This window comes from Eretmochelys imbricata, chromosome 27 (assembly GCF_965152235.1).
Source record: "Eretmochelys imbricata isolate rEreImb1 chromosome 27, rEreImb1.hap1, whole genome shotgun sequence".
Lineage (NCBI taxonomy): Eukaryota > Metazoa > Chordata > Testudines > Cheloniidae > Eretmochelys > Eretmochelys imbricata.
Window position 1 is genome coordinate 9,472,707 of NC_135598.1, and position 50,705 is coordinate 9,523,411.

Here is a 50,705-nt window from a genome sequence, read left to right on the forward strand (position 1 = left end):
TAAGATGGGGACGTTTTAATGAAGTCCTTGTTCCATTAGTAACTGTCCGTTCTAGGGTTTAACTATGACAAGATGCTCTCAGAGTGGGTGCACAGAATGCACAGACTGAGTCAGACTCAGGTGAAATGTAGAAGCTATTCAATGGGTGAAAATGTACTGTTGATGTCATAGCCGTTAAACAAACTGATAAGGAAATACAGGATGAAAAGAAGTGGATCAGAAAAGAGGTCCACCTCGCCCAGTACCCTGCTTTCAGCAGTGGCCAGTGCCTGATGCTTCAGAGGAAGGTGAACCCTTTCCCCCAGCGTACACACATTTGCCTGGCCAGATATGTAATGCTGTATATGGGATGGATGAGTATTCCTTTTGGAGCCTTTCAGCTATCAGCTCATGTCTGCTTGGTTATCCCTGTATTTGTGAGCAGCTTTGAAAAAGCTTGTTGTGTTATGTTTTTAGAGGTGGTATAGCTGGAAGATCAATACTGTGTTACGGGGAGGGGAGGGGGGAGGAAATCACTGGCTGGAAACAATGTTTGACAGGTTTAATTGGATGCTTCTTTGTGGTTGAGCTGTGGAGTCAAATTGACTCTCTTAACACTGTGGCTGGTTGTGTTGTGTGTGATTTCAGAGTAGTGAGACTCAACATATCATTTCCTGGCTCAAAGGCGGGAGCTGTCTCTTCTGATGAGCATGAAATGGATGGCAGGAAGAGGGATAAAAAAATGACAACTTGGCAGTGGAAGATGAAGCCCTAAACTCCTGAATTCCTCAGGGTCAGAGGATCTGGCATCCCCCCTGAGCAGAGCACCCATTGGAATAAATTTCAGAGTGGCAGTCGTGTTATCAGCAAAAAGAACAAGGAGTATCAGCAAAAAGAACAAGGAGTACTTGTGGCACTTTCAAGACTAACAAATTTATTTGGGCATAAGCTTTCGTGGGCTAAAACCCACTTCATCGGATGCATGCAGTGGAAAATACAGTCGGAAGATATATATACACAGAGACCATGAAAAAATGCGTGTTGCCATACCAACTCTAACGAGACTAATCAATTAAGGTGGGCTATTATCAGCAGGAGAAAAAAAACTTTTGTAGTGATAATCAGGATGGCCCATTTCAAACAGTTGACAAGGTGTGAGTAACAGTAGGGGAAAATTAGCATGGGGAAATAGTTTTTACTTTTTGTAATGACCCATCCACTCCCAGTCTTTATTCAAGCCTAATTTTATGGTGTCCAGTTTGCAAATTAATTCCAGTTCTGCAGTTTCTCGTTGGAGTCTGTTTTTGAAGTTTTTTTTGTTGAAGAATTGTGACTTTTAGGTCTGTAATTGAGTGACCAGGGAGGTTGAAGTGTTCTCCGTAGAGACAGGTTTCAGAGTAACAGCCGTGTTAGTCTGTATTCGCAAAAAGAAAAGGAGTACTTGTGGCACCTTAGAGACTAACCAATTTATTTGAGCATAAGCTTTCGTGAGCTATAGCTCACTTCATCGGATGCATCGGATGCATACTGTGGAAAGTTTAGAAGATCTTATTATATACACACAAAGCATGAAAAATAGCTCCTCCCACCCCACTCTCCTGCTGGTAATAGCTTATCTAAAGTGATCACTCTCCTTACAATGTGTATGATAATCAAGTTGGGCCATTTCCAGCACAAATCCAGGTTTTCTTATTGTAAGATAAGCTATTACCAGCAGGAGAGTGAGTTTGTGTGTGGGGGGGAGGGGTGAGAAAACCTGGATTTGTGCTGGAAATGGCCCAACTTGATTATCATACACATTGTAAGGAGAGTGATCACTTTAGATAAGCTATTACCAGCAGGAGAGTGGGGTGGGAGGAGGTATTTTTTCATGCTTTGTGTGTACATAATAAGATCGCCGTAGAGACAGTCGTATTTGGCCAATGTGCATGGTAGAGTGAAGAAACAGATTGCCAGAGCCAGAAGAATACCCAGAAGTCACCTACTCCAGGACAGGCCCAACAAAGAAAGTAACAGAACGCCACTAGCCGTCACCTTCAGCCCCCAACTAAAACCTCTCCAGCCCATCATCAAGGATCTACAACCTATTTTGAAGGACAACCCATCACTCTCACAGATCTTGGGAGACAGGCCAGCCCTTGCTTACAGACAGCCCCTCAACCTGAAGCAAATACTCACCAGCAACCACACACCACACAACAAAAACACTAACCCAGGAACCTATCCTTGCAACAAAGCCCATTGCCAACTCTGTCCACATATCTAATCATGGGATAGCATCATAGGACCTAATCATGTCAGCCACACCATCAGAGGCTCGTTCACCTGCACATCTACCAATGTGTATATATGCCATCATGTGCCAGCAATGCCCCTCTGCCATGTACATTGGCCAAACCGGACAGTCTCTATGCAAAAGAATAAATGGACACAAATCAGACATCAAGAATTATAACATTCAAAAACCAGTCGGAGAACACTTCAACCTCCCTGGTCACTCAATTACAGACCTAAAAGTCACAATTCTTCAACAAAAAAAACTTCAAAAACAGACTCCAATGAGAAACTGCAGAACTGGAATTAATTTGCAAACTGGACACCATAAAATTAGGCTTGAATAAAGACTGGGAGTGGATGGGTCATTACAAAAAGTAAAAACTATTTCCCCATGCTAATTTTGCCCCCTACTGTTACTCACACCTTCTTGGCAACTGTTTGAAATGGGCCATCCTGATTACCATTACAAAAGTTTTTTTTTCTCCTGCTGATAATAGCCCACCTTAATTGATTAGTCTTGTTAGAGTTGGTATGGCAACACGCATTTTTTCATGTTCTCTGTGTATATATAGCTGACTGTATTTTCCACTGCATGCATCTGATGAAGTGGGTTTTAGCCCAAGAAAGCTTATGCCCAAATAAATGTTAGTCTCGAAGGTGCCACAAGTACTCGTTCTTTTCACTGGAATGAATGTGTGTGCGTGTGCACGCACAAAAGGAATGTTTCAAACATTAGGGAAAAGGAGAGCACCCATTGGAATAAGTGTGTGTGTGTGTCTGTTATCAGAAGCCTTTAGAAAGGCATAAGGATATAGCTTTGCCATGCAGCACAGTTAACCTGCCTTGAGGTTTGAGTGATGGAAAGAGGGAATCAATGACAGCAGGACAGGGGACCAGAGAGCATCCCTCCCTCTCCTGTACAAAGCCCTCCTCCTCAGAGATTTACCCTAGAATCATTGGGTACTTCGTTAGGTCATAGGTGTAGCTGCTCATTGATTGGACTGGGGAAGGTAAATCCCTTTGAGAAATCTGGATAAATAGAGGCAGCAGAGCTCAGATTTGCAGACTGGTAAAAGAAGAATCTAGGACTTTGACAAGACAGAGGAAGAACAGAAACAGGGGCTGAATTAGGGAATTGATGTCTTATGAAACTGATGTGCATAGCTCTTGCTCTTACCATCTTACAGTGCAGCTATAAGACAGAAACAAACAAAAAAGAGGGAGGAAAAAACCCAAGATCTCGCTTCTATACTCCCTCAGCAGAACACGAAAGAGCCCCGACTTTCTCACAGAGTTCTTTAAAACCCAACTATTTAAACATTTGCCAGTAGAGGTTTAGACAAGGATCTTTGTCAAGAGCTATGGAAAGCTTTAGAGCTTTTTTCCTGCTGATTTTTCTGTGTTCACAGATTTTCTGTTTTGAGGAAGATATGCCCAGTTTGGAGGAAGACCCTTGGACAGCCCCGTCTCTGAAGGTAAATAGCTTATTCTTCCTTTCTTTGTCAATTTTTGAAGGCTGGGAGGGTGTTTTGAAGCCATTTATGGCATGGGGAATTCATTCTCTCAGTATCTTAGCACAGTCTGATTTAACTTTATAGTCTCCTGCAAAGGAGGACCACTAAGAGCTAGTAGTGATGCTTTGCACCGATGTAGGACTTGATCTCTTCAAAGTCCTTTCCAAACAACAATACTCACAGCACCCCAGGAAGGTGTGGTAGGTAGGGAGGTATTTATTATCTTCACTTTACAAATCGGAAAACTGAGACCTAGACAGGTTAAGTGACTTCACCTCAAGCTTCTCTGGTTAAAAAGGAAAAGTGTGTAACATTTTTAAAGGAATGATTTCTAAGAAGTGAAAAAGATCCATCAGCAATCCCATTGGTGCTAGACACCACAGCAATGGGTACAATTAGAAATAAGGTACTTCGAAGCGTTACTACATATGGCATGTTTCTAGTCAGCGTATCTGCTTTGAAGTGCAGTTGCATACAGACTAGGGGCTACGTTAAATATAGCACCTTCAAGTCCTATCTGCTCAGTTCTCTATCACTAGTAAGTGTTAGCCAATGCAGCTAAGGGACAGCAAGTTAAAATATATTCTGCCCCATGTATCAGATTGTCATGCAAGCTTCCACTGAGTAATATTTTCTACTGGTGAAAAAGGGAAAAAACAACTATACTTACCTTGTACCCAGTGCTTTTCATTTGTAGTTCTCAAAGCACTGTACAGAAGAAGGTAATGATGTTCATCCCTACTTTACATATGGGGAAACTGAGTCACAGAGCGAGGCCATGATGTGCCCCAGATCATACAGCAAGTCAGTGGCAGAGCTGAAACCAGAATACAGGAATCCTGACTCACAGTCTAGTGTCCTTGCCACTGAACCACACTACCATCCCAGTATGGCTTGGAGTTTCAGATCTCATGGTGAGTTGGCAGGCCTGGTAGTCTGAAAACTCCTCTTATGATTTGTAAACTACAAGCAAATTTGACTGGGAAATTGCTGAAAGCAAAAGGTGGAACCCTGTAATGTCTTAATGATACATAGGAAGTGCCAGACTGGATCAGATAAGTTCGCTGTCCTTTCCCTGACAGTGGCCAGTACCAGCTGCTTCAGAGGAAAATGCAAGAACCTAACAGCAGGTAGTTATGGGATAACCTGTCCATCAGGAAATTTTCCTTCTGACTCCCATCCATTAGAGGTTGGCTTGTGCCCCGAAGCAGGAAGGCTCATGGACCTTCAAAAATTCTGTGATTTTTTAATTTGAAACATTCTTTTTATTAACAGCACAGTATATTAAACAGGAACTAATTCCTACCCTCTATAAGAGTTCCAGGGCATGAGGAGGTTAGAGTTAAAAAAACCCACGTTCATGACATATATTAATGCATCTGAGAATCTTTACATTAAAAGTGGCAGAAACCACTTATATGCTAGATCTCAGTAAAGAGAGGAATTGTGAGTTTGTTTAAAAGTAAACACTGAAACACACACGTCCCCGCAGTGCACACACTGAGCCTGATTCTCTATTGCAATGGAGAACTGGGCCCACACACACACACTGGAGTTTGTTTTACCTCTTCATTTGAAAAGTATATACAGCAAGGCTCCTGCTTTGCCTCCTGAGGATTAACAAGAGCCATGATCAAAATCACTCTTTGCCATTGCATGTTGTATTATCATTAATGTTCACAAGTGGTTTAAATTATCTGAGCTCTGAGCAGAAATTTCATAGCCTGGACTATCTAGCAACAGGGATTGGATCTCCTGGAGTCAGTTCAATGGAGGGATGAACTGAGGCAATGGCCTAAGCTAAGCAGTACTATGGCAATTAATGTCAAGCTGTGTTGAAATCCTATCAAATCTCTGTGGATATCAGTATCTGCATGTGTAGGAAGCTAACACATCTCTTAACTATTTCACCCTCAATGCTCCAAGCTGCTGCTTGAAGGGAAGTTTTCACTTCCAAACTCTCACCTCTTTGTTCATGACTAACAGTAGAGATGGGATTTCAGCTTCTGTCCTTGGCTCTCCCTTTTGCTTTCTAGGACGAGGGCTTGCAGAGCAGCTCACTCCAGCGCTTTGCACAGCTGGTGAAAAGGGGGAAATTCCAGCAGTTCTATGGCCTGATGGGAAAACGGGCTAGTGGTAAATTCAGTGCTTATCAGAAATTAAAACAGGGGTCCACCCTTGCTTAGCCCATCAGACCAATGCATGCAAACTGCCACTCAATGCAAGGACCTAGTACTTTCCCTCGTTCTACAAGAGAACTGTCGGGCTTTTCTTGTGGTGAAGGGGAGGTCAGTTGCTTTCATACTGCAGCCCTAATGGTCTTCTATTTTCCACTCACTTCTGTGATCCTTTGTGACAACCACTATTGTTCTGCCTGAAAGAGATTGAAGAGATTTCATTCAGAACGTATCAGTGGCACCCTGAAAGACAAAGGCAGGGCTGGCCTTACTATGAGGCGAACTGAGGCAACTGCCTCAGGTGCCAGACCGTGGGTGGGTGGGAGGGGGTGCCACTAGGTCCCAGAGTTTCTAAATTTTGGCCCAAGCGAAGGGGCATGGGAGTGTCATTTGAGCTCCCCGCCTCAGTGCCAAAATGTTGTGGGCCAGCCCTGGACAAAGGGTCCATATTTTCACAATAAAACCACTTATCAGCGGAGCCAAAGGTTACCAACATTATCCCCATTTTAGAGATGGGGAAACTGAGGCTCAGAGAGGCAAAGTGACTTGACTTAGCTTACAGAGCGAGTTAGTAGCCGAGCTAGGAGCAGAACTTAGGTCTCCGTCCTCCCAATCCCTTGCTCAAATCACTAGACCAAATGGCCTCTCTGAGGAACAAGCCCTCCCTTGGCTCAGAGTGCTTCCTAAACAGAACAACTAGTCCCTGCTGGTCTCCACTCCACGAGGCTGAGACTACATCCGAGCACCGGGCAACACTGTATTAATCCATCGCCTCTTCCTCTCCTACATGAAATAATCACCCAAGAGGGAATCCCACTGCAATTATAGCATGTGCCCTTGTACATCTCTCTTGAATGTGAGCAGAGTAATAAGCAAAATGCATATCTGACTTTACACGGATCACTTTGGAGAGGTTCAGGGGAAAAGAACGAGGTGTTCACACCCAACCTTCATTTCTCTCTTTCTTTTTAAAAAGGGGTGCCACACATTTCACCAGCAGGGCATAAGAGCGTGTGTTTCTTTCACCCTTGTATTTCTGTTTGTAAAGCCAGTGATGCATGTTCACCCCTACCTACAGCCCAGAGAGGCAGCCACATTGATTTTGCTTAGAGTCACCTGCCTCTGTGTCCCTAAAAATGGTCGATGAGCTTTTTCACCACCCAATCCTAACGGGAGTCTAAGCGGTACCTTGATCTGTTGCTAAGGGCAGGAGAAATGTTACTAATGAGATTGCTGTAACATGCTTCTGTATGAAAGGAAAGAGAGATGAGCACAAAATCCATCTTGAAACATACTCATGCTGCTTACCGCCCCCATAAAGGCAGATAAATACCAATCCTATTTTACAGATACAGAAACTAAGGCAGGAGGTGAAGTGACTTGTCCATGGCCACTGGAGGAGTCAGTGGGATTAGGAGTCAGGTGGCCCAGGGTCTCAGTCTCATAGTCACACCCTCAGGATACACCTTTCAAAACAATGAGGGGCAGGGGGAAGCTCCAATCCTCCATCCTGCCCTCAAAGGATTCTTATTTGCACAGGTCAACACAACACCTAGTTCCGGGCTTTCCTGGTCAGTCAGAAAGACTAACTTTGTCCAAGCTTTTTTTTTTTTTTCCTCCTTCCTAGCTTTAAACCACAAAAAACTTTTGAAGCAAAGTCCCTTCTTAGTGACAGTACTGTCCTCCTCGCTCAGCTCCAGAGTGGCTCTGGGCCTGCGGCAGAGGAAGAGACACAAGGCTCTTTGCACTTCTGGAGTATGGCCGTTCGGTGATGGACAGTGGCTCACAATACAGTAGTATAGGAGCAGGGGAATCTATGACAAACCCACAGAGTAAGGGCTTGTCTACACCCAGTCTGGGTATTGCTTTAGCTAGTATCTGTTTGAAATCCATACAGTTAAAGCTGTACAACCCTCCCCTAGTGTGGATGCAATAATGCCAGTATAAAGATGCCTTACATCAGTAAACTGCAGCCAGACGATGGGTTTTACTGCTTGAAACGATTTTGGTAGAAAAATAGTTTTACTGGTACAAAAACTGTGTGTAAACCAGGCCTAAAGGAAGCCGAAATGACCAATTCTCATTTCCACTGTAAATGTGCTATTGGTATGGGTCCCCGTCTACTTTTCCTGCCTGTAATAGGCTGCGTTTAACTTTTATAAAAAAGTCTCCTTGCCAACCTCTGCATCTCTTTGCCATGCTAGGGCACCAAGGAGAGACGTTCATGGGACGAAGATCCTCTAGTGGAGGTGGGTGAGCTCCCATGCCTGACGCTCCTTAGGAGATCAGCCTCTCTCCCCTGTCAGCTATTCTGACAGGGAGCTCTCAGCTCATTATTCACCTGTCCTCCTCCTCCGCCCACTTATTTATAGGAATCCTCTCTAGCTGCTGGAGTTTGCAAGAACCTTGCTTGATGCAGACAGACCCTCACTGGTTCAAGTCTCTCTGGTGGCATTTGCATAGTTGTGTCTTAGTCATGCAGCACAAGGGGTTTTTTTTACCCCCTCTCCCAATCCCTTTCACTAAGGAACTGCCCTCTTGCAATTTACCAGCATATAGACTGCATTCTGCTGATTTACTATTCCAGCTCCATCTCTTGAGAAGCAGCTGGCATTAACTAATTGGGAAATCTCATCCAACTTTCCTACCAAAATTAGTTTGTAGCACGTTTTTAAAAGAAAGATACTGATTCCCAAATACTGAGGTGTGGGGGTGGGGCATTTCCCACCTTTAAGTCCACACAAAACCACAGCCTAAAAGCTAGGAATAACTACTGCACATGATAGCATGACTTCATCCCCTCTGTGCAAAGTTATTCCAAGTCACCATTTTTCTCTTCCATGAAATATTTTGTAGCTGCAGTTTATATGATTTTGAAGGAAGCTAAAACTTACTGGTCTCTTCTTACACCCACGCCCACTTGCATTTATTTTCTACTCCAGAATTATTATTTGTATTAGGGTAGCACTTAAGAGGCCCCAACCAAGATCTGGGCCCCAGTGTGCGAAGCTCTGTGCAGATACATAGTAAGAAAGAGTCCTTGACCGAAAGAGCTTACATTTTCAACAGACAAGATCAACAAGCAGTGGGAGAAATGATCCCCAGTTTGCAGATGGGAAACTGAGCCCCAGAGAGATTGAGTGACTTGCCCAAGGTCATACAGGAAGTCTGTGGCAGAGCCAAGAAAAGAAATCTGGGTTCAGGAGTCCCAGCCTTGTGCCTCAACCACAAGGCTACCCCTCCTATCAGGAATGAAGGTCTTCTCCCCTGCAGAAATTGGATTTCAGACCTGGTCCATACTAAAAAGTTAGGTGGACCCAGCTATGTGAAAAGTCCACCCCTGAGTGACATAGTTAAGCCAACCTAACACCTGGTGTAGACAGCGCTATGTTGACAGAAGAATTGTTCCGTCGACCCAGCTGCTGCCTCTGAGGGAGGTGGATTACCTACAGCGAGGGGAGAACCCCTCACTGGCACAGGTAGCATCTACATACACCGAAGTGCTTCAGTGGTATAACTGTGCTGCTATAGCACTTCAAGTGTAGACAAGCCCTCGCTACTCCAGAAACCAATGCAAACAGACTTCCCTCACGCAGGTATTTTTCTCTCCTCCTACAGATTCGACACAGGACTGGGACAACAGCCAGCCACTTCCTGCATGGCAGCCATAGCATGACACTCCATCAGTAACCAACAGCCGCTCCTTTCCTTCACAAGCACTAGATTAGGATAGCTACGCCGTCTGCTCACGTCTATTCACGCCCCAGGAACGGAGTAACAGTGCTTTCTAGTACCGGATAAGCACGTTAGAGTCTTTTCTTTTGTCAAACTGCTGTGATGTATAAATGTATTGCTCTTGCTGGGAAGAGATGATGCTTTCTTTACATCACATTTGAGGAGCAGGGCACAGGGTTAGTACATCCCTTCCTTACTCCTGTAGACCGACAGATACACACTTTGATTTCCTTATTGCATTATTTCTGCTGAGGTGATGAAGCCTGAAATTCAAGTTCTTAAAAATCGAGAGAGGAAGAGAGCACTTATCTAGTATCCTTTCTTCAGTTTTTTTAAGTTAATAATCTGACTGCAGGGAGCTATTGGGAACATAAAAGTTGTGTAACTAAAGTACACAACTTATATGGCACGAAAGCTTTATTTTCTCTCCATCTCCCATTTCAATTCATTATCCAATAAGCACCCATTTTGGGGCAAGCACAAAAGTAGCACCTGAAAAGCTTCAGTCACCTCTTCTTGGGCAGGGATGGAGATATTTTTTGTTCTGTATTTGTACACAGAACAATTGCTCAGCAGTGTTATAATGGGGGTTAGGTGCATCACTCTGGTAGGTTAGGCCACAGTGTTCCGTAGTCTAAGGTGGAGAGTGCAATTAGGTGGCTACTGCATTCAGTAAACTTTCAGCCATTAAGAGTATGAAGAATTTTCTAGTAATCAAGAGCAGCTTCAGCTCAAAGAGATTAGTGTGTCTCAGCACCATCTTCCTCTCAAGAGATACATACAGCTGCTGGTTGAGAGAGAAGAGACGCTCCCCTCTACACCCACACAAATATTGTGCAATCCATACAGAAGCCTTGAGCATCACATATTTCCTCTTGTCCCTGTAGTCTAATAAATGGGGCAGTGATCTATTGGTACAGCTACAAAGATCAATGGTTCTCTGCCAAATTCTCCACGAGAGTCATTTTCTATGGCAAGAGTATCAGACAGGTGAGACATTCCCTTATTTCTAATCTCCAACCCTTCCACTATAGGAGAAGGGTGGGGAAATGATGCCAGCAGAGCTATTTGGCAATGCACTCATCATCATCAAGGTTTCATACATTCTCCTTGCTGATCAAAGGCTCTTCCTCTTCATGGAGTAACATAAGCAGATGGCAACACAGGGTAGGGTGCACAGATGCTCATCCCAACCAGAGTGTAAGAGAGGGAAGCAGAAAAAAGGGAAACCCAGGGTGATCTGCTTCCCATAGCAAACCTCTGGAGAGAGATGGGACCAGAGTGGTTTCATTAGCTTCCAATTTAAATCAGAAATTGTAGCAAAGGCTCAAAATCTTTGAGGTCTGCCTTGAACTTCAAACTTTTGATCTTCAAAAGACAGAGACTTAGCTCTTCAAAACTCTCCTGGGGGGAAGAAATAGGTCTGGTTTCAAAGTGTTTAAGGCCAGAAGGAACCATTAGATCACTGAATCTTACCTCCTCTATAGCACAGCCCATTAATTATCAACACCCAGATACCCCTATATTAAGCCTGAAGACTTCCCTTAGACTAAAGCATTTCAGTCCTCAGGAGGCTAAACTGTGTGCCACCAGCAGAGAACAGGAGACCAAAAGGTGCCATGGTCATGGAAGAACTGCTAGGGTAACCAACTAGGACCATCAGTCCTAGGAAGCTCCTCCCTTCTTACAACAACTTTGGGGGCCACTACAGTCAGACTTGGTATGAACGTTGGAAGTACGGTCTTAGAGCTATCGTACATTAAAGTTATACACTCCCAACAGCACCATCCACCACAGAGAGGTATTTCTAAACAAAGCTAATACAGGATCTAGGACATTTTTAATGCAGCCAACCTGAAGTCTGCTTCAGTCACTATCCCCATTACAATGACAGCATAAAGGAAGGTTCAAAATTCAAGTATCTTACATGTTAGGAATGGAAAAAGCAGTCTCAACTCAACAAAAGAGCCACCTTAAATCCCCACTGCTCAGGAAAACTAAAAGGAAGGAATTGACGACTTGAGCAGAGAACATGCTTTATTGAGAAATAGATACAGGAATAGCACATTCTACCACATCAGGGGAACAGGGTTTAGCTTGTGTACATGACTGGCCTTCTTCCCCACTCCCCAGAGTTCCACCCTGCCAGATGGTTCCAAGAGTATGTCTTCAGCTACAACGTAGGATCCAAGGGCACTTGACAGCAATCCTCAGTAATGCCCACAAGGATATAAATTCTGTGCCGAGATCTATTTATTTAGGGAGGCAAAGAAAAAGGCACAGCCCAACATGAAAGGGCCTGTAGAGAACTTATCCACACTGGGAACGGTCAGTGATTAACAAGAAATGGCCCTTACTTACCAGCACATGGTAAGTGCTTCATTTCAGACACCACAGAACAAGAGATCATAGGAAGGGTCTAAATGCAGCTATCACTCACCTCACACCTGTCCCCATGCAGGCAATAGATAGGAAACGCATGGAACAAGGACAGTGGTTATACTTGAAAGCCATTTTATGGAGGTTTCTTTTGGTGGTGCAGAGGGCTGTGTGTGTGTGTGTGTGTGTATGGGGGGTTGTCACTGTTGTTCTACAAGAACAGACAGGATGTACTGTTAACAGAAAAGCAACCATCCATACAGATAGCCGGAGCCACTGTCGATGCACAGAATGTATGCTTTAGACAGTCGAACAACTGATGATATTGCTTTATAGACTTGCTGTGGCTGTTTGGACAAGGTTATCAAAAATTCACCTGAAATTAGTATTTTATTCCTTTAATATAGAGAGAGTCTTTTCAAAAAGCTACAATTCAAAGACTGTTTTAGGAGAACGACTAAGTTGAAATACACTAAACTTGTTTCTATACGTGTAAAGGAAACCACCAACTCCAGCAACAAGGAAACTAGTGATATCTGACCTCAGAGGCCTGTACTGCCATGATACTAAACTCAGGAGCGCCTGCCACACCCAAAAGGGCTACTCTCTAACAGTATGTCACATCACAGTGCTCTCACACTATTAATCTGGACTCTTCCAGTGTAACACCAATGATCACACCACTCAGTGACAGGTGCAAGTTGTGCAAGCTTCAGAGTGTACAATATTAGCAGTCAGTTTTTGTTACATGAAGACCCGGTATATTATGTGGGGAAGCTCTCTTTAAAGAGGTGTCATGCTGTCTTACTGAAACTAATTGATACATGGGGTAAGGAAGTTCATCAGACAGGGTTAGTTATAACAATGCTAAAGTCAGTAAACTGGCAACATGTTGGGAACCTGCTCGGATGCAGATTTACAACTCTTTTCCCAAACAAAACGTTGATAGAATAATTTGGAGAACAGATTTGTAGACCTTGTTCAAAGGCCACAGAAGCTGTCCTGTCCGTTACTTAGAAAGCAGAGTGCCTGCAGGAAGGAACACAAACAGATTATAGGACACAACACAACCTCATTGGAATAAGAACATGAGGGCAGGACCAGTGACTGGACAGGTACAGTACCAGATATCAGAACTCCTTGGGCCAGTGCTTGGGTCCTATACAGATCCAATCCTTGCAACCTCATTGAGGCCGAAACATAAAGTTCCTCAGAACCAGCATCTGTGGTGTGCACAAAAGATCTGGGCCAGAACAGTACCAAGGGGAACTGATCTTCCTGGAGGGTACTGTACCAGCTAATCACAACAGCAACAGATACAACAGAGATCCCTAGGGTACTTCCTACTGCTGGGGTTCCTCACTGGCTTCTGGAGTGATGGCCAGTTAAGTTCCCTTGGGAGGGGTCCATTTCAAACAACTGGGATCCATTGTCTTATTGGTGTTTGATCTTTTTGCCTCTTTGGCTATCCATTCGTCAATCAGATCCTGAGAAAGAGAGCATGAAAGGGCAGGTTAAACAAAAGAGAATAACTGATGTGAATTATCCATTGGACAACCCACATGTGAGTCCAACACATTGGAGATGACCTGCGCACCATCTGCTTGGTACCACAGAGATGACACATTGTGAATGGAGCAGCCCATATTACTCCCTAGCAACTCCACTGATAACATAGGTCGGGCTGTCTTCACCTGCAGGTGAGAGCCCCAGGAAGGGGAAATAAAAAAACAGTAAAGAAGGGAGCTGGGTTTGAGGATTTACTTGCTTAAGACTAGCAATGGAATTTCCCTATGTCAAAAACCACCACAGAAGGTGGTTAATAAGTAGAGGATTTCTACACTAGTCGGGGAGAGGAGGGAAAAATCAGACTGGGGACCCACCTGACACTTTATCAGATATTTTGTTTCGCTTTAAGATTAGAAAGTTCCCTCACCAGAATCAAAGTGCAAGAAAACCCAACACAATGCATAGGGAATGTAGACTAAGATAGGATATTATCCTATGGACCTAACACACAAAGCTGAACTGTAAGAAACTAAAAGTGCAGGTGCAGACACCAGAAGTCTTACCTGTCTCTTTAAGACCAGGTGTTTGCCCTTCCAGTACTTGAGCATCTGAAGTGCCTGCAGAGTACTAACGATGTCAACAGGGTTCACTGCAGTCTCCTGGCTGATTTCTGAAAAACAAGATCACAGTCCACAAGAGGATAGAAGGCAACAGGCCAGACCACCAAGGAATTCCCTCAAGACTGCAGCTGTCGTACTTGTTTAGTTCTCAAATACAACTTCATGTTATGCTGTACCCACCCTTCATAATTATATCCACAAGATGCCTTGTGAATACTGAGATCTTTAACTTTAATGCCATTACTCATTCCTCTGCTTCAGCTTGCTCAATGATTAGGGAAGCAGTGTTATCTAGTGGTAAGAGCAGGTACTGGGAGCCCGGAGTCCATTCCCAGCTGTGTCACTGACTTGCTATGTGACCTTAGACAAGGCATCACCTCCGTGCTTCACTTTCCTCACCTGTGAAATGGGAATAATTGTTATCGCCCAAGGGGTGGCTGTGAGGGTTGATTTTTGAAAGCACAGACATGAGCTAAGCAGCAGTCCATGTGCCTGCTGCATTCTTAATAACTAGATCTGCATAGCATCAAAGGTGTAAAACATTACTCATTTGTACCTAGTTATTTACTTTTGCTTTTCTGGAGACTGAGCTGTGCAATGATGCTGACTTTCAAGCTGCTGTTTTGATCCCCATCACTCAGTGTTTTTCTTTTTATAAATAAAACATTTAATTAAGGGCATACAAGTGGGTGCGTTGTGAACCTTCAAAACCCAGCAACCTAGCTTAAATTTAAAAAATAGTGGTGTAAGACAGCAAGACAAAAACCCATCTAATTGCAGTCTAGAGGAGCCATGTCACTTCAAGAACCCCAGTAAGAGAAAGCAACTCACCCATGAGGGTAAAATGGGCCAAACGTCAGTCACTACAGGTTTGGAGAAAGGGGTGACGAAAAAAGAGCACAGAAACATTCCTGAACAAATTCTCTACAAGCTCATTTAACACTAGAACACACCTTTGATAGAGATCTCTTTGCCTTGGAAATTATGCAGATATCGAAGAAGAACTTCCTTCCAGTAACTACGGTAGCTGATAAGGCCCAAGTCAGACAGCGGGCGTTCTGGAGAGCCAACCTTTTCTTCCACTTTGGAGAGTAAATAACCTGTGAGCAAGACAAGACGTTTACTAACAGTATATCAGGCTCTCTCCTGACGGTTAGCTAACTACAGCTAACTGCAGAGACTTGTCATCATGGATGCCCAATGAGCAACATGTGTGTTGCACAAGTTCACCAAGAAACAGTTAATCGGGGGAAGTCAATGCCTCCTGGCTACCACCTTATGTATAGCATTGGAAATGCAGCTCAGAAGTCTTTTTCCATACAGACAGACCAACTATAGCCTGTAAGTGGTGAGCGATTATAATTCAGTCCAGAAAATACTGCTGACTTGCATCAGTATGGTCTGAGACACATTTGGAAAGAACCACAAGAGACAACTGTGCAGGTTTTGTTAGCATAAGTTTCCCTAAAAGGGAGTAACAGTACCTGGATATGAACTATCTTAAAGCCTCTTCTTTTGATTGGCCACTTCTGCACCCACATATCTGTTACAATCCTGCCCTGAATGGCCCCACTGAAACACACATGCAAAAGCGTGTGCTCAACAGCTCTTCTGGGAGTCAAGGGCACTGATACAGTATGTACAAGCTTGGTTTGAAGGAACCTTATCTGACTCAGCTGTGCATTTCTCTGCTTCTCAAAGGCCAAGGAAGGAATACAGTATAGAGACAAAAGCTGAACTCTTGAAGATAGAGGGTTTGCCTCATTTCACAGACACTCCTGAAAGATTTTGCCATAACTTTTCCATATACTTACTGAAGTCGATGAGCATTTTGCCATAACCCTGCCTCATGTACTGAGGCATTGTCAGAATACAAGACACATTGTAGTTGAGAAAAGAATTCTTCTCCTGAAAGTGAGATGAGGGAGAAATGAGATCAGCAGGTCTCAATCTGCACAAACAGCAAGTACATCGCTATTGCGGTAGGCCAAACAAGGCAGCACAGCTGACGCAACAGAAGTTGAGTGAAACAGCAATGTAATAGCCAGCCTGACAATTAACTTTTGATATGAGCGTCCTCCACCCACCAAGCTGGCTTAGAGTTTATTACTGTATTAACCATTAAACTGGACCCCCACTCTCATGATTGCTGGGAGTAGGATGGAAGGCACACAGAGCCTTGTCGTAAGAGATTGTTGATTTAAAACAACTGCCAGGTCATTAGCTGGCACAGCAATCTCTGTTCTGAATCCAACAACCTTCTTAATTGCACATGCAACATAAAGTTAACACTGCACAAGAATGATATACACTCTGCACTAGCAAAAAGTTTGATGAGGGAAGAGACACATTAGGACAACGTAATCCGCAGGCCAACACAGGATATTTCTTTATGTTTCTTCAGTGCTTTATCCAGTCATAACTTAGGTGGTTTAAGAGATGGAGCTTCCAACACTCTCCTTGGGAGACTATTCTACTGTCTAATGGCTTTCATTTGCTGCAAATTTTTACTCTCTCGGGACAATTGCACCACAGAAACTGCATTTAAGTAAAGACCGCTAGGAAGTGTGCTTCACGAAGATGTAACAGGCATTAAGTAAAAAGCCTAGAGACACTTCTGTCTATTAAGGAGGCAACATGGGTGAGCAGACAAGACACAGGACTATGAGACAGGAGACCTGACTTTTACCCCAAGTTCTGCCACTGACATGTGGTGTGGCCGTGGGCAATTCACTTCACTTTATTCCTCAGTTCCCCATCTATAAAATGGATATATTTTCCCATCTCAAAGTGCTTTATAAAGCTCTAGGGATAAAAAGCATTAGAAGTGCTAACTACTATTAGAAAATGAATCTAAATTTATCACAAAGGAATTCATCTCCATTTGAGACAATGAGATCCTAGCTAACTTGTATACAAGTGGTTATGAATTACAGTTTAATATAACAATGTCTCTTTGCAAAAGTTTGATTTTGCTAGCAATTAGGAAAGCTAAATAGCAAAGCTTCTGAAAAAGCTTTTGTAGTTTAGCTTTGAAATTTTAGCTCTTCCTGGACACTTGGATGTTGGGACTTGTAGAAAACCAAGGAGTGAGGGCCTACACAGATGACCTCTGTCTTAAGCTATGGCATTAATACAGGATTTACATATATTGGTGGTTGATTTCTACTGACCTTGGAGAAATACCCTATCAGGTGGCAGCCAGTGTTGTCAGCTTCTGTCATGACATAGAAGAGGAAGGGTTCAACATCATAATATAGAGTCTTATGATCCAAGAAAAGCTTCGCCAGCAGGCACAGGTTTTGGCAGTAGATCTGGAAGCAGAAGGAGAATCTGACACACCTGTTTGTCATGGTGTAGCATCTCTGAAAGAGAACCCCTTCCACTTTTGAAAGGATGGGAACTGTAACAAAATACAGATTAGAGTAGATCTATTCTTCCACCAAATGAGGGTCTTCTCAAAACAGCTTCATTCCTAGCCATGGCAACAAAACCCCTCAATATCCAGTTTCTAGCAGGGCTCAGAAGGGTTTTCCACTTTAGCAATGGCTCTAGCCATTTGGAGGCAACTATACCACTTCACTAGACTAAGCCCTCAGTTGTACCTGCCAGTACACACTAGTCAACTGTGAATGCTCTAACCAGCAATGGAGCTGGGTTGCTCCACTGCAGTTTATAACATTCGTAACTGTATGGGAGACAGGTAGTGGTGGCATGAGTCCAGGAACTGAGGGGCCTCATTAAGGTTCAGAAGGGGAACTGAACATACAGCTGACAGCGGCTACTGTACTTGTATGTGAACAAGCCGATGGAACCATGGATCTGCAGGAGGGCCAAATAACAGCCACAAGGAAGATGCAGATAGACATTATTCAGGGGCACTGTTGCAAGAACCATCCAGCGCACTGACATAACGGCTAGCATTGCGAGAAGGGGCAGTATAGGCACTAAAACCCCTTCTGGAATCAGAGGGAAAGAGGCCATCCCATCTCCTGCTTCTCTACAGCGTGAGGCAGGTGACATATAAAGTGCATTAGAAATGTGAACGTCAGAAGCAAGACTGTGCCACCACTGCAATTCCAGTTACCTTGTTCTTTTTCCCATCCACTTCAAACACCGAAATCGAGCCTTTGCGGTAAATTTCATCCCCCGGTGGATGTTTCCAGACACATTTTGCCTACAAGAAAAGGACAGTCAAAGTTAGGGTAACAATACTGCTCTAGCAGCTGCTTTGAAAGCAGAAAGAGCCTCTTGGATATAAAATAAGTGTTCCTAACAGAGAAAAGTTCATTCCTGTTCAGCTACAATGAGAAACTGGATTCCCAGCTCCGACTCCTACTCCACTGCGGTCCATCCAGCTGGCCCAGGGATTAAGGCAATCTGAGAAAACCTGTCTTCCTTTCAAAGCTGTGCAGAGCACTTAGCATTCTGGCAGGCAGGCTCCAAAATGGACTACTAGAGCCCAAAACAGCTCCTTTGTTTTGATGTGTTTTCATTATACTTCCAATCTCTAAACCTAAGGAACTGGGCAACGACCACCAAGGATTTACCATGTGTCTGCGTAGTATTGTCTGACTCTTCATGTATTTGAGACAGAACTCGCACATGTAGAGGCGTCCCAACCGAGCATATTCTTCTGGATAGGGAGAATGATACCAGGTGTCCAGCTCATAGCGGCCAAAGGCGATTGTTTTAATCATGTTGCTGCCTTCTGTGATCTGGCCTTGAAGCCGCAACTTCTCCTATCAGCGGAAGGAATAGCGGAAATGTAATAAAAAAGGAAAGGGAAAAACAAACATTTATTTCCCTTCTGTGAGCTTCTTCCAGAACCATCTTACAAAATGCAAATCCCCAAGGAGCCCTTCCATGCTTCCCCTCTAGCCTGACACATAATAACAAGTTTCTTGTCATGCTGGTATGGCCTGTGATCTCCAGGACCTCACATCACTCAACCTTACCTTGTATTGTTAACTTGAAAGCAAATTTACCCTCCATGCCACTTTGTATTTTCTCCCTCCCACAAGGGAAAAAGGGCAATTGACCATTCTGGTCAAGGTGGCCCCAAGCTACCGCCAGAGACCATCAAAATTGTTTCTGGATCAGCTTTAAGGGATGGGAAGTGGCATCTCAAGAAGCCCTTATCAGTCTAGCTTAAGACACAGTTCTGAACTCCAGGATGGCAGCGGGCTGATAGGCTGGCCTCTTGCACAGCATTTTAAACTCTCAACTCAATCAATACTCAGCTATTGTTTCAATGTGTGAAGCTGTTGCCCATTCTGCCCAGGAACACATTGGTCTTCTCTCACAGGAGGAAAGCTGCAAATGAGCACTTGATAAATGGGACCGAATCACTCTCTTGCCTCAGAGCTCTTGCAATGTCCAAGACTGGAAATGCACAGCTCCAGCTCTGCCGTGGACAAATTCATGGCTGTCAGACACCTCTAGACTCGTTATATTTTTAAGACCTAAATACAGGAAGACAGTCAGCCCTGGTGTAACTCCACTGACTTGGCTCTTATTTTGAAGATGTTTCACTCTGCATTCTATTGCCATTTACACTTTGCATGGTTCAGAGGCTCTTGTCACACACACTCACTTATCAGCATAAACACTGCAGATTCTGGGGACGTTCAGCTCTTGGAAAAGCAAAGGCTGCTGCTATCAGACATGATAAGGATTAGGAGTCTCACCAGGTCTTCAGACGCCCGTGCTTGTGCTCTTCGGAAAAGCTCCAGGTCATACTCGCTAGTCAGGTTTTCCAAGAGGGGTTCTCTGGTGTTGCCATAGGTTTGTCTGTGCTCCTGAAACAATTAAATATTAGGAGCTTTAAACCTCTGAATGATCTATGCCAACCCTGGGCTGCTGATCGCCACAGCCTTGTTAGCCCAGCATTCTGTAGAATGAGTGGAAAGCCAAGTCTCCATATGCTTGTGGCATACTATAGAAAGGAACTAAAGAAAAATATTACTGTCATACCATGTACTTTTCTTTTTGCTCCTTGGTTAGTCCCGCATTCCTTTTCTTCCTCAGCTCTGCTACTTTCTCTTTGTACCGCAGCTGTCTCTCTGTTGGTGCCTGAAAGAGAGAGACTAGGAATAGTCAATGCACTTAGCTAACTTCAGACATTGCCCGTATCCTTTCAGTTCTAAAGGACTCAACATTCCATGTGTTCCCCCTTTCATCAAGTCTTTCTCCCCTGAAGGGTAGGCTCAGTTGACTGCTTGCCACCAGTAGCTAGGAAGGGCAACATGAAATCACAAGGCAACATAAAAGAATATAGAGTATGTTACGTGAGCAATGGGTTGATAATGTGTGCTAGCTGCATCTTCCATAAAAAATGTTTAAATGAGTTTTATGAATTTCAAAGCTCATGAGAGAACACAGATTAGAGTCAGGCAGAGCGCAGGCATGGAAAGGACAGAGTCCTCTTTCTTCCCCAGGCCCTGCACTTCTCTGCTAGTACGTCTCAATCCCAATGCACAGAACCATACTCTGTCTATGTGGGATTTTATCATGTGGACAAGTAATCCTTAGAAACAGACTCAGTTCAAACTTGTTACAAAGATAAACTCCTCTAGATTTGAACCCATGTGTCCAAAATTTGAGAAGCATAAACCACTGAAGGCTCTCTCTTTGGTTTAGCAGAAGGTATACTGTCCAATGCGTTTCTGTAGAAACACATTTGCTCTGCATTTCAAAAAGCGCTAACGGAGAATAATCCCTCAGAACAGCCACAGCCTATTTCGTGCAACTATAATAGATTGCTGGATTATGATGTTTCCTATAGCAATCAGGGCCAGCCACATCCCATGCTCTCACCAGCAACCAGGGTTTGGGCTGCTCCAAACCCTCATCTCATGATTACAATAGAGAGGATAATGGTGCATGAGAGCCCAGGACAAAAGCCCATCTCAAAGATGAATCAGGGAGAGGAATGCAAGAGTTCTAGTCACAAAAGCCTGAAGGCCCGAATTGAGGTTTTGCACCTAGAATTGGGAAATTTGCACCTAGAGAATGCATACCTGATGTCTGGTGGCATGCCTGTTGTTGTCATCCTGTCTGTGGGACAGCATCCTCTCCTCGATCTGTTTATCTCGACTCTGCGCTCTCACCTGGAAATCAGAACAAAGTCCTCAAAGCATGTTAGGAGTCTTTTCTAGTTCCCCTTTGAATTCCAGTATACAGAATGCATACTGTGACACAAATATGCATGGCTGTTTCATGCCTGAAGTGAGACTGCACTTGGAGCATAACAACCATCAGTTTAACCCTAGGGCATTAATGACAGGCCTTGACATCTCGTACTGTAAAAGCAGAATGAAAACAGAAGAGGAGAGAAAGTTACCTTGCACTCATCTGCTGAGAGGTTATGATACAGTGGGCATCCTGATATGGAAAAGTGTCTCTCATGCTTCCCTGTTAGGTGTCCTGTGGAGAACCAGAGAAAAAACACCTTATAGTCAGTAAGTAAAAAAGCCAATAATTAAAGCAACTTTAGATCAGGTAGTTAGATATGGTGGCCGGGTTTCAAAGAGGGGCCAAATAAGTTTATTCCCGTAAAACAGGACGAACAAATCTCATGATTCAAGAGATAAGCTGTAGGGGCCAAAAAGGAAACCCAAATATACACACTACTACCACATTATCAGGTTAGATCATCTTCCTTCCAAGTACCCCGCTTCTGGCAGTAACAAGGGTCTTACCTCCAGGAGCCTATATTTTCCCCAAGCCTTTATGTTGAAGACCCATCTTCTTTCTGACAGATCACTTTCCCTTCACATCACATCCATTCCCCTCCACTCTCACCCCTCCACTGCAGGATGCAAGAATTCCAAAAGGATTTACTAGGATTGGAACCAACAAATTTCACTGATATTCCATCCAGAATACCGCAAGATATCAGTATAAAACAGGGTTTTTCATTTTGCTTCAAAGTGAATTTAGTGCAGATTGCATTTGTTCACAGAACAGACAACGTTCAGACAGCAGCAGGGCAAGCTTCCTCCACACTATTCTGTCACAGCACTGACATGCATTGACCACCTCAAGTGAGAAAGGGTATTTCAAACTCCATAGCCCATCCAGTTGCTCTCTTTGCTGAGAAACTATTAAAAAGGGGGCAACTGAAGTTTGTGTAGGAGGAAACTGAAACAAGATCAAAACTATTTCCACGTATGCCAAAGAGCCAACAGGTGGCATGGCAACTAGTCACTACTAACAGACGGATCTCAACTGCTGACCTAGAAGAATATTCCATTGACCTTCCAGGCCCAACTCTGCAGAGAATTTTGCAGTAAACGCAGAGCTTTTTGTACAAGTGATAGTGCATCATGAGAACGCCACTGATCTGGGTGCAGGTAGAGAAACTTGAAAAGCCTGAGAATGGATGGTTAGAGTGCCAATTTTTTCCTTCTCCACACCACCCTCAACCATTTCTGGCCAAAAGACACCCTTGAAAAGTATGTACTGCTGGCGTGTTCCATTCCCCCCAAGTGGTTTTCTATTTCAACAAATATCCTGATCCCAATAAAGTACATGCAGCGGAGACATGCAACTCCACCCAGTGGGGTTCTCAACTCTGTGAAATGTGGGCTACTGAGCCCAATGTCAGAAATGGAAGGGAGAGGAACTAATCTTGGAGCTGGCTTTACCTAGGGAGTTGCAACCAGGTGTGGGACACTTCATGTTGAAGTTGTAGCTTTCATGGAAGCGGCGGCGCTTGGGGCGATGAGACAGGTCACTTCCAGAATCCTTCATGGACATGTCCTTGGCAATGCTCTCATCATGGGACACGTTTGGACTGGATATATCTATGTCAGACTCTGAAGAGGGGGCATTCCCAGTTGGGGTGCGCGGTGGAGACTCGTCATGATCCACTGCATTTTTGGTATCTGAATAAGAGTTGAGACGTTATAAATTTGCATGAAGGGAAGCTTACAAAGAAATGAATTACGTGACTTCATACAACACGCAGCCACCTGCTGCAAACCCTTATCCTTAGGGCCCTGTGTTAAACCCTCAGTCTCATCGGGCTCGTCTCTGAGGGAAAGCACACCACTCAGGTGACATCGTCCTGCAAGCATTCAAAGCCACACCTCGCTCCCGTACCTCTATCAGAGAAGTCGACCACTTGCTCTGTTTCCGATCCAGATGAGCGGGTCTGTCGGAGTGGGTATTTTTTTGGAGTCACAGGGGTGGGTTGTTGTTGACTGCGGGTCACCCTCCTAGTAGAATAGGCAGGCTCCTCTGCGCCAAAGGATGGCGGATTACGAACCGGGCTAGAATCTAGTTTAATTAAAAAAAAAAAAAAAACAACAAATTTAATTGAGGGCAACCACTACCAATCACTAAACTGCCTCCCCGCCTGACCCGCAAAGCCAGGGTCAAATTACCTCTGGTTCTGCTCCTATCAACAATCTAAACTACAGGTTCAACATCATCTGACAGCTTGACCCCAACAGCAAGGTCTCTCTTCCAACACCATTGATACACCTACTGGCATCGAGATCTGTTCTGTTTGTCTAAGCTGCCCTCTTTCCCAGTTTTAGAGACACTATGAGCCACCAACAATCTGAGGCATCAGGCACAAAGTCAACTTGCTCTGTATTCCATCATTTAGCCAATGGTTACAAACCACCTCCCACTGAGAAAGAGAAAAAGCTGCCTGTGAAGATGAGACTCATTACTAGTTAGATCAGCCCTCTGTATACCACAGCTGCTTTTGGTGCAAGGCAGTAGAATTGGGACCCTGCATGTAACCTTCCAGCGTTACCACCTTCTCATGCAGCAAATTCTCCGGCAAAAAAAATGTTTTTTTCCTTTTAATTACTGTCAGCCAAGAACAGCAGTCCTTAAATCAACTATGAGAAATTGGAAAAGTAAAACTACCCTCAGTCTAGATGCCAAAATGTAGAAACATGCAAAATATATCCCACTGACACAATATATTGATTACACTCCATTATACAAAAGGTTTTCAACTAATCAGAAAATACACTCCTCCTCACAGCACTGAGCCTCAACTTCCATTTCTGAGCACCTCCAAGCAGCCTGAAGTCTCCAAATACCAACTTCCCTCTTTCTGTCTAGTTATTTATATGCAGTTCTCATCACTATGGTATCCAAGAGCTTAGTGATATTACTAAGCTAAAATTCAGGAGAAAAAGCCCTGAGGTCCAGTTTCAGGGATATGGTTACAATGAAGCCTTAACAGAACAGCGAATTCCAGGTGTGCCAGGCCTTTTTATGCAAAGGCATGTTTTGAACATTTCTTTTGATTACAATACAAACAGCTGTTCCTTAAAATAACTCAAGCGACTTTGAAAGTTCCCAAGATTTCTTTCATGTGAATGATACTTAGCACTTTTATATAACTACATGCTTAAGAATCTTTAAGTGCACCAAAACCACTAAACTGAGCATCACAAACGTTTGTATTAGGTAGGTAGCATCCATTATACACATAAGAAAACTGAGTTAGAGAGGTCAAGTGACTTTCTAAAGGTCTCAGAAAATCAGTGGCAAAGCTAAGAATAGAACCTAAGGATTCCAACTGCCAGTGCCTTGAACTACTAGACAACACTACCTCTCAGATCAGGGAATAGACAGGAGGTCAGACTTCCAACCCCCTGGTTAATCATTAGATTGAACAGCCTCATTTAGAATCATAGAATATCAGGGTTGGAAGGGACCTCAGGAGGTCATCTAGTTCAACCCCTGCTCAAAGCAGGGCCAGTCCCCAGTTTTTGCCCCAGATCCCTAAATGGCCCACTCAAGGACTGAACTCACAACCCTGGGTTTAGCAGGCCAATGCTCAAACCACGGAGCTATCCCTCCCCCTTGCAATGCCTTTGTTCCTTTCCCTGGCACACCTGTATTCAATGAGAAAAAATAATGAATGGGATTAACTAATGTGAAGGTACAGATTCACTAAAATTCCTTTAAGTAATACCAAGCCAAGAATACTGTGACTGCCCAGCCAGCTGCTTCTGGTGGGGCTCGGAAGAAAGGAATTTACCTTGAGAGCTCTGACTGAGCCTGGCTGAGGAGCGGGTCACACGGGCGGATCTTCGCGACGTGCCATCACTTTCAGAGCTGTCCGTGTGCTCAGGATCTGTAGAGAAATCGGAGTCTTCGGTTCCATCTGAACTACTGCCTGCATTCCTCTGTAACACCACAGACCCAGACATTAGCACAGGAGCACTTCTACTTGCATTAATACTAGAAATAAGATAATTTCAATACACAACAAAAACAAACTAATGGCATTCAGGTAGTTTGCTCTGGAGGAAAAGCACGCTTTAGTACTAGAAACATGAGATATCAGACAGTACCATCCATAATACAAGATTTTTTGCAAACAGATCAGGTCCATAAAGCTACAGATGGCACCAATTTCATTTAAGAACATACTTGAAGTAGAGCCAAGGCCCAGTGCATCCTAGTGACGTGCAAGCACTGGCAGAGTTAGCAGTGGGGAAGACGGGACCCAAGACTACCTGTTCTGACCAAATGACCATTCACTTGCCCCACTGGAGCAGGGTTTGGGGTCCAGAGCGGGAGTGATGTGAAAGAAAGCCCAGGACTGAGTGAACATGCAGGGTTTCATGCCATGGCAGGTTGATGAATGCAGGTGCGTCACCTTGAGTCTTCTAGATGCTCCTATATACAGGGAGTCCCAGCTACACAACCCTGGGATTTGGGAAGGAGCCCAGGAGAATCTGAGGGGGTAAAGAGGGGAGCATAAGGGGTAGCTGATGAAGTCCATCAAGGGTGAGCTTTGGCAGTGCACAATGGCATAGTGTAGAGGGAGGTATGGGGGAGGGGTCAGATAAAAGCAGTCCTGTGGGAGTGGTACAGCATAGCAGGAATATCTAAAGCAGCACATATTGTGGGTGCATATATGACATACAGTGAAATAAGGGGGAAGAAATAAGGCCAATTGTAGGAGGGTGGCACAGACACAAGAATGGGGAGAGCTAAGGCAATCGGTGCGGTACAGGAAAGTGCCTGGGGAGGGGAATTAATGCAGCCCAATGCAAAGGGATACTATAGAGGAGCGTACGGGGGAAGAGCAAGGCAGTCCTGTGTGGGATGGTATAGAGGAGAGTATGGGGGAAGAGTAAGGCAATCCTGCGACGGGGGGTGCTCTAGAGCAGTGGTTCTCAACCAGGGGTACTGTACCCTTGAGAGGGAACAAAGAGGTCTTCCAAGGGGTACATCAACTCAGAGAGATATTTGCCTAGTTTTACAACAGGCTACTTAAAAAGCACTAGCGAAGCCAGTACAAACTAACATTTCATACAATGACTTGTTTATATTGCTCTATAGACTATACATGGAAATGTAAGGACACTAGTTATATTCCAATTGATTTATATAATAATTATATGGTAAAAATGAAAGGCAGCAACTTTCCAGTACTAGTGGGGCTGTGACACTTTTGTGGTTTTAGGTCTGATTTTGTAAGCAAGTCGTTTTTAAGTGAGGCAAAACTTGGGGGTGCGCAAGACCAATCAGACACCTGAAAGGGGGGGGGGTCCAGTAGTCTGGAACGATGGAGAGCCACTGCTCTAGAGGACAGTAAGGCAACCCTAGGGTGGGGATGCTCTAGTGGGGAGTAAGGCAATCCTGGCCTGGGGGTGCCCTAGAGGAGCCTATGGCGGGGGGGGGGGGCGCAAGGCAATCCTGGCCTGGGGGTGCCCTAGAGGAGCCTATGGCGGGGGGGGGGCGCAAGGCAATCCTGGCCTGGGGGTGCCCTAGAGGAGCCTATGGCGGGGGGGGGCGCAAGGCAATCCTGGCCTGGGGGTGCCCTAGAGGAGCCCACGGGGGGGGGGGGCGCAAGGCAATCCTGGCCTGGGGGTGCCCTAGAGGAGCCCACGGGGGGGGGGGGGCGCAAGGCAATCCTGGCCTGGGGGTGCCCTAGAGGAGCCCACGGGGGGTGGGGCAAGGCAGTCGGGGGGAGTAACGGAGACGAAATCCAGCGCTGCGCCCCTGTGCCTGGCTTGGGGGTGGGGTGCCCCTACCTACCCCTGCCGCAGCCGCTTTGTTTTGCCCCCGCTGCGTTACCGCTCGCTCGGGCGCGCTCCCCCGCCTCGTCCAACCAATCACGGCGGAAGAGGGGAGGGGCGGAGAGGAATCCTCTCCAATAGAAACATGAGTGAGAAAGCGGCGCGGCCCCCGGGCGTGACGGACGGGAAATTCCGGCCTATCCGCGTGCACCTCGCTGCCACAGACCCAGCCACTAAGGGAGGGCGGACTGAATGGGAGGGAAGGGAAAGCGAACGGGAGAAACAAGGCACGCGTGGGGAGAGGACGGTGGGAAGGAGAGACGGCCAGCAATGTCGTCCAATCAGCGTCCAGCAGTGCCGTAAGGAGGAGCCAATCAAGGACCAGGTCTCCAAGTAGGTGTCCAATCAGAAAGGCAAAAAGGAGGAATGTTCCCCAAGAGGGGGAAGGGGAAAAGATGACCGTTGGGGCGATGAGTGATAGCAGCGATGACCAATCAGTGCTCAGCAGGCCCTACTGGGGAGCCATTCAGGTTGCAAGAGGGGCGGGTGCCAGGGGCTGAAGGCCGCTATTTTCGCTCGGTTTTCATGCCTGTAGGGGGCTTTTCGTTGGGGGGCAAACGGGAGCAAACACGGTCTAACCCCTTGTCCCTCCCCAGGGCCTTTCCAGCCTGCCCGGCCCTGTACTCACCTTCCTGCGCGGCATCCTTGGTGGGGGCGGGGGCAGCGAAGGCGGCTGCTCTCCGGTGCCCCCAGCCCGGGAAGCGGCGGTAGCCGCCGCGTTAGCACCGGTGGGCTCCGTGGTGACAGCCGTGTCTCTCGTTCTATCCCGCTGACGGTCACTCCGCGCCAGGCCGCTCCTCCACCGCCAACAGACCCCGTTTCCAGCTAGGTCCCTCACGCTTCCGCCGGGACACGGTCCACACCCCCCGTCACGTGACTCGCATCTAGCCTCACGCCAGCGGCCGCCGCCATCTTGGATTCGGACAGGTAGAGTCAGGCTCTGTTGACGATGACGCTGGTGGCAGCCATTTTGGATGCGGGCACTGATATTTCCAGGTGGGGGGCAGCGCGCCATCTTGGTTTAGGGCATTAAGAAGGATTCGACCCCTGTTGGCGCTCAAAGTTTGAAGGGACGCTGCGGACTCGAATACGATGTATTCCAAGGAGCCTGATGTCTGTGATGGATTGGGGCAGGCCCCGACTGCCTCTGAGGCCACGAACGGTTATCTTGGATGCTGTCACTAGAGCCCCTTGCTGGTTTCATTGATCGATTCGGTGGGAGTAGGTCGGTGAGTATCGACGATTTCCCTTTGGGAGGTGGGAGAGTGAGGTATTGTGGTCTCGGTACTGCACCTTGCCTTCCTCTCTTTCTGAACACTGGGGGCTTATGGGACTTCATCCCTGGGCTCTGTCTCCTCCAGACTGAGTCGGGTATCTGCTGCTGAGGCGGGGTAGGACAGGGGCTGTCAGGGGGAACTGGGAAACTGGCCTTCTGAGTTCTTTTTTACCCAGCTTGGGGTGGCACCGTGAGTTGGTGGATGGAGGGAGGTCCCTTCCAACCCTGATATTCTATGATTCTATGAGCACGTCACTAGGAGACCAGTGCTTATGGTAGGTTTGGGGCCTGAGGGTACTTTTCACATGAGAACTCACAAATTATAGCTCTTTCCTATTTCAGTGAGCCAACACAAAAAAGTCAAATTTCAGGGGCTTAAAAAAATGGCCCACGATTATATAGCCTACTATAGAAAGTCACTTACAGACATGAAAGTCGCTATTTTACAACAAAGAAACTTCAAATCCAGACTCCAGGGAGAAACTGCTGAATTGGAATTCATTTGCAAATTGGATACAATTAACTTAGGCTTGAATAGAGACTGGGAGTGGCTTAGTCATTATGCAAGGTAGCCTATTTCCCCTTGTTTTTTCCTACCCCCCACATTCTTGTTAAACCCTGGATTTGTGCTGGAAATGGCCCACCTTGATTATCATACGCAATGTAAGGAGAGTGGTCACTTTGGATAAGCTATTACCAGCAGGAGAGTGAGTTAACCTGGATTTGTGCTGTAAATGGCCCACCTTGATTATCATACACAATGTAAGGAGAAAAGGAGTACTTGTGGCACCTTAGAGACTAACCAATTTATTTGAGCATGAGCTTTCGTGAGCTACAGCTCACTTCATCAGATGTATACCCTGGAAACTGCAGCAGACTTTATATATACACAGAGAATATGAAACAATACCTCCTCCCACCCCACTGTCCTGCTGGTAATAGCTTATCTAAAGTAATCGTCAGGTTAGGCCATTTCCAGCACAAATCCAGGTTTTCTCACCCTCCACCCCCCCACACAAATTCACTCTCCTGCTGGTGATAGCCCATCCAAAGTGACAACTCTTTACACAATGTGCATGATAATGAAGTTAGGCCATTTCCTGCACAAATCCAGGTTCTCTCACTCCCTCACCCCCCTCCAAAAACCACCCCCATACACACACAGACTCACTCTCCTGCTGGTAATAGCTCGTCCAAACTGACCACTCTCCAAGTTTAAATCCAAGTTAAACCAGAACATCTGGGGGGAGGGGGGGTAGGAAAAAACAAGAGGAAATAGGCTACCTTGCATAATGACTTAGCCACTCCCAGTCTCTATTTAAGCCTAAATTAATAGTATCCAATTTGCAAATGAATTCCAATTCAGCAGTTTCTCGCTGGAGTCTGGATTTGAAGTTTTTTTGTTTTAAGATAGCGACCTTCATGTCTGTGATTGCGTGACCAGAGAGATTGAAGTGTTCTCCGACTGGTTTATGAATGTTATAATTCTTGACATCTGATTTGTGTCCATTTATTCTTTTACGTAGAGACTGTCCAGTTTGACCAATGTACATGGCAGAGGGGCATTGCTGGCACATGATGGCATAAATCACATTGGTGGATGTGCAGGTGAACGAGCCTCTGATAGTGTGGCTGATGTTATTAGGCCCTGTGATGGTGTCCCCTGAATAGATATGTGGGCACAATTGGCAACGGGCTTTGTTGCAAGGATAGGTTCCTGGGTTAGTGGTTTTTGTTCTGTGGTGTGTGGTTGCTGGTGAGTATTTGCTTCAGGTTAGGGGGCTGTCTGTAAGCGAGGACTGGTCTGTCTCCCAAGATCTGTGAGAGAGAGGGATCATTTTTCAGGATAGGTTGTAAATCTTTGATGATGTAACATGGCTGTTACTCTGAAACCTATAGAAAGTCACTTAGGCACTTTTGAAAATTTTGCCCATAGTGATGATTAGGGTGAAATTTTGCAAAAATAAACAAAAAAAACTCGGAACCCCAGTTCCCCCTTTACTATTTTCACACTTTGCTGTTCCTTAATCTGGCATTGAGATGCTGTGTGATAAAGTCACTTTACCTTTCCATGTCTCACTTTTCCCACCTTTCAAATAAGGATAATAATACTTCCTATAATGGATTGTAGGAATAACCCATTAATTTTTGCAATATGCCTAATAGATTAAGTAAAATCTACATTAATAATTATTTATTTATTATTTTGTTATATTCTGCTGTTACAAACCTGAGAAGGAGAGAACTCTGTCAAATGGAATGTTTGTGTGCCAGTCACAAATAATGGAAAAGATTAAAAGAAATGGGGGAAATGTTATTAGATTTTTAAAATGGTAATTCCCACTAAATTATTATTGGTATGGGTAAACAGTTAATGAGCTAAAAGGTCATTGTGAGGTTTGTTTATCACTAAAATAATACTTGATGTTGTTTCTATTTCATTAGCACCATATGGCAGTAGGAAGATCTCAGAGTACTTTTTCAAAGAAACAAGCAAAAAAACCCCTCTCAACAGTCTTATGGGGTATTCTAGTTAAGGCCAGACCCACCCTAGAAACTTTTGCCATTATAGCATTTTTATACCAGCAAAAAGCCTTAGTGTAGACACAGTTATGTTGGCAAAAAAATCATATTTTTGGGGGGAAGCTGGGTAGGAGCTATTCATTGCACTTCTACTGCAGGGAGATGGGGCCTTGCTGGTATAGTTATACCAGAAAATCCTTTCTAGCATAGACAATGCTTAAATGTTATCCCTATTTCTAGAAATATAACAGAACGCCACTAGCTGTCACCTTCAGCCCCCAACTAAAATCTCTCCAGCACATCATCAAAGATTTACAACCTATCCTGAAAAATGATCCCTCTCTCTCACAGATCTTGGGAGACAGACCAGTCCTCGCTTACAGACAGCCCCCTAACCTGAAGCAAATACTCACCAGCAACCACACACCACAGAACAAAAACCACTAACCCAGGAACCTATCCTTGCAACAAAGCCCGATGCCAACTCTGTCCACATATTTATTCAAGGGGCACCATCATAGGACCTAATCACATTAGCCATGCCATCAGGGGCTCGTTCACCTGCACATTTACCAATGTAATATATGCCATCATGTGCCAGCAATGCCCCTCTGCCATGTACATTGGCCAAACCAGACAGTCTCTATGCAAAAGAATAAATGGACACAAATCTGACATCAGGAATCATAACATTCAAAAACCGGTAGGAGAACACTTCAACCTCTGTGGCCACTCAGTAAAAGATTTAAGGGTGGCAATTTTGTAACAGAAAAGCTTCAAAAACAGACTCCAACAAGAAAACTGCTGAGCTTAAATTAATATGCAAACTAGATACCATTAACTTGGGTTTGAATAGAGACTGGGAGTGGCTGGGTCACACACATTGAATGTATTTCCTTAAGTTAAGTATCCTCACACCTTCTTGTCAACTGTCTAAATGGGCCATCTTGATTATCACTGAAAGTTTTTTTTTTTCCTCCTGCTGATAATAGCTCATCTTAACTAATTAGCCTCTCATAGTTTGTATGGTAACTTCCAACTCGTCTGTGTGTGTGTATCTTACTATATGTTCCATTCTGTGCATCCGATGAAGTGAGCTGTAGCTCACGAAAGCTTATGCTCTAATAAATTTGTTAGTCTCTAAGGTGCCACAAGTACTCCTGTTCTATTTCTGCTGATGATGAGTGACCTATCTCCTCCAAATCCTAAACCTTACAAAAACAGGTTGTTTCCTTCCAACCCAAACAAATCATGATGTTTGGAGGACTTAAAAATTCTAAAAAGAACAGGAGCTGGATGTTCTTCTGTAATCTTGATATTTGATGCATTTGAAGACAGGTTATGGGATCTAAAAGAAAGGTCTTGATTATTTGTGGTCACCTTTTCATTTTTCCAAAGTGTGAACTCTGGTGTTTTGGCCCAATTCTAATGTGGGCAGTTATATTCTGCCTCACTTAAATCCTCTTTCAGGTTCAATTGGATAAAGAAGCCTTTGCTAAACTGTTGTATAGTGTTTCTGCACATTACTAAACACTGCCACATCCCACTCCAGCAGTTGCTGTATTTCAGTGTTGGGTGAATGATTTCTCTGTACAGCTTGTACATCAGTTATAGTTTGTAAAGTGTTTTGAGATCAGTCTGGCTGAAAACTTCTGTAGAACTGAAGCTCTGTTAAATGTGCATCTGACACCTGTGACTTATGATTTTTGTGGAATGTTGCTTAAGTTAACTTCTTGCAAATGTGCACATCCTGTCACGTTACATACTTCTCTGGAAGTGTCTGTGCTGACAGGAAACTATTGGCTAAATGGGACAGACAATCCTGCTGTGACAAGACTAGATTCAAGTTTCTTTGCAGAAATTAATAACCAGTGAAGCTAAACAGCATTTTGCAAATTGGTTAGAAAATTGCTGTATGATCCTGATATTATAATTGTCTGTTGCTCCCAAGGGACAAGAACTGTAGAATTGAGAACAAAGGTCATTTTGTGGCCAAAGAGACATTAATTTCCATATTTAACATGGCCAGGGCTTTATTGTAGTTATAGTTGCATCTTGTTGTTATGGCAGCAGAGCTCTCTAAGCAACATACAGTGTATATAACCATGATTAGAGTTGGTTTATTAAGCTGTTCCTGCTCTGTATCTCCAGAGTCAATATTCACTTAGAAGTAAGAGTCAGGATCCTGTGACTGGCTGTGCTCTAAGTGAATGGAAAGTCTATTTCTGAGAGTCTTTATTTGCAGTTCTCCAATGTGTAATATTCTACACTTAGCCATAATGTTTCAGTTGGGAATCTCAAAGCATTTCACAAAAGGGGGTAGGTATTTGACTACATTATAGAGATGGTGAAACTGATGAAGTGAGCTGTAGCTCACGAAAGCTCATGCTCAAATAAATTGGTTAGTCTCTAAGGTGCCACAAGTACTCCTTTTCTTTTTGAGATGCTGAAGTTCAGCAATTTGCTCAAATACTACAGAACTTGGAATCTAGGCCTCCAATCTCCTAACAGCAACACTGGCTCACTTCAATAGTTCTTAAAATAATTAGTCCTAGGGGAATTCTGTGCCAAAAAATTCTGTGCATGATATTTTCAAATTCTGCATATTTTATTTGTCAAAATAACACAAATATAATCATGCCAGTTTCAATTATTTTGATAATTTATTTCAAAATACCTGTCTATAACAGTACAGACAACAAAAAAGATTCAGGAAATGTTATTTGACAAATAGATTCCTTACTAGGCATATTAATACAGAACTTTGAGTAATAATTTATTTAAAATACAATACAGAAAAGTATTTCCTGCACCCCTCAGAAGCCGTGCAAAGGCTTGGGGGAATCAGGGGTAATGGGGGAGAAGAGGGAGAGGGAAGTAATTGCTGGGAAGGAGCCTGGGAGTGAAATTGAAGGGTTGTTTGGATTTGGGTGGGAGAAGTTTTTGGGAGGGGGATTGTTAGAGGGTTGGGGAGCCTCCCCCTTACAGACCCTGTCTGACCTCTAGCCTCTCCCATTGATTCAGGCACATCTGCCCCTATTCCTGTGTGTCCCACCACCCTTCCTCCCTCATCCGTCAAGGAATCAGTTCTGAAGCACTTAGAGGAGAGGAATGTGATCAGGAACAGTCAGCATGGATTCACCAAGGGCAAGTCATGCCTGACTAATCTAATTGCCTTCTATGACGGGATAACTGGCCCTGTGGATGAGGGGAAAGCAGTGGACGTGTTGTTCCTTGACTTTAGCAAAGTTTTTGACATGGTCTCCCACAGTATTCTTGCCAGCAAGTTAGAGAAGTATGGGCTGGATGAATGGACTATAAGGTGGATAGAAAGTTGGCTAGATTGTCGGGCTCAATGGATAGTCATCAACGGCTCCATGTCTAGTTGGCAGCCGGTATCAAGTGGAGTGCCCCAAGGGTCAGTCCTCGGGCCGGTTTTGTTCAATATCTTCATAAATGATCTGGAGGATGGTGTGGATTGCACCCTCAGCAAGTTTGCAGATGACACTAAACTGGGAGGCGAGGTAGATGCACTGGAGGGTAGGGATAGGATACAGAGGGCCCTAGACAAATTAGAGGATTGGGCCAAAAGAAATCTGCTGAGGTTCAACAAGGACAAGTGCAGAGTCCTGCACTTAGGATGGAAGAAACCCATACACTGCTACAGACTAGGGACTGAATGGCTTGGCAGCAGTTCTGCAGAAAAGGACCTAGGGGTTACAGTGGACGAGAAGCTGGATATGAGTCAACAGTGTGCCCTTGTTGCCAAGAAGGCCAATGGCATTTTGGGATGTATAAGTAGGGGCATTGCCAGCAGATCGAGGGACGTGATCGTTCCCCTCTATTCGACATTGGTGAGGCCTGATCTGGAGTATTGTGTCCAGTTTTGGGCCCCACACTACAAGAAGGATGTGGAAAAATTGGAAAGAGTCCAGCGGAGGGCAACAAAAATGATTAGGGGTCTGGAACACATGACTTATGAGGAGAGGCTGAGGGAACTGGATTGTTTAGTCTGCGGAAGAGAAGAATGAGGGGGGATTTGATAGCTGCTTTCAACTACCTGAAAGGGGGTTCCAAAGAGGATGGATCTAGACTGTTCTCGGTGGTAGCAGATGACAGAACAAGGAGTAATGGTCTCAAGTTGACCTCCTGAGGTCCCTTTCAACCCTGATATTCTATGATCCCCATGTTTCCTTGCATCCCCTGCCCATCATGTGTCAATGCATCCCACTGCCACCCCTCCCCTCCTTCCTTCTGTCCCCATGTGTCCCTGTACCTCCACTCATCCACCCCTCCTCCCTCATTCCCATGTGTCCCTGCACCTCCTATTCCCCCTCCCCGCCCCCAGTAGCAAATAGTATGAGGATGATTGACAATACCCCTATTTTTACAAAGTATGTGTGAATGGAAAAAACACATTTTCTTTCTGTAAATTGTAGGTTATGTTCAGGTGCCTGATGAGAAAGGAAGATAGAGGCCTTCATTGCTGAGTTTTTCCATCCTCTGTTGGAAGGAGGAAGGGACCAGGTAATGATTGTTATGCTGCAGCTTGCCAGAACTTTTCTCACACAGATAAATCTATGATGGAGCTAATTTTAGGGACTGGGTGGCTCAGGGGATTGGTAATGGGATACAGAGGCTTTTGCTGTCTGCCTGCTAGTTCAAAATCCAGTTCAAGTTGGGAATGTCTGGAAAATGTAAAATCTGATGGCTATTCAGTGACTTGTGTGTGGAGCATGTTCAAGGTCCCTGTCCCACTCCTCTCAAAAAATCAACTATCACTAGTTCTGATTAGTAAAGTGGTATGTATTGGGGTGAGGTGCATGATCCAGGGAGCTGTAGATCAGTACTGAGGTGAATTGACAGAGCTATATAGTAAAAGTTCGTTTTGCCTGCCCAGGATATGCTTGATTCAAACCTTAGTACAATCAGTCTCTTTAACTAGCACAGATTGACCTTTTAAAGGTGTATTAGGGAGAGGCTTTGTGGAGGACATTCGTCTATTTCTTTTTTGGCCATTTTGTTTAAATAAATTCCCTTGCATGCAGAGCAGTGGGCTGTGTCAGGAACAAGGATCCTTCTTTCTGTCTGGGTTTTCAAGAGTTACCTTCATCACCTCAGTTTGGAATAAGGCATTTACAGAAGTGTCATTTCTACACTGACTTACCATTACCACTAGGTGTCACTGTATGAAGTGACTTATTCACCCTTCTAAAACAGGGTAGCAAGCTCTTAAATTTAAGGGCTGGATCTGAATTTACTACATGCAATAATCAGATTAACTTTTATCTATTAAGAAAAAACATCTCTGGCTGAGGTTCTGGGGACAGATCCCTGTGGTCCCTTAACCAGGACTGAAAATCTTCCAAGGAAGACCCAGTTTCTGGAGTCACTTTGGGTTAAATTTTCAAAAGCACCTAAATAGTTTAAGAGCCTAAATTCCATTTTCAGGAGTGATGGGGGAACCTAAGTCTCACTGAAAGTAATTGAGATGCATTGTCCAAATCTTAGTAGTACAGCAACTGTCGGAGGTGAAAGGAAAAGCATTCCTGAAAAATGGTGTGACTCTTAAGAAGAAAAAGCAGCCTTCCTAATAACTAGAGAGGCAATGGTATGCAGTGGTTAGGACAGAAGATTGAGAGACTGGAGTTCTGCACCTGGCTCTGTCACAGACTTGCCAAATCACTTAACTCTGTCCTAGGTTACCCACCCATAAAATGGGGATAATACAAACCTACCTTAGCAGGGGAGTCATGAGGCTTAGTACATGTTTGTAAAGTACTTCACGATCTTCAGTTGAAAAGTGCTGTACAAGAAATGTTATATTCTACGTTATTCGTTGCCAGGGTGGGGGGGTTATTTTTAAGTGAGACATTAAGAGCTCACTTTACTTGCAGCAGCACATTTCGGTGAAGAACATAAGGAAAATCTCTTGGTACCGATGATGCCAGAGTACTTGTGTAGCAGCACAAGACCTACTTTGCCTTTCAGTGACATACTCTCTTATTGTCCAGGGGACAAATTGGCTGGTAACGGTGGATCCTCCGGCCCCAGCCATGGACTTAGCTCTGAGTCATGATCAGCCCTTGGTAGCGTAGGGAGGCTAGATTTTCAAAGCATCCAGAACTTTCTCTACTGGTGCAGTCAAAAGATAAACCCAGCATGTTTTTCCTGGTTTTGCTATCTCTGGAGAGATGCTCCTTGACCTCGGCACCATCTAGCATAGTGGTTAGGCAACTCAGGGTCTCTTATTCCCCTTAATCCCAGGGTAGACAATGGCACTTCCCTTTTCCTGCATCAAGGGAATTTTGTTAATGGTAGCTACCAGATGTCCAGAGACAGGGACCCGTGGGTCCTATCCTGTACTGATCGCCTTATGAGAACCTAATCTGTTTACCCCCTTTTCCAGATCATTTATGAATGTTGAATAGGACTGGTCCCAGAACAGACCCCTTGGGGACACCACTATTTACATCTTTCCGTTCTGAGAACTGACCATTATTCCTACCCTTTGTTTCCTATCTTTTAACCAGTTACCAATCCATGAGAGCACCTTCCCTCTTATCCTGTGGCAGCTTACTTTGCGTAAAAGCCTTTGGTGAGGGACCTTGTCAAAGGCTTTCTGAAAATCTAAGTACACTATATCCACTGGATCCCCTTGGTCCACATGCTTGTTAACCTCCTCAAAGAAAATTCTCATAGATTGAGGCATGATTTCCCTTTACTAAAACCATGTTGACTCTTCCTCAACAAATTATGTTCATCTATGTCTGACAATATTGTTCTTTATTATAGTTTCAATCAGTTTGCCCGGTACTGAAGTCAGGCTTACAGGCCTGTAATTGCTAGGATCACCGCTGGAGCCCTTTTAAAAATTAGCCTCACATTAGCTATCTTCCAGTCATCTAGTACAGAAGCTGATTTAAATTATAGTAGTTTTGCAGTTTCACATTTGAGTTCCTTCAGAACTCTTTGGTGAATACCATCTGGTCCTGGTGACTTACTGCTGTTTAATTTATCAATTTGTTCCAAAACCACCTCTAATGATACCTCAATCTGGGACAGTTTCCCAAACCTGAGCCATTCTTTTTAGGTGACAGATCTGAGGATCTCCCTCACATCCTCAGCCATGAAGACGGATGCAAAGAATTCGTTTAGTTTCTCCGCAATGGCCTTATCGTTCTTGAGTGCTCCTTTAGCATCTCAATCATCCAGTGGCCCCACTGGTTGTTTAGCAGGCTTCCTGAATCTGATGTATTTAACAATCTATTACTTTTTGAGTCTTCAGCTAACTGTTCCTCAAATTGTTTTTTAGCCTTCCTAATTGTATTTTTACACTTAATTTGCCAGTGTTTATGCTCCTTTCTATTTTCCTCACTAGGATTTTACTTCCACTTTTTAAAGGATGCCTTTTTGCCTTTCACTGCTTCTTTTACTTTGTTGTTTAGCCACAGTGGCTCTTTTTTGGTTCTCTTACTATGTTTTTTTAATTTGGGGTATACATTTAAGTTGAGCCTCTATTATGGTGTCTTTAAAAAGTTTCCACGCAACTTGCAGAGATTTCACTTTTGGCACTGTACCCTTTAATTTCTATTTAACTAACCTCATTTTTGAGCAAAAAGAAAAGGAGTACTTGTGGCACCTTAGAGACTAACAAATTTATTTAAGCATAAGCTTTCGTGAGCTACAGCTCACTTCAGTTCCCCTTTTTAAAATTAAATGCTACAGTGTTGGGCCACTGTGGTGTTTTTCCTGCCACAGGGATATTAAATTTAATTATATTATGGTCTCTATTACCAAGTGGTCCAGTCATATTCACCTCTTGGACCTGTGCTCCACTTAGGAGTAAATCAAGAATTGCCTCTCCTCTGGTGGGTTCCAAGACCAGTTGCTCCAAGAAGCAGTCATTTAAGGTGTCAATAGAGCTGCATCAGAAAAGCTGCTCATGTCCTAGCATTCTATACTTGGGAAATTCCCATGCTCACCTATACTGTCCTTGGAGAGATCTTCAAGTTGTACATGACAAATAGTCATTGTCTTTCACAGAAACATCTCTGCTTCAGGGCTGATGGTGTCTACGTGCCGCCAACTGGATGGCTCTGGCTAGGAATCTTGGGTCTGATTCTTTACTGTCTTGAACCTTGTGTAGTTCTATATACCTGTGCAAATAAGGTGTAAAATGCCAATGTTCTGATTTGGTAGTTCTTACACCTTCTTCACATGTGTACATAGATGATACAAGGTGCAAAGCAGTAGTGAATCTAATCTGGACTAAAGAGAGTGTATGCAATTTCACAGCAGTAGGCCTGGCTCTTCAAGCTGTTGAGCCTCCACTTCAGTTGGAGTTGAGGGTGTCCAGCACTTCTCAAGAGGCCCTTCGCACGTTTCAGGGTTAGGCCCAGTGTGAGTGAACTTGTGTATATCCCGGACTGTAGCAGTCATGAAGATAGTCTAGGATGTTGGATTCATTTCTATGTTGGCACAGTGTACTTATTCATGGATTTAGTCATGAAAATATTCATCAGCTGTTGCATGCAAAGGAGACTCTAGTTTTGAGAGTATGTGCCTACAGTCCCTTCAGCAAACAGCTGGCTGAGATGGACAGATGCCTCTTCTTTCCCTTTCTGCTCTGATTTCCCATGAAGCAGAGGGCAGCTCAGAATCCTTTTGTCTGGCAACCTCAAGTTCCTTTTCCAAGCCAGTTTGAATGTAATAAGGATATGGATTGTAGTGAAAACAATAGCTACAAAAATCTTCAATATCAAGAGACAGTCTTGGCCACCTACCACTTATTAAGTTGGAAGTTTTGCAGGGCACAGCTAGCTTAGGTAGACAAAGGTACTACAGGAAACTCCAACAGAACCCTTGCAATTACTTTTTCTGCTGTGGCTCTGGCATGCAGGCAGTTCTCCAGAGCCAGCATTTTCTGGCATCCAGGAACAAGGTCCGGGCCAGTTTGGCCCAGCTGACTTTCAGTGTAACGGAAAGCAATCCAGTCTGAGCTTTGCTGAAAGCGGAAAAGTTTTCACTCCGTTATAGAGCCAGATTTCCTGGTTCTTCCCCTGGCTCCAATGTTATAATTGAATTTATTGAATAAGCCCATAATAAATGTAACTTTTGCTAAGCAGGGTCAAAACACCTCATGATGGGCCAAATTTTTTATGCCTTCCCTGCCCAGCGCACCTCCCCCCTCTTCCCCCCTAGCTTGGGTGTGTTTTATCCTCTTGGCTGCTTTTGAATTCATGACCTGCTCCTTTAATACATTCCTTCCAGTCTAAGCAGTGCTCTCCAACTGCCTGGCACTGATGTTAATGTCTTGCTTCCTGATCAATCAAGTCCTTTGCACACTTCCTTAAAGGAAAACTCTGCTCATTTTATTCAGTCCAATGGCGCAAACATTCACATGGGTAAGGAACATTTATCACTAGGAATAAAACTTTGACACACATGGGAAGGGAAATTAAGATGTTTATCCCACTTGGCATTTCTGACTCTGTCCTGTGGGCAGTCATTTTCCCCTAAAATTGACCCAGGCAATGTGGATAATGAGTAGCAGAGACACTGTAATTTCCTACCAATCTGAATAATGGTTTGACTTTAATAAAGAGAGGAGGGAAGGGGGGAAAAAGTGGGGGGGAAAAAAAAAAGTTTTTAAGATAGTCAATTTCCCCAGAGTCAGTGGGTGTCATGGGGACAGAATCTGGGTTGCAGTGTTTCAATATTAAAACAGTGGCCCCAATTTCTCATTGTCCTATGTCTTTTGTAGTCACACCAATATGTATAAAATGTTATCAGATCAGACTGCTTGCATTTTATACCCACTTTACCCTGGATTACATGAGTGCAGTGGTGAGTTGGGCCAGTAACATGTCCTTTTTCTAATGAGTGTCAAACTGTTATCAAAGCATGTGGCGAAACAAGATGATAGTTCCTTCCAGTAGGCTTGCACTCCTCAACAAGATGGCCGCCATAGGAGAAGGTTCAGAAATGCCAGCTGGAATTGAAAGTTTATTTGAAAACTCCTGTTTTCAGTTTATTCATGGTAAAACAAAAAAACCCAAATCTTCTTTCCATTGGAACTTCTAGACTGTTATGCTGAGCCAAATGTGGTGTTTTCCTGCAGTATCTGCTCTTCCTATATTCTGCCAGTTACTAAACAATTCATGGGGTCTTAAGCTTTTTCAAAATGAGAAACCCATTTTAATAGAAAAATTGTCATTGGAATCACCTTGCCTCTGTGATAGAATAACATTCCTGTGCCAAATATAGCAGTTTACATGGAAAAGTAACATCAGGAAAATATTTAATGCATGTTTAACTTATTCTAATGCAATTTAGTAGCTAGAAACAAAGCAATCCAACACCAACTGACCAGCCAGCTGCCTGCAGGCCACCAGCTAATGCTCTTTGGATCACAACTGGTCCATAGATAAGCATTTTAATTACAGAGGGTCTCATATACTAGTTCAGAAGCCATGTTTCCCCCCACCCCAGGAATGCAATGCTTCCTCCTGCTGGTTTTTAATTCATTCTCCTAAGCAAGCCATTATTCTGTGACTATTAACACTTTGCATTTAACGTAGCCCCTCTTCTCAAGGGGATCTCAAAGCATTTTAACAAACATTAGTTAAGCCTCTGAGGTAGGGTAACCTTTTATACTCATTTTATTGTGGTGCAGTGATTTTTTTTTTTTTTTTTTTTTTTCCCCTTTCCCTCAGTGTGAGTCAATGGCAGAGTTGGGAACAGAACACGTAAGTGGGGATTTGTCTCATTCTATCCACGGGACAGCATTCCCACACTGTTTCCCTAACAAGACCCTTTATCTTCTGAATCCATGAATTATCTGGCATTGATTCCTCAGTGCTTGACTGGCTTCCTCTCACTGGTGTTATTCTTTATTCATTTACATGCTCCCTTACTGAACTGGCAATGTTTGACATCAGTGATTCCTCTTAAGTGAACTTATTACTTTCTGCTGTATGATAATACATAACTTAGTGCAAATTGTCTTATTCATAATACATCGTCTTACGTTTATTAGGAGTTAATGGCAAAGGTCCCACTGAATTCAGTGTGAGCCGGATCAGACTCTGAAGTGGCTTAGATGTGTGGTGAATAATCTGTCAAAGCCTCTAATTTAAAAAAATAAAATCAGTTATGCTGTTTTACATTCTATAGAGCCTTTCACCTCAAACCATGTGAATGTATGAACTGCCCACTAGTGAAAAGCAGCCATCTTTGGGGGATGGGGATAGTAGGCAGGTAGCCATTTTATGTAACAATTTAGAGTGAGAAGAATTTTGTTCAAGGACACTGAGGGAAAGCCTGGTTCATACAAAAACATACCCTTTGAAGTTTCACTTAAAGATCAAGACCTTAAAACTAAACTTTGTCTCCCTCCCACCCATAGCAAACAGCAAGGAATTTACTTTATCTTATTCGGGGCTTGTGTGATAGACCAGAATGGTGATACTGTAGCTGGATCTGCTCATTCTGAGAGATTTCCAGTTTGCTTGTCAGTCCCTCCAGTGAAGCTGACAGACTCAGAGCCAAGGAGTGGGAGATGGAATAGTTGTTGTTGTTGTGTGTTTTTTTTTTTAAGGTGTGACTCAGGGCAATGAGAGGAGGAAAACCTGTTACACACAAATAGACGCTCTTACACATACAGTCTATAAATACTGAGCATAGTGTTGAACAGACTGTGCTTTTTAAAAAGGCTACTCTTTGGGAAAGTATTGACTAGATCAGCACTTTGCTTCAGATACCATGGGACAGACTTGATAGATTCTGAAGCTCTGATGTAGCCTTTGCTCTTCCTTATGAGGTAGCTGGGGTTCTGCAAACAGAGAGATGGGTGAGAATGGTAGTTGGCTGGCTGCAGTAGATTAGTTCTGCTTCTTGACCGTTCAGGATTGGAAGGTTACAGAAATTACAACAGCAGGATTAATAGAAACCAGCAGATCTATTACAATAAACTAAATTTGGGTTCTTAACCTATGGCCCTTTAGCACTCACAATAAGACTACATCACTACTTCTGCTGTTTTACAGCACAGCATTCAGGAACCTCTGTTATGAGGAGATGACTGCATTGTTCAGCTATATTTGAGTGTAGCATCCAGGATCCAGCACATCAGAAACCTTATTGCTAAGGTGCCCCAAGGACTCCTCATTGTTTTTGCTGACACAGACTAACATGGCTACCCCTCTGAAACCTGCTTTACCTCTGTCATTCTCAGAGCTGTGGCAGTGACTTCTGGAAGTGCAGCAGCTCTTGAAGAGGTCCAGAATGCACAGCATTTAGACGTTTGCTTCTGTCACAATAGACCCAAACCTTCCATCTTGGGCTGATTTGATGAGATTGAGGTGAGATTTTAAAATAGCTGCAGCCCTCTTGATGGATAAAAATTAGTTGTTTTCCCATTGTGGGGTAAATTAAAACCAACTATTTTTAGCAGGATGCCAAATACTGCAGCTGTCCACCTTGTTAATGATCAACTCAATCCCACTCCTAACCATCTTTCTTCCTTACAGTTCTTTTCTCCTCTTCTTGGGGATCTCTGCCTAAAAGTCTTACAGGCAGTAGAGGTAGTAAGCTTAGAAGCATTGGCAGAACGAAGTAAAACATGGTCCCAGGAGACCCTATAGGTAAGGCACTGTAGCTATGTCACTGTATTCTCATAGTGTAGATGCTTTCTACAGTGACGGAACATTTTTTTTTTTTCTTTCCCCATTGCTGTCGGAACTCCATCTCCCTGAGTGACAGTAGCTAGGTCAAAAGAAACAGTCTTCCGTCAACCTAGCTGCATCTACACTACGGATTAGCTCATCGTAGCTACAGCGTTCAAGGGTGTGGATTTTTCACATCCCTGAGGGCTGTAGCAGTGTCAACGTAACTTCTGAGTGAAGACCAGGCCTAAGGATCTAGAGGAGGAAGAAACAACTTGGTGGGGAAGACTGGATCAAATTGGGAAGATGATCTGAGGCAGTGCTTCTCCTCAAAGTAGCAAAGCTAAGCTGCATCCCATTGCAGCCTGCAAACACCCCGGCAGTATTTGTAACACACGATATGGTTAACTCTGGCACTGTGACACATTTGTATTACCTCCGTTATGCCAGAGTGAAACAGCATGGAAACACCAGTGCTGAGGTGGCATGAGGTGTGATAGTTTTTGATTTGTGTCCAGGTGTAGAAATTGTTTAAAAGGTGAGTTTGAACTTTCACAAGGTGTGGACTGATTAAATGATCAGGGATTAATAGAAGGGTGAAGCTACCAGTCAAAAGCTGTGACAAGAGGAATGCAGTCACAGTTGCCTCTAGTCAGCATTCCTAATTCCATTCTTCACTGTTTTCTTATGATGGAGCTGTTCTCTTACCCACGTGCCCTCGTCAGTTCCTATTCCATTCTTCTTTCTTATATCTTGGCACTCCCAGCTGACATACATGCATCTCCTGTTCCTTTGACACTATTCCATGTGGACCTTGATAGTTAAGTGGTGGTGTTTCCAGGGCCAGTGGTTTGCTATTGAGAAGGTTTTGTGTACAGAAAGGCAGAAACAGCCTAGAAGAGACTGTCTTTAACAGATTTTACTCCTAATTTCATACACACATTTTGAAGGGGTGGGGGGATTCTGTGTAGTCTACCAGGAGAACAAGCTCAAGGGATCTCTAATTAACAGGAAGTTAAGGTACTGGTATGAGGTCTTAGGTGAATTGAGGAGAACCTGTAGAAACAGCATCTAGCAGAAGAGAGCCATCTGGGAATATGTAACATAATTTTTCCCCTGCCTTCAAGAGAGTGGTGCTGTGAATAAGGTCACTAGTGTGTCCTTCTGGGAGAGGCTGGGACTAAAGTATTATTATTAATTAATTTTATTTATTATCATTATCATCTCTATGAATTATTTGTATTACTGTAGCACCTAGGGACCCCAGTCATGGACCAGAACCCCATGGTAGTACTGTAGGCGTTTTACAAAAAGATGGCAGGTTTGAGAAAATGCAAATGGAGATCCTAAATCATTCCTGCCCATGAAGGGGTAGGGTTGGAGTAGATGTGAGCTCACAGTACCATGTGCTAGGAGAGGGTAGGCCAGTGGTATCTGTGAGCTCCCATACAGGGACTGATTCTACAGTACCAGTAGTTAGGAGTGATTGGACTAGGAAATTATATGGGGGATGGCGGTGGGTGGGTGTGTGTGTGTGTGTGTGTGTGTGTGTATATATATATATATATATATATTTTTTTTTTCTTTTAAAATTGTTAGTAACAAAATTGTAGCTTATATTTCATCTGTACTTCATTTACAAGATTCATTCTATGTGTCTGTCATTCCTTCATTAACTGAAGTATTGCAACATACACATGCACACCCTTAGTAAGAGGAGTTCTTCTTGAAATAAGAAGACGATTGCGTTCAATGCAAGAGTTATGTCCTGAGTGTTCCCTATGCAAATTGAAGCAGCAGGCCTTGTGAGAAGGGAGATACAGGAAGACAATGAAGAACACTGTTCTGCTGTGATATCCACTAAAGGAGGTCAGCTGCTCGCTCCTGTCACATAACATTTTCTTGTCTCCAGAAAGGTTGGAGTAGAGCTAGGCTGCTTTGCCACCTCACTCCTTTCCCCTCTCTCTTATCTAGTTAAGCCACAGCTTCCCAGGCTCTGCTGCGTCTGCATGAGATATGCATACCACACCCGTCTCTCAGCACACCAACCATCCCCTCCTGAAGGCACCTATGGGAAATCAGAAAAATTATGTCTGAAACCATTAGACAGAATCTGATCCCAGGGTGGGCCAGGACAGGATTACAAGAGCCACTGTAAGAGTTTTTTTTTTTTTATATAACAAAATGTCTCTTGGCTTGAAGTTTGATCACATACCTTTCAGTTCGGACTAGGACATAAAACTATATGTTGCGTAATAGCTTTCATACAAAATGTGTGAAATATAACTACAAAGTTCAAATGAAAGCAAGAGCAGGAAAGATGATCCCAAACGATATTTGAGAATTGAGCAGGTGAGTGGGGTGGTGGAATAAGAGACAAAGAGGTGAAAGGCTCTTCCAGGCAGTGGGAGATGCAAGGGAGAAGGTCCTTGCACCTGAAGGGGTGAAGGAATGGAGAAGTAGATTAGTTCTAGGAATCACGTTTTCAAAGTAGCTCAGGACCAGATGTGTCTCAAATAATTCCAGATGTTCAGCCCCTACAGTTGGAGGACCAGATTTTCAGCACCCAGCAGCTCACATTGTGGCACTTTTGTGAACAGCTTTGCAAAAGAACTCTGCATCCAAAATCCAGAGTAATGGTGAAAATTTGGCTCTGACTCTGGGTGCTGAGCTCTCTTTAAAACTCTGGCCTACCGTAGTGGAAGGGGTAGGGAGGGGAATAGAAGTGGATAAATCCTGTGCGGAAATAAAATACAATTCTAAATATCAGTTCTGCAGTCAGACTTGTGCGAGCAGACTCTTGCACCCATGCAGAGCCTTTGAGTTTACATGTGAGTGTAGGAGGTCTGCCTGCCTGCATGGATCTGATTTGCAGGATTGGATCTTATTTTTGTACGGAATAGAGTTATTTTCAAAGAAAATGAGTTAGCTAATTCCAGCTATCAGACAGTAAATGGTGTAAATTGCAGAAAACTGGTGCGAAGGCGTTGTATAGTGAATAAGTTTAAAACAATAAGTGAGGCCAATAGAGGAACAAGCTATTCGATATGATTAATAAGAAGTTTGCGCTGATGTGCTATGTGTCTCAAATAATTCCTTATTTTAGAACATTCAGGGTCCCACTTAAACTCTCCAAATCCAGGAGAAACCATGCTGCAGCTGCCATGCTATCACTTAAACCCTGTGTACTGCTAGCCACCATCACGGCAGAGAAGATGCACCAGGCACAAGACCAAGAGTACATGTGAGTCTTGCATACCTGGCCTGTGACTGTATGGAGTAGCTACCCTGCTTTGTTGTCCCTCTGTTGTGGTACCCATGATGTATTGGTTTTTCCACTGCCTAGAGTCTCTGGCAGTACCCCAGTACAAGATAGTTAAAGGGGGGGTGTCTGCATTTTCTGGCTCTTTTTGAGGTTCATTAATGCTGTTTGAACATATTTAAAATGTAGCTTAATTTCCTGTGTGTATTTGTTTCTATCTTTTCCTTAGAACATCCAAAGAGAGTAAGCTGGGAGTATAAAGCAGAATGGAACCAAATTCATCCACTGCAGTTGACGGTTACACTAGGGTCTGAATTTGGCTCAGTGTATTTAACCACATTCACCATGTTCCTGTGATACAGCTTTTAAATATTTTATGATTTGGATCTTGTGTGATTTCTTTTAAACTTGTAGATTTAGAGGTGCCTGGAATGCTGTGGCAGGTAGGTGATATCAAAATAAAATATATTAGTAATATGGGGCCTAACTTTGAGGTCTGTCTGTTCATTCCATAGGCTTTGACCTATGTGTATTATCACCGTGTAGTCACATGATGGACTAACAAACTGGATCATCTTGGATTTTCTCTTATTCTCTACAGGCGGCCCAATGGTCCTGTTTTTCCCCCAACGTTTAACCCTTCCATTATTATTAAAGCCCTGCACTACAGCGATCTCCCTTCAGGCAGGGGGTGGGGCATTGGATGGGACAATCTTTGGAAGCTACAAGTGCTGCTCCTTCATTTAAGTAGAGCCACTTCCAGAATCTGTACTCCTAGGGGCTTGATCCTGCAAGTAGCACAGTATCTCCTGGAGATACTGAATGTAGTCAGCCCATTAAAGTCCATTTGAGTTGAGGGCACTCTGCAGATTGGAGGATTTGCATCTAAAGAGAAAGGGACTGATCCCTTTGGCAACAGGAGCTGGATTAGACCCTAAAACCTGGACTGGGAGTCAATTCTGGAGGTACAGAACATCCTCACTAATGGCTTGTGTACTTGGCATCAGCATGAGTTACTCTGGTTTGAAAGCAGCATAAGTTGCTCTAGTGCAAACCCTGCCATATGCTGGTGTAGCACATCTACCTTGAGACTTTGCATCAGTGCACCTCTACTGGTTCAAAAATTGCCAATGTAGACAAACCCTAACCTATCCCTTAAGCCCACAAGGCTTTGCCTTCCTTGCCTATACCTGTTTCTAACTTATCTGTGTGGCATCTGAATAAATCCACAGTAGCTTCTTAAAGAAAGAACTCTCTTCTTAGAGAGAGAACTCTTGGGTTTCACCTGAAGGAAGGAAGAAGCTATGGTCCATCTAGTAGTAAATAATACTAGTGAAACAGCTGTTAGGAGAAAACTCTTATTAACAATTATTTCTAGTTTAAAGACAAACAATGAACATTTCACTGACTTCAGTGGGGGAAGAGTTAGGCTAAAACTATGTCCTTTTGCAAATCTCAGCCTTACATTGAATGAAAGGCACTAAGGGGCCATGGACCAAACATGAGGTCAGACATCAGGAATCCTGAGTTCTAATCCTGCCTGCTAATTTGCTGCATGGCCATAAGCAGGTTTAAAACTCTTCCTGTTTCAAATTTCCCCAACTGCAAAAGAGGCCTAATACTTAAAAGCCTCTCTCACAGGGATATTGGAAGGATAAATATTTGTACAAGACTTTGAAAATATAATTAAGTATTTTCGTTAGTGACTTTTTCATAAACACGCTTTGCAGTCACAGAGGATCCAGCATTCTTCACGCAAATTATATCACCTTAAAGAAAGTACTGTAGGCACTTCAGGCAATTGTTGTTAGAAATGGCTAAGTTATATGAGGTGGATGATGGCAGAAGTGTGTTATTAATGGACTGTTCAGTCAAAAACTATAATATTACCCTAAGTGGATACAAATATACCATCTTCTAAAGAGAAGGATTTCATGCAGTTATGAAATGTGGCAGCAGTATTTTTGTCTTCTCTTTTCTATCTCTTCTCCAATCATTATTAGGGCAATCAGAATTCCTTGTGAAAAAAGACTGAAAGGGTGTCCTTTGATTTCTGTTCTTGCATAATATATTTTCCATAGGTAATATCTTTTAAATTGAGCCACCCATGTCCTACAGCCTAAACATTTAAAATATTTTCCTTAGTCCAGACAATTAAGCTATATGAGCAAATATTCTCTCTCTCTCCCCTCCCTCCCCCCATCCCCTCTGTGATAGCTTTTATTCTAAAATTTCAGAGGTTGGGACAACTTTCTTCTTATTTTGTTTGATGCTTATCAGGACCACCTAGCAGTACACTTTCTCTCTTTAGCTGTGACACATACGATAATGCTCTTCTAGCTATATCACGGTACTGGCAGTAAGAAAACATGCTCTCAAAAAAACATGCCCTCTGTGAAGTATAAAGTGGATGATGCTGCAAATGCATCATATGGTATGTTGTGTCAAGAGAAATGGATTGTTACTTCTAATTGTCCTGTAAAATTATTTCTTTTTTTAAAAAGGTTTCTAAGAATAAGAGTGCTAAAAACTGAACTTGTTAAGCTACCTTATTTTCTTCTCCCCCCCCCCTCCCCCTTTTGCATGTAGATAAATCAGTAGCAGGGGCTCTAAATTATTTGGAGGATTCCTGGAAGAGGTGAAACTTGGTACCTTCTGACAGCTAGTCAATAAGGCTCATGGGTAGGGAAGTGAATGGGGAATGCTTGCTGTAACTTTAGTGTGAATAAAGGACTTCAGTCTCCTGATCTGACATCTCTTGGGAACACTCAAATTGATAAAGATGAAATTAAGTACACTTGTGTGAACACTTACTTCTTATGGTCTCATTGCTGTCATTTATCTTGTCATCCTCAAGCTTCTCATTGACATCAACCCGAGTAGTGCCACACAACTATTATTCCTTGCAACAATAACAATCAAATTCAAGCTTTTTAGTTCTGGGATCTAGTGGTGTATTTCAGCTAAAATTGTTTATCATAGTTTATTTCATAGGGTATTAGGAAGCAGTTGGTATACTCCCTTCCTTTAAATGATCAGGCACCTATTATAGATTAATTCCTGAAGCCAGAGGAGTCTTAACTATTTTTCTATGCTCCTTTCATTCCAATATTAAACAATTATGTAACTGCAAAACAGTGGGACCCTATTATAATGAAATGTTTTCCTCATAAAAGAGGTACAAAGTAAGTAAAGGCTTTGCTGTACTAGACATAGACACCCAGTACACCCACGTACCTAATACAATGGTATTTCTCTTCAATATTTGGAGAAGATAATCATGTTGGCTTTGCTTATATGTCATCAAGTGAGCTCAAACCCTTTATCAATAAATCACTTTGGAGACAGAGCAAAGAGACCAAGTTTCTTGTTAGGTGTGCAGTTTACCAGAACTATTGCTTTGTCCTGCTAGTAAAGTAGTAGTGAACTAAACCTCCCCTGTCCCTAGTCTAAGAAGCTCCTACAGTAGTGAGTTTGATGTTCAGTTTTTGAAGGTGGTGATGCCTCAGCCAAGGAGATTTAGTAACTCCTGGTATACAATATTTGCACTCTAGAGACAGGCGCAAGCCAGGAGTCCTTACTCCCAACCCCTCCTAACCACCTTTTGGTGAAGAACTGAGAAAACATGGTGTATATATGCCATCGTGTACTAAATGATTTGTGTTGGCGACTACATCCTGTGTGTGGCCGGCGCAGGCAGGCCCTACCACAGCGAC

The 50,705-nt window shown here is 43.7% G+C and overlaps 1 protein-coding gene and 1 long non-coding RNA gene across 2 annotated transcripts; one reads left to right on the forward strand and one right to left on the reverse strand.

Moving 5' to 3' along the window:
• Positions 1-11,701: 11,701 nt before the first annotated feature.
• KAT7 (lysine acetyltransferase 7) lies at positions 11,702-28,096 on the reverse strand. The gene is made up of 15 exons (XM_077806177.1): positions 27,889-28,096; positions 25,208-25,355; positions 23,299-23,475; positions 22,842-23,081; positions 21,536-21,618; positions 21,213-21,302; positions 20,167-20,265; positions 19,881-19,991; positions 18,741-18,932; positions 18,278-18,367; positions 17,364-17,504; positions 16,005-16,098; positions 15,144-15,290; positions 14,134-14,240; positions 11,702-13,548 (listed from the first exon to the last, which is right to left on the reverse strand). The coding sequence occupies exons 1-15, from the start codon at positions 27,901-27,903 to the stop codon at positions 13,447-13,449; spliced, it is 1,836 nt and encodes a 611-aa protein (XP_077662303.1). The 5' UTR covers positions 27,904-28,096; the 3' UTR covers positions 11,702-13,446.
• Positions 28,097-28,116: 20 nt separating this feature from the next.
• On the forward strand, positions 28,117-45,235 carry LOC144257929 (uncharacterized). Its single transcript, XR_013344615.1, has 3 exons — positions 28,117-28,489; positions 35,499-35,586; positions 43,298-45,235. It is a non-coding gene; the product is annotated as an uncharacterized LOC144257929 (long non-coding RNA).
• The last annotated feature ends 5,470 nt before the right edge of the window (positions 45,236-50,705 follow it).

Excerpts from the sequence above, each read along its gene's own strand:
- KAT7 (XM_077806177.1), bottom strand. Across the intron at positions 17,505-18,277 it reads TGGATGGGAAAAAGAACAAG|ATCTACTGCCAAAACCTGTG; the intron begins GTAACTGGAATT and ends TTCTGCTTCCAG. Across the intron at positions 15,291-16,004 it reads CAAAATGCTCATCGACTTCA|GTTATTTACTCTCCAAAGTG; the intron begins GTAAGTATATGG and ends TCTTGCTCACAG.